At 35.6% G+C, this 72,089-nt stretch overlaps 2 protein-coding genes and 1 pseudogene across 2 annotated transcripts; 2 read left to right on the top strand and 1 right to left on the bottom strand.

The window, feature by feature from the left end:
* Positions 1-24,518: 24,518 nt before the first annotated feature.
* Positions 24,519-26,629, top strand: LOC146905658 (uncharacterized). Its single transcript, XM_085728599.1, has 3 exons — positions 24,519-25,367; positions 25,437-26,036; positions 26,123-26,629. Exons 1-3 carry the CDS (start codon positions 24,519-24,521, stop codon positions 26,627-26,629), a joined length of 1,956 nt encoding a protein of 651 aa, XP_085584725.1.
* A 22,409-nt stretch (positions 26,630-49,038) lies between these two features.
* Positions 49,039-55,071, bottom strand: LOC146905657 (uncharacterized). The gene is made up of 2 exons (XM_085725443.1): positions 53,892-55,071; positions 49,039-50,031 (listed from the first exon to the last, which is right to left on the bottom strand). The coding sequence occupies exons 1-2, from the start codon at positions 54,617-54,619 to the stop codon at positions 49,671-49,673; spliced, it is 1,089 nt and encodes a 362-aa protein (XP_085581569.1). The 5' UTR covers positions 54,620-55,071; the 3' UTR covers positions 49,039-49,670.
* A 6,065-nt stretch (positions 55,072-61,136) lies between these two features.
* On the top strand, positions 61,137-63,884 carry LOC146905656 (uncharacterized; annotated as a pseudogene).
* The last annotated feature ends 8,205 nt before the right edge of the window (positions 63,885-72,089 follow it).

The following is a 72,089-nucleotide window of genomic DNA, read 5'->3' as shown; positions in this document are numbered from 1 at the left end:
CTTGTGTGCTTGAGCAATTTGAAGTCTCTTGCTAGTTGTAGCAGTGAGCAGTTGTAATCAGATATTACATTTTAGTGAACTCTCCTTGGAAGTGCAAGGGGGACAGGACTACTTCTGGTTTATGGAAGGAACCTGTATAATTGCTTTATGTCTTTCTTCTTCTCTCTCTCTCTCTCTCTCTCTCTCTCTCTCTCTCTCTCTCTCTCTCTGTTTTATCCGCTGCATCTTAGTTCTGATTTTCACTTTAGAAGCAGTTCTCACTTTGCTTTTGATCAGTGTTTTCAGCTTATCATAGAAAAATCTAACACAATTCAACCCCCTTCTTGTGTTTTTCTCACCTTCAATTGGTATCTAGAGCCTTGGTCTGTTGTCTTAACACTTAACGGTGTAGCAGAAAAAGATCTGAGAAAAACATGTCTGGTGAATCTTCCAGTTCTGGATCTAGCAACAATAACAATGTTGTTCCATATGATTATGAGAGCAAGAAATCCAACTTTGGAAAGATTCCTAAGTTCAATGGAAATACTGAAGAATTTTCTTGGTGAAAAACCAACTTCTACAACTATGTCGTGGGTTTAGATGAAGAACTATGGGACATACTTGAAGATGGTGTTGGTGACCTGGTCCTTAATGAAGAAGGAGTTGTTGTTGATAGAAAGAAACATCCTCCTGCTTTAAAGAAACTTTACAAGAAGCATCATATTATCAGAGGAGCGCTTGTCAATGCTATACCTAAAGCAGAGTATATGAAGGTGAGTGATAAATCCACTGCTAAAGCAATGTTTGCTTCTCTCTGTTCTAACTATGAAGGCAGCAAGAAAGTCAAGGAAGCAAAAGCTCTTATGGTTGTACATCAGTATGAGTTGTTCAAGATGAAGGATGATGAAACTATTGAGGAGATGTACTCAAGGTTTCAAACCTTAGCCTCTGCACTACAAATACTGAAGAAGAGTTATGTTGCTTCTGATCATGTCAGCAAGATACTAAGAAGCTTGTCTGTTAGATGGAGACCAAAGGTTACTGCTACTGAGGAAGCTAAAGATTTAAACACTCTAAGTGTTGAAGATCTTCTCAGCTCTCTTAAAGTTCATGAGATTATTCTTAATGAACATGAACCTGCAAAGAAGAGTAAATCTATTTCTATACCATCTAAAGGGAAGTCATCAAAAGCTCTTAAAGTTATTGAATCTGAAGATGAGTAACCTGATGGAGACTCTGATGAAGATCCAACAGAGAAGATGGCTATGCTTTCCAACAAGCTTGAGTATCTAGCAAGAAAGAATAGCAAGTTTCTAAGCAAGAGAGGTGGTTACGAGAGCTCCAAGAAAGAAGATCAGAAGGGTTGCTTCAACTGTAAGAAGTCTGGACATTTCATTTCTAAATGCCCTGATCTTCAGAAGGAGAAATCAAAGGACAAGTCAAAGAAATCAAGTTTCAACATAAGGGAAATTCAGGAAGCAGATTAAGAAGAGTTTAATGGCAACCTGGGAAGATTTGGATAATTACTCTGGGTCTGAAAAGGAAGAAGCTGAAGAAGATGCTAAGGTAGCTATGGGGTTAGTAGCTACTGAGACTTCAGAAGCAGATCCTGACTCAGACTCTAAAGATGAAAATGAGGTATATTCTAAAATTCCCAGAGAAGAACTTGTTGAGTCACTTAAAGAACTCCTTACACACTTTGAACTGAGAACCAATGAGTTGAAAGATTTAAAATAAAAATATGTTAATTTAATGAAATAACAAGAATCAACTCTATTGGATTTGAAAGCTTCTGAAGAAGGACTTAGAGGCTTTGACTTCATTTGTAAAACTGATGAAGAAAAGCTAAAGTATCTTTGCCAGAAGCTACAAGAAAAGTGTAATGGAAAGCCTTTAAGCAAGCATGAGATAGCTCTTGAAGATTTCATTATATCTGGTATTGACAGAAGCAAAGTTGCTTCAATGATCTATAGCATTTACAAAAACAATGGCAAAGGGATTGGATTTTCAGGAGGGAAACCTAATGAAATCAGTCTCAAAGCATGTTGTGAATGCATCAAGGAGGGATTGAAAACCTTTTTTGTACCTGAAGGTGCTAAGTTGGAAACTGGTGCTCAATCAGAACCTAAAGCTTCTAGCTCTAAGGCTAAGAATTTAAAGTGTTGTCTAAAAACTAAGAATTTCAATTTTTTTTACAATATAAATGTAAATCTTAAATTGGTCCTAAAAGTGTTCAAATTACATGAAATGGTTATTATATGATTAAAAGCGCAAAAAATTCGAGTCCAAGCAAGCAAAAAAAATCTAGTAAAAGAAGAACAAACTTGAGGAAAAATTAGTGAATTTCTTCCGCGCATTTCTTTGGTGTCTTCATTTTTTCGGATTTTAGAATTTGAATGTGTAACATGTTTGAATGCTAAAATAAAAAAAAAAGGCGCGCAAGAACTGTTTGGAAGATGATGGTGTTGGAACAAAATGTGTTTAACAAGAAACCTTTAGAGTTTTGATGATAACAAGGTATTAAAAATTGTCAATTGGACTAGCTAATATTTGTTCAAGTGTACAAGACCATAGTTAAAAATTTACATCATATAAAGGTTCTGAAGAACAAAAGAGAGCTAAGGAATCAAGAAAAGGAAGCTTTAAAGCGTCTGAAGAGAAGTGCTCCTGAAGACAAAAAGTGCTCCTGAAGACAAAGTGCTCCTGAAGATGATGACGTCATCAGAAGCGACTTTATCAGAAGCTGATAATCACCAGAAGCTGAAGATTCAAGAATTAACATTTCAAAAGTTGTCTATTGGAATCAAAAGGAATGCCGAAGACTGGGAATGCAATACAACGGTCATTTTTGTGAAGATTTGATGACATTGGATGCTTATCTTCAAAGAGAGTTGACAAAGTACAAACTGTACGAAGTGTACAATCACTATCCCCACTACTCTGCAGTGTCCATGCTACAAGACAAGAAAACAGCTCCAGAATACAGCTACACCTGCAAAGATGCTCCTTCACAATAGGAATGGATTTCAAATTGGTTCTTCATAGGACAATAACCAAATCAGGCAAAAGATCATAGGTGATTGATCAAAGCTTCAACAACGACTCTTTTGATGTGCTGTCAATTTCACAACGTCTCTTTCACACCTCTATATAAAGGAGTGAAGACTCAGAGATTGGTAATGCTGAACACAAGACTCAACAACATTTTACAAGTGCCAAAACTCTGCAAAAAATTTTCTACATTCACTTAGAATTTTTGTTTCTCAAAGTTCATATCTTAGAAATTCTTAAGTCTTAGTGTCTTTTTTGATTTGTATTGTGAGCACCTCTGATTGTATATCAAGTGTTCAAACTCAAACATCTTTATGTGTAATTTTGTTTGTTTAGAAGTCTCTTGCAGTTGTGCTTGAGCATAGAAGTCTCTTGCAGTTGTGCTTGAGCATAGAAGTCTCTTGATTATGTTCTTGAGCATATGAAGACTCTTGCAAAGTGTGCTTGAGCAAAGGAAGTCTCTTGATGTGTGCTTGAGCAATTGTAATTAGATATTACATTCTAGTGAACTCTCCTTGGAAGTGCAAGGGGGACTGGATTACTTCCGGATTGTGGAAGGAAACAATATAATTGCTTTGTGTCTTTCTTCTTCTCTCTCTCTCTCTCTCTCTCTCTCTCTCTCTCTCTCTATTTTTATCTGCTGCATTTAGACTCTGAATATCACATCAGAAGTTGTCTCACTTAGCTTCTGACCAGTGTGCTTCAGTTTAGGAGAAACGAAGAAAAATCAAACACAATTCAACCCCCCTTCTTGTGTTTTTCTCACCTTCAATTGGTATCTAGAGCCTTGGCCTGTTGTCTTAACACTTAACAGTGTAACAGAAAAAGATCTGAGAAAAACATGTCTAGTGGTACTTCTGTCTTTGGATCTGGACTTGATCATACTACTGTTGCATATGATTATGGTGACAACAAGAAATCCAGCGTAGGATATATTCCTAAGTTCAATGGAGACGCTGAAGAATTTTCTTGGTGGAAAACCGACTTCTAAAGCTATGTCATGAGTTTAGATAAAGAACTATGGTACTGTTAGCCAATATATTTTACTAGCTGTAATAAATGTGGTCAAAGTATAGTTGACCTAGATTTAAAGAAGATTCGAACAGAGTGTTGTATTGAAAGCAAATATGGGTTCGAAGATGGTAGAAGACTTCGATAAAGCAGTTTTCGAAGGTGGTTATCAACGGTTATTCTTTAAGTCAGTTTGTATTTTAAGTTTGTTTTCAAATAAGTAAAACTGTCGACTTGTGGCAGTTGTAGTTTGAATTTCAAAGAAGTGTAGTTATTTCTAGACTTAGTATAAATAGTAGTTTTTCATAGGAAAAACAGGTCACAATTCCATCATACAAACTTACACTCAAAGTATCCGTATGGAAGCGAGAAACGAGTCACAAGTTGTAATGTATGAATCTGTGTACCAACTCTTATTTAATCAATGCAATTTACCCTTTTTTCTTTAAGTGTTCTTGCACTTTACTTTGTTAAGTTCGATTGAGTTCAAGTGGATTGAATTCGATTGTTTTTATTGTATTTCTTATATTTTCGACACCAAAACACAGAATTTCTAACAACAAGAACAAACACAATATGTCCTAAGATTTACTGGTTGATCTTGCAAGTTACCATGTGTAAACCAGCGGTTGTTTACGAAAATCCAACGTAAACAAATTGGCACACCCGGTGGGACCGTTTGTGTTTTTTGTTTATAGTTTTTGTTAGAGTTTCTTTTAATTCTGGTTTGTTTTGTTGTGTATGCAATTAAGAAACAAGAAATTGCTTCTTAATATGACACGCGCTAACAACCAAAAGAAAACAAATCCAACATCTTCAAATGAAGATGTGGATCAAGTGACGGTTGAAGATGATGTTTCATCCCCAGGGAATGTTAGAACATCACAGGCTGTTCCGATTAGTAATACAGTCACTCAAACATCGTCTCAGGCCATGCCTTCGATGGCCACAGTAATTTCTCAAGCCATACCTTCGATGGTTACCCAAATTTCCCATGATTATCCAAATAATACTTCTATTCAAGGAGTTTGGGATCATAGATCAATGCCATATGGTATGCCATCATCATTGATGCAAGGCTTACAAACTAGTGGTAATATGTTTTCAGAGAATTTAAATGTATCATTACCACAACTTTTTGGTCCTGGGATATCTACAACATATAGAAGTTCCCAACAAAATTTAACCAACGCTTCTATGGCTGCCATTAGGCAAACTATGGAAGAAACTAATCATGATATGGTTAATATGATGACCCAACAAATTGGTACTGTCATAAATCCTTTAATTCGAGACACCAATACTAGTTATCAACGGTTGTCTGATCAAATGGAAAGAATTGCCAATTTCTTTGGCGCTCCACCAATCCAAAATACCCAATTGCCTCAAAATCAAAATTTGAGGGCAATTGAAATAATTGCTGATGAACCAGTGGTTCGAAATCATGAAAATATTGTCCAACCACAAGTAGTACAACCACAAGTTCAGGCAGAACCTGAAAGACAACCCATTTTGGTTAACAGAAACCAAGATGCCGATCAAGTGGTTTTACAAGCCCGTCGAAACAATTTCGATGGTCAGAATAATATAGCGGGTATTGTCGAGGCTTTGTTAGCCCAAAATGGTTTGAATATGGGTTTACATAGACCAAATTTTGTGTCTCCTTTGTCTGAGTATGTTTTAGACGCTGAATTGCCTAGAAATTGGAAAATTCCGAAGTTTACCAAATTTGCTGGAGAAACTAATGAATCTACTGTCGAACACATTGCTAGGTTTCTCATGGAAGCAGGAAATATTGCAGAAAATGAAAATTTGAGAATGAAATATTTCCCAAGTTCTTTGACAAAAAATGCTTTTACTTGGTTTACAACTTTACCTCCTCACTCAATTTATAGTTGGAACCAATTAGAAAAAGCCTTTCATGAACAATTTTACATGGGTCAATCTAAGATTAGTCTGAAAGAATTGGCCAGTGTTCGACGTAAAAGTCATGAGACAATCGATGATTATCTCAATAGGTTTCGTCACCTTAAGGCTAGATGTTTTACTTCTGTTCCAGAATATGAATTGGTCGAAATGGCTGCTGGTGGCCTCGATTATTCTGTTCGAAAGAAATTAGATACCCAGTACCTAAGAGACATGGCCCAATTGGCAGAAAGAGTTCGACAAGTTGAAAGACTTAAAGCTGAAAAAACTAGAACTCATAACAAATTTCCTAAAAAGGAAAAAATTGCCTATATAGAAACAGGAGATAGTGAATCCGAATTTGATTGGGGTTTAGATATCATTGAAGACAATGATATAAACCTAGCAGAATTAAAAGATGGACCTCCATATGCTTGTAAAATGTTGAGGCCATCCAATGGAAAAAATCCTGAAGATCCCAAGAGTGACAAATATCCTTCTAAAACTTATACTTTTGATATTACTAAAAGTGATGAAATCTTTGATCTTTTAGTTAATGATGGCATAATATTAGTGCCACCTAATATGAAGTTGCCTCCTTTGGAACAAAGGAAGAAAAGAGGATTTTGTAAATTCCATGGTTTTTTAGGTCATAACTTATCTCGATGTACTCGTTTCAGGGATTCTGTACAAAAAGCTCTTGACGAAGGGAGGCTGAAATTTGGAGAGAAATCAAAACAGCAAGTGGATGGAGATCCTATGAAAAAGGCAGAGTCCATGTTTGCTGATGTTTCTGCCAATGTGGCAGAATCCATGTTTGCTGGTATTTCTATCAATATGGTGGAAATTTCAGATAATATTGATACAGAAATGGTTACTGAGGACCATCAAATTGAAGAGCCAGTAGTTACTGAAGATCAATTGGCCAAGGAAATGGAGAAAGCATATCCAAAGGCTGAAGAAGATTTGGTTGATTTTTTAAACCGATGTAAAATATCTAACACCAATGCTATGCTTTGTCCTCGATGCAGTGCAGTGTTCGATAAAGAAGCTGCAAAAGCAGTTGAAGGATATCAACCTCAAACAAAACGTAAAGGAGGGTGGTTCGAGAACCGTTCTAAATTTGGCTTTAACAAAAGAGGTGTTCCTTACAAGATGAAAACTTCAGAGAAGTATCAAGTGAAGAATCATAAGAAGACGTTCGTTCCTTCATCGAAGTCTCCTATTGATACTTGGGTTTTCTCTGGGGGCAAGAAAACTGGTCATTCTGCGCCTCCAGCACCACCAACAAAATGGGTAAAAAGAGCTGTCAAAGTTCCGGACCAACCGGAGAGTTCTAATCCTAACAAGTATGCTTACAAAAATAACTATAAAGGTAAGAATCCAATGACTAGAACTCAATGGCGCCGTTTTCAACGCCAGAAAAAGGAAGGAGTTTTGAAAGATGTCACTAATGATGACAAAAGTAAGGGAAAACAACCAATAGTTTTCGAAATGGTTAAAAAACCAGCTACTGAAAGAATTTTCCCGCCATTATCTTCTGCTTTAAACATCCCCAAAGGGGATGATGATATTCTAACTTCTACTTTTTCAGATTCTGAACCAAGTCTTGACATTATATGTGTGGTTTCTGTACTACCAATTGAATATGCGTATGATGTATCTTCGAAAACCAATCATGATGATGAATGTGATTTCACTGAGGAAATGGCTCGTCATAGGCCTCTGTGTTATTATGTTATGAATAATGGCTGCATCGAAGATCAACATGCAGTGTTCGAGAAACCTGATGATAGCATGAAGCTTCATTTAAAGCCTTTGTTTATTCAAGCTAAGTTAAATGGTGTTGGAATTAACAAAGTGTTAGTAGATGGTGGTGCTACTGTTAATCTCCTACCACAATCTTTTCTAAGGAAACTTGGTATTTCTGAATGTGATTTGAAACCACATAATGTAGTGCTCACTAATTATGAGGGCTCTACTGGACAATCTCTTGGTGCTATCGAACTAGAATTGGTAGTAGGAAGCATAACCAGAGCAACTGTGTTTTTGGTAGTTCCTTCTAAAGCCAATTTCAATGCATTATTAGGAAGGGAATGGATCCATGCTGTAGGTGCAGTTCCTTCTACAATGCATCAAAGGATTGTGATTTGGAGGAAAGATGGTTTGGTAGAGAATATTGAGGCTGATCAGAGTTATTATTTCAAAGCTGAAGTTGATAATCAAGATATCAACAAAAAGAACTTTGACAAACAGCTTCAATATATTGCACCATTCATGGAAAATGATGCATCAAGTTCTATGACTAAAGAAGAAAAATTCTTTGTAAAACTTGCACCAGAATGGGGTTTTCGTTGGAAAACTGCATTCGATGATGACTTCGTAGTGGTGAACAATGAAGATTGCCATGAGAAGATACCTGTAAAGGAAAAAGATTTGCTGAAGACAAGAAGTACTTCGTACAAGAGGGTTACTGATGACCAAGAATATTCAGCAAATGGAATCTCACCAACTGGGTGGGATATCAATAATTGATCGATGGTTGAGCCCAGCATATGGGAAAAGATTACGGCTTATGTAGCCGAGAAAAACTTCGATTTGGCTGAAACAGCCAAAGAAGAAGAGGTCTTCGATGCTTCAGTAGAAAATAATTCTGATGACCTCATTGATGATAAAAAATTAGACTGTATTTATGATGATGAACCTTTGGGTTTTGAAGAAGATCCAATGGGATCTACAATAAAAATGAAGGCCCAAGATCCTCTTGAAGAAGTGGATATAGGAGATGGTTCTGTAAAAAGACCAACATACATAAGTTCAAAGATTCCTAAGAGCTTCAGAGATCGAATTGTGGCGCTGTTGAAAAATTACAAGGATTGCTTTGCTTGGGATTATCATGAAATGCCTGGTTTGAGTAGAAAGGTAGTAGAATTGCAATTGCCAATCAGGACAGACAAGAAACCAGTGAAGCAAATTCCAAGAAGGTTTGCACCAGAGATTCTACCAAAAATAAAAGAAGAGATCGAAAGACTCCTCAAATGTGGCTTCATCAGACCTGCAAGGTATGTTGATTGGTTAGCTAATGTAGTTCCTGTTAAAAAGAAAAATGGAAGTATAAGAGTTTGTATTGATTTTAGAGATTTAAATCTCGCCACTCCTAAAGATGAATATCCTATGCCAGTAGCAGAAATGTTGGTAGATTCTGCAGCAGGTTTCGAATATTTGAGTATGCTTGATGGTTATTCAGGTTATAATCAAATATTTATTGCTGAAGAAGATGTTTCTAAAACAGCATTTCGATGCCCAGGGGCATTAGGATGTTATGAGTGGATAGTAATGCCATTTGGTCTTAAAAATGCTGGTGCTATATATCAAAGAGCAATGAATTCAATGTTTCATGATTTTATTGAAGATTTTATGCAAATTTACATTGATGGTATTGTTGTGAAATCATCTTCTGAAAACAAACACTTAGAACATTTACGTTTATCATTCGAAAGGATGAGACAATATGGATTAAAAATGAATCCATTAAAATGTGCGTTTGGTGTTTGTGCAGGTGATTTTTTAGGATTTGTTGTCCCTAAAAAGGGCATCGAAATCAATCAAAATAAGACTAAAGCTATAATGGAGGCTAAAGCACCCTCTACCAAAAAAGAGTTGCAGTCTTTATTAGGCAAAATAAATTTCCTCAGAAGATTTATATCTAATCTAAGTGGCAGAGCGCAAGCATTCTCGTCATTACTTCGATTAAAGAAAGAGGAAATTTTTAGATGGGAGCCTGAACACCAAAAGGCATTTGAAGACATAAAGTCATATTTATCTAATCCTCCTATTCTTTCACCTTTGTTGAAAGACAAAAAGATGAAGTTATACATAGCATCATCTGAAAGAACTATAGGGAGTATGTTAGCACAAGAGGATGAAAATGGTGTAGAAAGAGCCATTTATTATCTTAGTAGAGTTTTAAGTGATGTTGAAACAAGATATCATCCTAGTGAGAAATTATGTCTTTGTTTATATTTTTCATGTATGAAACTTAAGCATTATATAAAGCCTTTTGATGTTTATGTTTATTCCCATTTCGATATTATTAAGCACATGTTATCTAAACCTATTCTGCATAGTAGAGTTGGTAAATGGGCTTTGGCACTCACAGAATATTCTTTAACTTATCAATCTTTGAAAACTGTGAAAGGCCAAATAGTGGCTGACTTTATTGCTGATCATTCCATTGAAGAACCTGTGACTGGGGGCATCGAAACATTTCCATGGACATTATATTTCGACGGGTCTAGTCATAAAAATGGTTCTGGAATAGGTATAGTTATTGTTTCACCAACAAATGAGGTAACCAAATATAAATTTTGAATTAGCCAATATTGTTCGAATAATGAGGCAGAATATGAAGCCTTAATAAATGGTTTAGAGATTTTGCTCGAACTGGGGGCGAAATGTTTAATTATTAGAGGTGATTCTGAATTAGTAATAAAGCAAATAACAAAAGAATATAAATGCCTCAAAGAAACTTTGATAATGTATTACACTATAGTTAATGCATTACTTAAACATTTTGCTCAAATTGAAGTTCAACATGTTCCTAGAGCAGAAAATCAAGAAGCTAATGATTTAGCTCAATTGGCTTCTGGGTACAAACTTTCGAAGGAACAAGAGCAAGAGGTTATTGAAATTAAAACAAAGCGTAATTCGATAGACATTGTGCCTAACAAATTGTTAAGACCAAAACTTGGGGGCATGGAAGCATCTCAAGGATACCTTCAGAGTGAAAAAATTTTCTGAAATTTTGGTCATTAACAATTTGGATGATAATGATTGGCGAAAACCCATAGTCAATTTTTTGGAAGATCCAGATGGCACAACTTGTAGGAAAGTCAAGTATAGAGCCTTGAGTTATGTGATAATAGGCAATGAATTATTTAAAAAGACTCCAGAAGGAGTTTTACTTAAATGCCTTAGTGAAGCAGAAGCATATTTGGCTGTATCGAATACTCATAGTGGTGCTTGTGGTACACATCAAGCAGGCCATAAAATAAAATGGCTTTTGTTTCGACAAGGTGTTTATTGGCCAACCATGTTAAAAGATTGCATAAATTTTGCTAAAGGTTGTAAAGAATGTCAAGAACATGCTGGAATTCAAAAAGTACCAGCTAGTGAATTACATTCAATAGTGAAACCTTGGCCATTCAGAGGATGGGCTTTAGATGTAATTGGGGAAATCAAACCTAAGTCATCCAAAGGCTACAAATATATTTTGGTTGGAATAGATTATTTCACTAAATGGATAGAAGCTGTTCCACTAAAAGATGTTACTCAAGATGAAGTTATAAACTTCATTCAAAAATTTATTATTTATAGATTTGGCATACCAGAAACTATTACTACGGATCAAGGATCTGTATTTACTGGTCGAAAGATGGTAAAGTTTGCTGAAGAAATAGGATATAAGTTGTTGACTTCAACACCATATTATGCTCAGGCAAATGGTCAGGTAGAAGCAGCAAATAAGAATTTGATTACTATAATCAAAAGAAAAGCTAGCCAAAAGAAAAAACCCAAAGAATGGCATGAGTTTCTTTATGAAGCTTTATGGGCAGTTCGAACTTCTCCTAAAGAATCTATAAATACTACTCCTTTTCGATTAACATTTGGCCATGATGCTGTATTGCCAACAGAAATCTTACTTCAATCTACTCGAATTCAAAGACAAATCGAAATTCCAACAAATCAATATTTGGTACTATAATCAAAAGAAAAGCTAGCCAAAAGAAAAAACCCAAAGAATGGCATGAGTTTCTTTATGAAGCTTTATGGGCAGTTCGAACTTCTCCTAAAGAATCTATAAATACTACTCCTTTTCGATTAACATTTGGCCATGATGCTGTATTGCCAACAGAAATCTTACTTCAATCTACTCGAATTCAAAGACAAATCGAAATTCCAACAAATCAATATTTGGATATGATGTTGGATGAATTAGTAGATATTGATGAAGAAAGATTAATGGCTTTAGAAGTGCTTACAAAGCAAAAAGAAAGAATAGCAAAAGCCTATAACAAAAGAGTTAAATCGAAATTATTCCTGCAAGGGGACTTAGTTTGGAAAGTTATCTTGCCGATGGATAAAAAGGATCGATGTTTAGGAAAATGGTCTCCTAGTTGGGAAGGACCATGGAAAATTCTAAGAGTTTTTTCGAATAATGCGTATGAGATCGAAGAATTACAAGAAGATCAGAGAATTATACGCATAAACGGTAAATATTTGAAAAAATATAAACCGATGTTACAAGAAATTAAAATTACACAAGAGTAATTTGATTCGAAATAAAAACTTGGCATTAATTTAAAAATGCCAACTGATGGGCTGGTTACATCGAAATGCTTAAAATGGAAAAACCATTACAAAAGAAAACACAAAGTACTTAAAGACTAAAAGCATTTAAAGATGGTTTTCACCATTCAGTTACAATCCCAAAACGATCGAGAAACCAGCGAATTTCTGTATCGAGACGACACTTGAAGCAAGCATTGACCAAGTAGTATTCATGATCTGGCCCAGGTAGAAGTGAATACCAACCTCCAATTCTCCCATCTCCTGCACAGTTGTGGTAGTTGTTGCAAAAACGACGCCTAGTAAGCCAAATAGGCATGGACCTATTCCACCAAGGACAGCGAAATCGATAAGTTGAAGTTCCTCCCAAAATGTCGCTTCGAAATTCTGCCAATCGATGTGTCCATGCAAGATCTTCGAAGTTTTCGAGGATGTTTTCTGGCATAGGCATGGAGAGCGCATTGATGAGAAGAAGGTAGTACCTTGCACTCAGAGAGCCAGTGGCGTTGATAGCAGTAGTAAGGAGGCGTTTTATTTCTTCAATGTTTGGATTAGCATCCAACATGTGTTGAGTGCTTCGAAGAATACAGAACATGGCGTTGCCATGATTCCAGAGTCTAAGTTTAAAAGCAAACTTAGAATGAGCCACCATAGCATTGTTGTACCATTCATTGGGGTCGTAGAGGAAGTAGAGGACATCATTTCCAAAAGCCCTAGAAACTTCAGAATCCTCACTGACGCGCCAATGCCTGCTATTGGTATGGCGAAAAGCGAAAAGATCTTTCCTGCTTTGAGCAGCAATCTTTGCAGCAATCTTGACTAAAAGATCATCACTCAGATTATCAATGGTGGTCATGATGATTTAAGAAAGAAAAAGCTTTGAGTAAGAAGGATTTTTCAGACGAAGACGAAACAAAGAAAAGAGTGATTTTTATAAAAAGGAAAATCATATTTATAGTGGAGGGAAGTTGAAAGAAGTGGCTCAATCAAACGGTTCTTCTTGCTTTGAAGATGATGACACGTGGGAACAGTTATTCCGATGGCCAATGGTTACTTAACTTCGTAACCTGAGGGAAGTTTTAAAGGTTTTTTTTTTTTTTAAAAAAAAAAAAAGGGATTAATTTGTGTTAAAAGGTCATTTATTTGTTTTATTTCTTTTCAACTTCCTAGGCAAGTTTAACTTGTTGGGTTAAACAAAAAAGTTACTTTTTTGTTTCCTCATCATTAAAATGTCTTGGAAATTGTTCCAATCTTATTTGGATTTAAATAAAATTTAAATTCGATATAAGAAAATAAGAAAGGAATTTCGATGATTGAAAAGAAATTGTCGTTCGAAATAGAAAATGCTTCACAGATTGTTATAAAGACATTACAGACCAAGATATTCGATAAGGCTGAAATAAAATAAAAGTCTTAGAGAATAAAATGGAAACAGAACTAAATCTCAAATGATGAGATGAGTTTCTCGTTTTGGCTCTTGTATTCAGCCAGTTGAGTATCGAGAGCATGGTTGTCACTTGCAAGTTGAGCAATGGTAGACTCTAGTTCCTTGGAGAGCTTGAATTTGTTAATAGCTTCATTGGCTTCTCGATTTCTGGCTTCATCCTTAGCCAAAATTTCAGCTTTTTGAGCTTCCAGTTCTTTAATTTTGGCATCGATGTCAACCACTTGCTGCTTCGCATTGTTTCTTTCTTGCTGAAGAGTTTTAAATTTCTCTTGGAAGGATGACAGTTCGATCACAATTTGATCATGATGCGCTTTCTTCTCTGCCATTTGAGCTTGATCAGTTTTCCTCTTTTGGAAGTTTTGATTAGCACTCTCCAACATTGGTTCAAGATAATTAAACAGGTTTCGAAATTTCCAACCAGTTGGGAGAGCACCAAGTTTTTCAAATAAACTCCTGATTTCAGCAAGAGCTCCAGCATCTTTTTCAATCAACTCTAGCAAGTTGGCTTCGATGATCTTCTTTTGAAATTCTGCTAGCAGGTTGTTCTTTGAAGTCTCAGAGGGATTTCCCTTGGATGAATCAGAAGTTTGGCCAGTGCTAGTTGAGAAAAGAGTATTACTCTTAGCTATCAAGGCAAAGGCATTGAAAGGATCATCTTTGGCCAATCGATCGATTTCTTCTAGATCGATCATAGGGGTATCTTGTTGAGCAATCATTTCTGCATCACCAGGAGCATTTTGTCGAGTAGTTATGTTTGTATCTTCAGTAGCAAAGTTTGATACATTATCTCCAAGGGTGGGTGCAGAATAAGATTGATCATTGTTGAGTGATTCATCATTTACCAAGTCATCAGTGGGTGTTTCTGTTTGTTGTTGTTGAGGAGGATCCACTTTAAGACCTTCTGGACTGCTAGCATCATCATGCTCATCTTCTTTGTCTTCAGCAATTGGTGAAGTGGTCTTCGAAGAAGGAAGAACTTGCCCATGTTGTGATGGATTAGTTTGTTCTTGTTCGATACCCTAAAAAGAATAAGATCAATGCTTAAAACAAGATACTTAAAAACATTGCGTATAAAATATGGTTTTGATAAAATACCTTCGAACCATTATCACCAACATGTGAATGAGCACTAGAATGAGAAGTCTTTCGAAGACGTTTGAATGGTTTAGATGGTGAGATGAGGGGAGAACCTTCAGAAGCTTCCACTTCGACTTCCTTTTCTTGGACAAGTGAAATTTGTTCTTGTTTTCTTTTCCTTCTTCCTTCAGTATGGACTTTGGGAAGTGTTACTTTGGAAGCTTCAATCTGTTCTTTAGTTATCTCCACCTCGCTATCATCATCAGAGAGATCGACAGTTGCTTGTTCTTTCTTGTTCTTTGATCTAGAAGATCTTTTTGATGAAGTTGTTTTCACTTTGGGTTCCTTTGATTTAGAAGGTTCCTTTGATGCAGTCTCAGATTTCTTCGATTCAACTTCTTTAGTTTGGGAAGCTTTCTTTTTCTTCTTGTCAGACTTGCTTTTCGAAGTGTTCTGGGTGCTGGCATCATCGAGCTTTGCTTCTCCTGGAGTTAAAGGCAAAGCTGAAATATGTGATTATACAGATAAGTACTATTTCTTCTAAAAATAGTATTAATATATTTTAGTAAAAGAAAAATCATACCCATGATACTGGGAGTTTCGATTCGAACTTGGGATAATTCATAGCCAAGTTCACCATTATATTGGTATAAATGGCATTTAGCATAGGTTACTAAATTATTTTGTGGGAATTTGAAATTATAAAGTAACCATTTTGGGTATGGTGGCCTAAAGGCCAAAGCAAGATTACAAGATGGAAGTTTTGCTAGTTTCATTTTCTTTTCTAAAACATAAAGATATTTATTGGGTGTTCCAGGGGGAAAAATTGTTTCTGGAATTTTTTCTCGAACTTTATCTCTCAGAGTTTGAGCAGCATAATATACTGTCCTCTTTGGATGTAAAGGGTCATATGTTGTTTGATAATATCTTTGAAATTGCTGAATTTCTTTAATGTGCGTACCTCTAGTCTTCTTGTCTTTGTTCTGCAAAGTGTGAAAAGTACTGGTCAGATGAGGCAGCAATTCATCAGGATTCCCTCGATTGGATTGGCGTGTGTAATAATTTCGCCACCATCGAAAGAATGCTTCAGAGCATGCAAATGATGTTGAGAAATATGTAGGCTCGAACACAGTTGTTTTCCTGGCTTGAATTATGGATTTCCACACAGGTTCGATCAGAGGAATTTTCCATTCACTTATACTTTTGAACAAAGAGCTGGGTTTCGATTGAACCATACCAAACTGTCTAGCTACATGGTTAGGTTGATAACCATATACTCCATAAGGACTACCAGGTGTAAGTCTGCTAGATAGATAGGTAGGGGTCAAATAAGCTTCCCATATAGCATTGATTTCTGTTTTGTTGGCTGCTTTCGAAGTAGTGGGAAAGTCCTCTTTGAACCAGTTAGGTCCATATTTCCTAGTGGTAAATGGTGCCATCATAGGGGTGAAAATGGGACAATCAAGCAGGGTTTCATAAGCATTCTCAAAAAGTTGTTGTGAAGACTTATTCCCATCGGGGTGAAACATAGCTAAGCCTATACCTTCAGTGGTCTTGTCTGAGTATGCTGATGTGTAAGAGGAAGGTAGGATCGAAGCAAGTTTTGATCCAAAAATGGCTAAAAGCCATAGTTGGAACAACCATATGGGTCCTGATACAACTAAATTCCCACCAGTTTGGGGATAATCTCTAAGATTATTAGTTGTATGGTTAAGGGTTTCATACAAAGAACCTAGAATCAGTTTGCTTAAACAGATATATGTTCCTTCATGTAATTGACTAGCTAGACACATGAATTTCTTAGGGACTTGTACTGACCTTGAGCAAAAAACATGCATAGATAACCAGTAGGTCAAGAAAGCTACATGTTCATCTGCAGATACTTCAGCACATTCGGTATCATGGTTGTTAGCTATAAACAAACCATAGGTAGGGCTATCGAAATTTACTGAGTATTGAGAGGTGGTAACATCTGGATTAAAGGTGTATCCAGTTGGTTTTAAGCTAGTAAGGCCAGCCACATCTAAAAGGGTAGGAGTGAGCATTCCACATTTCAAGTGAAGGCTGTTGTTCGATGGGTTCCAAAAATGTAAAGCAGCAAATATCAATTCATTATGGTATTTTGGACCATATCGAGATATTTGGATGAGATCAAAAATCCCTTTCTCCTTCCAGAATTGTCCCTTTTGTTTTTGAACTTTGTCTAACCAAGCAATGTATTCTGGATAAGTTTTTGGTTCAGTCCTAATTTTGGATTTTACAAAACTTAGGTCAAAAGGACCTTTTGTGAAAATTAAAGGAGGTTGAGTTTCGATGCATGGGAAAAGAGAGTTAATCTCTGGAGTTTCAGGTTCTAGAGAAATGGGGCCTAAGAATGCATGTGGAGTATCAGTACAAGGGATGATTACCTGGGTTTTCCAGATAGCTTTTTCAGCTTCATTGATCTCTGGTTCGTTCATAAAAGCAGGAGCAGCACTGGCGATTTCTTTAGTAAAATCAATGGGTTCTTCGCGATTCACATGAGAAGTTCCTGCTGCGTTCGTCATTGTTTAAGTGTTTTTGTGAGAATTTGATGAATAGTGAAGATTTCGTGGTTAAAGATAGAAGTTGCAGAAAATTCAAAGTGTTTTCTTCGAGAAAATTTTTGGCGGAGAAGAGGAACAGTGAAAGTGAAAATGAAATGGTGAAAAGTGAGAAGAGTAAAGGTGAGTTTGTTTTTATATGGACCTTTGATCATGACACATGTCAAGATCTTATTTTGACAGTTTTACCATTAAAGTGTTGTCTTTTCCAATGTTAGAGAACGTGGCCCACTAACTAAGATTGTGGGGTCAGTATTTAAAGGAAATTTGAATTAGTTTTGAATTAAATACTGACATCATTCATTTCGATGGAGAATGTTAGTTATTTTTTTTCAAAAACGTCTTTTTCTTCTTCGGTGAAATCGAAAATGGCGTTTCTGGGGGGCAATTTGTTAGCCAATATATTTTACTAGCTGTAATAAATGTGGTCAAAGTATAGTTGACCTAGATTTAAAGAAGATTCGAACAGAGTGTTGTATTGAAAGCAAATATGGGTTCGAAGATGGTAGAAGACTTCGATAAAGCAGTTTTCGAAGGTGGTTATCAACGGTTATTCTTTAAGTCAGTTTGTATTTTAAGTTTGTTTTCAAATAAGTAAAACTGTCGACTTGTGGCAGTTGTAGTTTGAATTTCAAAGAAGTGTAGTTATTTCTAGACTTAGTATAAATAGTAGTTTTTCATAGGAAAAACAGGTCACAATTCCATCATACAAACTTACACTCAAAGTATCCGTATGGAAGCGAGAAACGAGTCACAAGTTGCAATGTATGAATCTGTGTACCAACTCTTATTTAATCAATGCAATTTACCCTTTTTTCTTTAAGTGTTCTTGCACTTTACTTTGTTAAGTTCGATTGAGTTCAAGTGGATTGAATTCGATTGTTTTTATTGTATTTCTTATATTTTTGACACCAAAACACAGAATTTCTAACAACAAGAACAAACACAATATGTCCTAAGATTTACTGGTTGATCTTGCAAGTTACCATGTGTAAACCAGCGGTTGTTTACGAAAATCCAACGTAAACAGGTACATACTTGAAGAAGGTGTTGGTGACTTGGTTCTTGATGAAGAAGGAGCTGCTGTTGATAGGAAGAAACATACTCCTACTGAGACGAAGATTTACAAGAAGTATCATATTATCAGAGGAGCACTTGTCACTGCTATTCCTAAAGCAGAATATATGAAGATGAGTGACAACTCAACTGCTAAAGCAATGTTTGCTTCTCTTTGTGCTAATTATGAAGGCAGCAAGAAAGTCAGAGAAGCAAAGGTTCTTATGCTGGTTCATCAGTATGAGTTGTTCAAGATGAAGGATGATGAAACTATTGAAGAGATGTACTCAAGGTTTCAAAACCTGGTCTCTGGACTTCAAATACTGAAGAAGAGTTATGTTGCTTTTGATCATTTGAGCAAGATACTCAGAAGTTTGCCTGCTAGATGGAGACCTAAGGTTGGCTGCCATTGAGGAAGCTAAAGATTTAAACACTTTAAATGTTGAAGATCTTTCATGAGTTAAGTCTTAATGAACATGAGTCTACTAAGAAGAGTAAATCAATAGCTCTTCCATCCAAAGGCAAGTCATCAGAAGCTCTCAAAGTAGTTGAATCTGAAGAAGAAGAACCATCTAGTTCAGAGTCTGAAGAAGATGCTGCTGAGATGGCTATGCTCTCCAACAGACTACAGTATCTGGCCAAGAAGAATAGAAAGTTTCTAACCAGAAGGATTAACACCAGAAGCTTAAAGAGAGAAGATCAAAAGGGTTGCTTCAACTGTAAGAAGCATGGACATTTCATTGCTGATTGCCCTGATCTTCAGAAAGAGAAGTCAAAGGACAAGTCAAAGAAGTCAACTTTCAAACCAAGCAGATTCAAGAAGCAGATTAAACAGAGTTTAATGGCCACCTGGGATGATTTGGAAAGTGAATCTGGATCTGATAAAGAGGAAGCTGACGAGGATACAAAGATAGTTGTTGGGTTAGTAGCTACAGCAACTTCAGAAGCTGGATCAGATTCAGACTCAGAAGAAGAAAATGAGGTATATTCTAAAATTCCCAAAGAAGAATTGATTGAGTCTCTTAAAGAACTCCTTACACATTTTGAAATAAGAACCAATGAGTTGAAGGATTTAAAAGAAAATTATGTTGATTTAATGAAACAACAAGAATCAACTCTATTGGATCTGAAGGCTTCTGAAGAAGGACTTAGAGGCTTTGACTTCATTTGTAAAACTTATGAAGATAAGCTCAGGTTATTGTGTCAGAAGCTACAAGAAAAGTGTAATGGAAAACCTTTAAGCAACCATGATATTGCTCTTGAAGATTTTATCATGTCTGGCATTGACAGAAGCAGAGTTGCTTCTATGATTTATAGCATTTACAAGAACAATGGCAGAGGAATTGGTTTTTTAGAAGTGAAAACTAATGAAACCAATCTTAAATCCTATTGTGAATGCATCAAGGAAGGATTGAAAACAGTTTTTGTACCTGAAGGTGTAAAAGGTGAAACTGTGGTTCAGTCAGAATCTAAAGCTTCTGGCTCTAAGGCTAAGATTGCATCAAAGTTAAAGAACCTTAAGTATAAGGTTGTGACTAACTCTGAATCCAAGACCTCAAAGATCAGGATTCTGAAGAGATCAGAATCTGTCCCTCAGAGTCTGTTGAAACCAGAATCTAAGATCCTGAAGTCTGGTATTCAGAAGAACAAAACAGTCTCTACTTCTGAAATACCAAAACCAAAAGGTGTTAAACCTAAGGTGATGGTTAATCAGAAGCAACCTAAATCACATCCTAAGGAACAAAAACTGAAGAGTAGAACTTCAAGTACTAACCTTCCATGACCCATAGCACTATGGGTACCTAAATCTAAATTTGTGAAAAATGCAGATATGTATAAAAGCAATGCCAAAGCAAAAAATCATGGTACCTAGACAGCGGTTGCTCAAGATACATGACAGGAGAGAAGTCCATGTTCCTCAACCTAACAATGAAAGAAGGAGGAAATGTGAAGTTTAGAGGAAACCAGTCTGGCAAGATCATTGGTACAGGAACTATTGGTAATTCCTCTACCTCAATTAATAATGTATGGTTGGTAGATGGTCTTGAACATAACCTTTTGAGCATTTGCCAATTTTGTGACAATGGTTATGATGTGTTATTTGAAGAAGCCAACTGTACTGTAATCAACAAGGAAGATAAATCCATTGTGTTCAAGGGAAAGAGAGTGGAAAATGTCTATAAAATCAATTTTACTGAACTGGTTGACCAGAAGGTCATTTGCCTTTTGTCAATGAATGATAAGAAATGGATGTAGCACAGAAGGTTGGGACATGCTAACTGGAGATTAATCTCTAAGCTTAGCAAGTTACAACTTGTCAAAGGCCTTCCTGATATATATTATCATTCAGATGCACTCTGTGGTGCATGCCAGAAAGGAAAGATTGTGAAATCATCTTTTAAAACTAAAGACATTGTTTCAACCTCCAGACCCTTAGAACTACTCCATATTGATTTATTTGGATCAGTCAGTACTGCATCCTTATATGGAAGTAAATATGGATTAATCATTGTTGATGATTATAGCAGATGGACTTGGGTGAAATTCCTGAGAAGTAAAGATCATGCATATGATGTATTCAATAACTTCTGCACATAAATTCAATCTGAAAAAGAATCAAAGATTTTGAAAATCAGAAGTGATCATGGTAGAGAATTTGAAAATAAGACAATTGAAGCTTTTTGTGAAAAACATGAAATTTTCCATGAATTCTCTTCTCCTAGAACTCCACAACAAAATGGGGTTGTAGAAATAAAGAATAGAACTTTACAAGAAATGGCCAGAACCATGATCCATGAAAACTATTTAGCAAAACATTTTTGATTAGAAGCAATGAATACAACATGTTATGTCCAGAATAGCAAACATTTTTGATTAGAAGTAGTGAATACAATATCTCTTACTTTCATCAATTTGGATGTACATGTTACATTCTGAATAACAAGCTCTACCTAAAGAAATTTGATGCCAAGGCCCAAAGAGGAATCTTCTTAGGTTACTTTGAAAGGTCAAAGGCATACAGAGTGTATAATTCAGAGACACTTTGTGTTGAAGAATCTATGCACGTTAAATTTGATGACAAAGAGCTTGAAGATAAAACTTCAAAGCAAGATGAAAGTTTTCCAGAGATACAGGTTCCTGAAGATACTCCAGAACCTGATCAGATAGCTGAATCTGAAGATAGTCCTGAAGCTAAACCCACATCAGAAGCTCAAGATGAAGCTGCTTCTGATGAAGCACAAGATGGCTCAACTCAAGCAGATCCTCCCAGAAACACATTCAAGCACAAGTCTTCACATCCCGAGGATCTAATCATTGGAAACAAAGATAGTCCTAGGAGAACAAGATCATACTTCAAACAAGAAGATTCAATGATTGGACTGATATCAATGATTGAACCTACAACAGTTGATGAAGCACTTTCAGATGATGGATGGATCTTAGCTATGCAAGAAGAGTTGAATCAATTTCAAAGAAATGATGTGTGGGATCTGGTACCTAAACCTCAACATAAGAACATTATTGGAACAAAATGAGTATTCAGAAACAAGTTGAATGAGCAAGGAGAAGTAACAAGAAACAAAGCAAGACTTGTTGCACAAGGGTATAGTCAACAAGAAGGCATTGATTATACTGAAACATTTGCTCCAGTTGCAAGATTGGAAGCAATCAGGTTACTTCTTTCCTATGCAGATAATCATGGCATAATATTATATCAAATGGATGTCAAGAGCGCATTTCTTAATGGTGTCTTAGAAGAAGAAGTGTATGCCAAACAACCTCCTGGTTTTGAGGATCTTAAGCATCCTGATCATGTTTATAAACTGAAGAAATCACTTTATGGCTTGAAACAAGCTCCAAGAGCTTTATATGATGGACTAAGTAATTTCTTAATCAAAAATGATTTTAAAAGAGGTCATGTTGACACAACACTATTCAGAAGGACCCTTGAGAAAGATATTCTTGTTGTGCAAATATATGTTGATGATATAATATTTGGTTCTACTAATGTATCTCTTTGCAAGAAATTTTGTAAGTTAATGCAGGATGAATTTGAAATGAGCATGATGGGAGAGCTGAAGTTCTTCCTTGGCATTCAAATTAATCAATGCAAAGATGGAGTTTATGTTCATCAAACAAAGTATACAAAGGAGCTTCTGAAGAAGTTCAAGCTTGAAGATTGTAAAGTGATGAACACTCCAATGCATCCCACATGCACCTTAAGCAAAGAAGATGAAGGAGCAAAAGTAGATCAGAAGTTGTACAGAGGAATGATTGGTTCCCTGTTATACCTCACTGCCTCTAGGCTAGATATTTTATTCAGTGTATGCTTGTGTGCAAGATTCCAATCAGATCCTAGAGAATCTCATTTGACTGCTGTCAAGAGAATCTTCAGGTATCTGAAAGGAACAACTAATCTTGGACTCCTTTATAAGAAATCCTTAGATTATAAGCTAATTGGATTCTGTGATGCTGGCTATGCTGGTTATAGGATTGAAAGAAAGTCAACCAGTGGTAATTGTCAATTTCTGGGTGATAATCTTATATCATGGACTAGCAAAAGACAAACAACTATTGATATGTCTACAACAGAAGCAGAATACATTTCAGCTGCAAGTTGTTGTACACAACTACTTTGGATGAAACATCAGTTGGAAGACTATCAGATTATTGCTAACAATATTCTCATTTATTGTGATAATACTGCTGCTATTTGTTTGTCTAAAAATCCAATTTTGCATTCAAGAGCTAAGCATATTGAACTCAAACACCATTTTATCAGAGATTATGTTCAAAAAGGAATTTTAGATATACAATTCATTGATACTGAGAATCAATGGGTTGATATATTTACTAAGCCTTTAACTGTTGAAAGATTTGATTTTATAAAGAAAAATTTGAACATGCACTTTGTGTCTGATTAAAAGCTTGCTTGCTCCTGAATAGGATTTTAGGTTCTGAAGTCTGTTCAGAAGTTGTGGTCCATCAGAAGCTCTTTATTGTGGTTCTGAGAAAAATGTGCTTCTGATGATGACGTCAGCATCTGAAGTCCAGAAGCTGGATTTTGTGCTTCTGAATAGTAGAGTTAGTGAAAACGCTGGAAGTTACTTTTTGGTAGCTCTGGCCCACTAACTTGGTAGTTACTCTGAGAACTTCTGACGTGACTTATCTGTATTGATGTATAACTTAAAAGGGCAATGATGCGTTTATGCTTTGAAAGTACAATCACGCGCCCCCCAAATGTCATTAATGTTATGTTTGTTTGTCCCCATTGAATTGCAAACGTTTTTACTCAAAACACTTCGTCAATTCACACACTACTCACTTCACAACAAACACTTTCTTCTTTCAACCTTCTCATTGCAAAGTAAGCGCAATTCCAGTTCTCAAACCTTAGAACCCTAAAACTTCATCTTCATCATCAATGGCATCATCCAGTTCTAAGCAAGTAATTTCAGCATCAACTTCCAGCATGCAACATCAAGGTGCTCCTGAATCTACTTCACAAGAGACCCCTGCCTACGAAATCAAAGGAAGAACCATGGAATTAGAAGAATGGCAGTTAAAGGTTCAAATATAGAATCCTGTGGATTTTGAATCTTTAGCTTTCCACGGGTGCGACATCAAAGGCTACTATGAAGCACAAGGACTCATGCCATACTTCAAAATGTTGAATGGACCAACATACAAAGCATTGGTTAAGCATTTCTGGGTTAGAGCATCGGTGTATGATAAAGATGCTTCAAAAGCTGAAGAGAAGCAGAAGGTTTTGATTGATCCCTCTCTGGCTGGGAAGACGAGAGCAGAAATGGGTTTGGAACCATACATTGGCATAGAGACAAGATCAAGCGTCCTGGGAATTCCAGTTTTCATTGCTGAATGGCAAATAGCATCTGTCCATATTCAACTCCGAAATTCCAAGAGTGTATGCTGATTTAGGCATTGAGAAGAAGCTGTTACTGAAGATACAAAATGAGAACCTGCTCCCAAAAGGTGGTGGTGGTGATCAATCTTCATTGGGGCAGAAAGTCTTTTTACATCACTTTATTGAGCATCATAAAATGAATGTGGCTAAATACTTCTTCAAGTATATGGTTAAGGAGCTGAAGGAGAGTCAACTGAAGAAGATAGTCTGGGTTCCTTATGGGAGGCTCATATCAGAAATCCTTCATCAAGGAGGGATTCTGGACTTAATCAGTAGTGTTGAAGCTGTCTTAGATAAGTATCTTGATACTAAGACTGGGAAGTTCATCAATGTTCATACCCTCAAGCATATGAAGCTGATCAGTACTGTCACCAAACTCAAGACTAATTTGAGTGAATCCAGAGCTACATCTGATCTCATGAATGATTTTCCACCCATCTGCAAGAAGGATCCTATTGATGTTTGGATGAACTTCATCAAGGATTATTATGAGACATATAATAAGGTCATCAGGCTAGAGGATGTACCTAAAGAGATGTATTATGGTGCCCTGCCAATTGCTAAAGGTAGGAAGTCTAAGAGAAAGGCAACCACCAAAGAAGAATATTTGGAAGCTGAGCAACCTTCCAATAAGGCTAAGAAAGGGAAGGCAGCCCCTGAGAAACTCAAGATTGGTGGTTTTGGTTTACCATTAATTGAGGAAGAAGTTCAGAACCTGGACACTGATGTGATCCTAAATAGGAAGACAAGGAGTGGCAAAGCTGCTGCTTCTTCATATGTGGTTGCTCCTAATCAACCTCAAATACCTAAGAAGAAAAGGAAACCTGCAATGAGGAAGATCAAGGAATCTCCCTATGTGATTGAGGAAGAAGAAGGCGTTGAAGCCTTAACTGATCTGGTTATAAGGGAGATGAACAAGAAGAAGGCTGAAGATGCTGCTGCTGTAGCTCTTCAGAAGGACTTAGAGCTGTCAAAGCAGATTGAGGTTCCTGCATCTAGCTTTGTCAGAAAAAAAGTTGATGCTGTTGCTGCATAAGCTATTCAAGCTACTGAGGACCTTCAACAACAAGTGACATTAGAAGCAGAGAACTTGTTGATAGTTGTAAGCAGTTCTGAAGATGTTCAGAAGGTTTTTGTTGCTGAGCCAGAAGCAGTATTCAATGTAGCATCAGATTCATCCTCCCTATCCTTATCCTTATCATCATCATCATCTACTGATTCTGATGATATACTTATAGGACAACATTACCCAAAACTTACAAAAATCCAATCAACAACAACCAAGATCTACAAAAAGCCCTCTCAGACAATTAATTTTGAACCTATGGCTCCTCTCATTTATGAGAAAATAGGTGAAATGTCTGTGAGAAGAAACCAAATCTGTGAAAGATTACCCCTCAATCACCCTCTCCAACCTCAAATTATCCAACCCCTCAACATGGTTGTACCTGGTGAGGTTAGTACAAACTCAGAAAGAACCTCTGAAATAGCTTATGAGGCAGTTGCTAATGAAGAAGTCATTTCAGAAAGCCCCCAACAACAACCACTTGAACCACAAATGGCCCCTTCAACTAGCTCTAGCCAAATCTTATCTGAACAAACCGTTCCTGTGCAAACAACCTTCATTCAACCTTCCCGACAATTGACCATTCCAGTTTCTGAACAAACTCAACCCCACCTCCAAATCAGATTCAAACTCTTAGTGTTTCTGATCAACCATCAACTTCATCTGACATTCAGATTCTTGAACAACAACCTTTAGACATCCTGGAATCTGACTACATTGAATCTGAGTTACTCAAGATCAGCTCAGAAATGCAATCTCTAGTGCAACTAAGAAGAGTTCCAACATTGTCTGTTGTCTATGAGGACCGTTGGATATCCTTGAAGAGCAAAGCTTCTGAACTGATAGATGATGTGAGCAAGAAATGTCTGAGGATCCAAGCTGCTGCAGTAAGAAGATATTTGCGGCATATGCATTTAGCTGAGCAAGCTAGAGGTCCAATTCTGTTGCTAGCAAATGAACCCTTCTATCCAGAATTAGAGTATGTATCAAGAGAAGCAAAGGTGTACAAGATGCTAAAGCAGAAAATAGTAAAACAACAGCCTAGAGAAGATTCTCTCCTTCAGAGGCAGTTAGCTCTTGAGGAAACGGTTAAGAAACAAGATGAGCTCATGAAGAAGCAATCTGAGGAGATGGCTCGCATGATGGCATTGATTCAACAACAACAAAAACCCAACCCTTAGATGCACACCATGTTGTTTAGTTTCTTTAGTGTTTTTGCTGCTATCTTTTATGCTTCTGAACTTTATCTTAGCTTTGAACTCTTTTTGCTTCTGATTAATATTGATTATCATCTCTTGTTTATATACTTTTCTTAAGATATGCTCTGATTTACTTTGATTTTATATTTTTAAGATGGTTAATATGTTCTGATTATGTGCTTATAGTGCTATGAACCTTTACTCTATGTTTTTCTCATCTCTTCTTTTTATTTAATTTCTTTTTGCTAATGACAAAAGGGGGAGTATATGTAATAGTATTTAAAGGCTCCGAGCCCCATTAATGATATTTGAAAATTATTTTGAAAAACTTCTATCATTCTTACCTGAAAGGTATAAGCTCTGAACGTAAGAAGGAGTATCAAATTTCAAATAAAATTAATTGAACCATTCTTCTTATCTATAATCTACTTCTTTTCATTATTGAAATATTATTGTGCAATAAAATAATTTAATTAACCTGGATAGGACTTAAGGGGAGCTTACAAACCTCCCCTTAAAGACTATCAGACTCAGGGGGAGTCAGAGCTTACAAACCTCAGATTCTGAGCTTACAAACCTCAGAACCCCAAAGTCAACTTATGAATTAGATTAACAACAATTGATCAAATTTTAAATACTATTGTTTGTCATCATCAAAAAGGGGGAGATTGTTGGAACAAAATGTGTTTAATAAGAAACCTTTAGAGTTTTGATGATAACAAGGTATTAAAAATTGTCAATTGGACTAGCTAATATTTGTTCAAGTGTATAGGACCATAGTTAAAAATTTACATCATATAAAGGTTCTGAAGAACAAAAGAGAGCTAAGGAATCAAGAAAAGGAAGCTTTAAAGCGTCTGAAGATAAGTGCTCCTGAATACAAAAAGTGCTCCTGAAGACAAAGTGCTCCTGAAGATGATGACGTCATCAGAAGCTGAAGTTCATCACAAGTAAGTTACTTAGAAGCGACTTTATCAGAAGCTGATAATCACCAGAAGTTGAAGATTCAAGAATTAACATTTCAAAAGTTGTCTATTGGAATCGAAAGGAATGCAGAAGACTGGGAATGCAACGCAACAATCATTTTTGTGAAGATTTGATGGCATTGGATGCTTATCTTCAAAGAGAGTTGAAAAAGTACAAACTGTACGAAGTGTACAACCACTATCCCCACTACTCTGCAGTGTCCACGCTACAAGACAAGAAAACAGCTCCAGAATACAGCTACGCCTGCAAAGATGTTCCTTCACAATAGGAATAGATTTCAAATTGGTTCTTCATAGGACAACAACCAAATCAGGCAAAAGATCATTGATGATTGATCAAAGCTTCAACAACGACTCTTTTGATGTGCTGACAATTTCACAACGTCTCTTTCACACCTCTTTATAAAGGAGTGAAGACTCAGAGATTGGTAATGCTGAACACAAGACTCAACAACATTTTACAAGTGCCAAAACTCTGCTGAAATTGTTCTGCATTCACTTAGAATTTCTGTTTCTCAAAGTTCATATCTTAGAAATTCTTAAGTCTTAGAGTCTTATCTGATTTGTATTGTGAGCACCTCTGATTGTATATCAAGTGTTCAAACTCAAACATCTTTCTGTGTAATTTTGTTTGTTTAGAAGTCTCTTGCAGTTGTGCTTGAGCATAGAAGTCTCTTGCAGTTGTGCTTGAGCATAGAAGTCTCTTGATTGTGTTCTTGAGCATAGGAAGACTCTTGCAAAGTGTGCTTGAGCAAAGGAAGTCTCTTGCTGTGTGCTTGAGCAATTGTAATCAGATATTAAATTTTAGTGAAATCTCCTTGGAAGTGCAAGGGAGACTGGACTACTTCCGGATTGTGGAAGGAACCAGTATAATTGTTTTGTGTATTTCTTCTTCTCTCTATCTGTTTTTATCTGCTGCATTTAGATTCTGAATATCACTTCAGAAGCTGTCTCACTTAGCTTCTGACCAGTGTGCTTCACTTTAGGAAAAACGAAGAAAAATCAAACACAATTCAACCCCCCTTCTTGTGTTTTTCTCACCTTCAGATGGATGGGAAAATAAATTAATCAATAATTGGTTGAAATGAATGGGTGATTCACTAATTTATAAAATAAATTGAAAGAATTATGTACATAAAATATGTTACCAACCATTTACTTTGCTTTCTAGCACTGATATGAATTGCTTTCTTTGACCACTCAAACTTATCCCACTCACTAACCCGGCCATCATAGATGAATAACGCAATGGTGAAGTTTTCTGAGAACTGTAATAATGTTAAGACCAAGAGTTATACAATAAGAAAAATAAATTAAAAAGATTAGCACATGTTAATAATAACAAATTAGAAAAAAACAAATTAGAAAGATCAACAAAATTAATTAATGCAGGGTTGAAAGAGAAATGAAACCTTTCTTACTGCAGCATCAATATTGTCTCTCTGGTCATAACCAACGGTAAAAGTAACTAGATACATTGGTCTGATAGTTAGGTCCTATAAGTGCCACCTCAATCAAGAAAAGAGTCAAATTAGAGAATATGCAATTGTAACTCATAATTTGTCCATAATCTAAGAAAAAAGATTATTCGGTATGCAAAGAACTCATAATTTATTCTAGCTTATGCAGCTTAATATCATGAGTCTAACTTGTTTTGTAACAATTTTTTTGTCTATTTTGAGTTAGGAACTACATACATGTGAACTTCAATTCATTATGGTTCTAGAGAAACTGCCAAGTTTTAACAAATGAATCACCATGTAGTTTCTCTAGTACGATAGTGAATTGAAGTTTACATATATGCAGTTTTGGCGAACCATAGTTTGAATCCTATGAAAATGACGTCCATATTCAACATTTAGTAGTGTCCATTGTCCAACGAGCTTTAAACAATGTTGAGTCACACTTTTTTTTTCCCTCAATGTTAGTGCACTACAAAATTATTTGTTATCTATGTAGCCTTGACACTCCGGGTTGAAATTGTGTCAAGTGTCCAACACTAACATAAAACTTACGTATATAGTTACATTCAATCCACTTCATTTTCTCAAATATTACCATTGTGAGTGTTCATGTCGTGTTTAGCGTCCGCCTTTCTTAAATTCCATTTTGATTCTTTGGAAAAAGATAGGTAGACACCTTTTTTTATACACCTCTCGTGTACATCTCATGTGATAGGGGTATTTTAGTAATTTCACATCACATCATCACCCTTTTTCATCTCTTCTTTCAATGTTTTTGCCACATGTCACAAATGTGTGTGGGTGTAAAAGGGTGTATGCCACCTAAGGTGGTTCATGTATAAGAGCTCTTATTCTTTATAACTTATTATTCATTCTCCTACACAAAAGCTAATTTAATTCACTTTCTGAGTAATCGTTCAATATTTTGATACAACGTAGTAAGAAATTATACATTTAACTATGTTTGTTTGTGACAAATAATAGTTTTATTTTAAATTAAAATGCAGATTTTTCATTAAGGTAATGTGAATTTGCATACCTGATGTGGTTGACCCCATAACCGACGAAGATATAAATCTGATTGTGATTCAACAATTCTAGGAGGTAGCCTTTCAGCTCCTCGAGGGTTTGTAGGTACCCAAATCCACATCATAATAAAATGTACCTATTTATTTATAAATGCAACATTCTAATGTTTGAAATGATATACAATGCAGTAATACTATTAGTTGTGATTTTAAATTGAATTCCACAATTGCAGTCAATATAAAAGGTTTTGATGTTCCACAATGACATTAAAACACAATTTTGACTGCATTTTGCCACAATATAAAGATTTGCAGTGTAACAAGAATCACAACTGAAAACTATGCTACTAGTAATACACTAATGCGACATCGCTTTCTAATATTCTCTTTAATACTAATTCATGTAGGTCTTATTTCTTATGTTTTTTTTTTTTTTTTTTTTTTTTAGAATTAGCAAAATTTATTCACAACGAGCGCAAGTAAGTAACACAACTAAAACTCGCGATCAGCAATAGCAATTACAAGAGGCACAGATAGACAATAAACCCCAAAAACACAACAGCAGACCGAAAATCATGAGGCTAGCGCATATACCGAACAGCAGTACAACAGTACACCAGAACTGCATACAGCACCACATACCCCAGCCTCAACCTCCGCAATACCGAAACATCCCCATTAACACATGAGACACTCTCTTGGGCACCAACACCATTCATAAAACAAACTTGCCGGCACCTTCAAACGACTCAACATCCACGTCCACGACAAAACCTTAATCGCCTCCGCTATATCCGTCGCCCCAAAAATTAAATTGTTAAAAATGCGATCATTTCTCGCCCTCCAAATACTCCAAACCGTGGCATACCCAAATCAACATGTACGCTTTACAAACCTTCTTATTTGTCTAGGCCCCGTTCCAACCTTCTTATTTATTATGTTTTGGGATACATTTTCAAAAAAGCGGGATGTGCGCATGAATTTCGATCAATGATAAAAATTATCGACCAAGTGCGCTAGAAATTATTTTTCTACCAAGATATGTTGAATATTTTCATCAAATAAAGTTAAAAAAAAGGGCAAACCGGTGCACTGAAGCTCCGCATACGCAGGGTCCGGGAAGGGGTCCCACAATTTGGTGTATTGTACGCAGCCTTACCCTGTTTTTACACAAGAGGCTGTTTCCAGGACTTGAACCCGTGACCTTACAGTCACATGACAACAACTTTACCAGTTGCGCCAAGGTTACCCCTCTCATCAAATAAAGTTATGATGAAAAGGAAAAAAAAAAAAAAGAGTATAGAACCATACCTTTGTCTTCTCATCGACTTTGGGAAGCTCATTGTACAAGTTTCTATCACCTCTAAAGGAAGCCAAAGCATCCCAAATAGAATTGGTTTGAATTTTGGAGTACTTATCCTCAACATATGTGAGATCAATGGACGGGAATAGGCTTGATGGGAGATTCATCTGACAAATAATATATATTGCATGAAAACATAATTCACACTGTTAGAGTAATTAAATGAAATGCCATAATGATATGTATATATGGTGCAAGATTACAAACCTTAGTCAATGATATTGTTGGAAATGATACTCCTACAAAGAAGCCAAAAACAACTCCAACAATGGCTGCTATTATGAACTTCATTGCTTCATTAGGTTTTTTAATATTTCCACTGCAGGACAAAACATAAATTTGTTATATTACTTACATGCAAATTTCTTTGCTACTTCTATTTTTTGTTTTTTTTTTCAAGTGAGAAAGAAGGAGTAACATATATTCATGTCATACCTTCTTGTTGGAGTTCCCATTGTACGATCAATATCTTTTGAGGTAGGCACTCATTGACTATATGCAATATGCCTTTTCGAAGGAATCTTATATATGCATCCAAATAATCACCCCTGAAAATCTTATACATGTAAATAGGGCCGTCTTAAACAATCCGGAGGCCTTAATGCGATCTTAAAAATTGGCTCCTCCAATAAAAAAACATACTAAAAACTCTCCAATTGTAAAACCATTTGAGATCACAAGAAATTGAAAACATGAACCATAACTGTCTCTATTTCAACAGCCATCAGAAGTAGAAAATTGAATAATAAAAAATCTACAATAACCATGATGTAAACCCTATTTTCAAATCAACCTTTCCAATTGTTTTAATTTTCTAAAAAATTATAATTGAATAATGAAAATTTGAATGTAAACATCATCGATGGAAAAAAGTAAAAATTACCTTCCGTGAATTTTTTTATCAAGAATTTGATAAAACAACTTCTGTGAATTCTTTGGAATGTGAAGTTACACAGGCGGCAGGCATACGGTATGCAGTTATGCTTTATTTTGTTGTTAGATTGATAGTGCGATGAGGCAACTGCTTCTTGATGAGGCCGAAATTACAGAAGACTCAGCAACCCTAAATCAAGAGTATCTCTATCTACAATATAAACAAATCATGTTTCAAAAAAAAAAAAAAAAAAATATAAACAAATCAAATCTTCCCTATTATAAAGTACATGTGGCTTTGCTATAGACTATGAATATGAGCTTTCAAATCTCCTCATATCTCTCCTTTTTCGTCGCTTGAAAATGGAAACGTCATGAATTTGTGGTAACTGTTATCAATCATTAAAAATCACACCATATCAATTAAATTAATTTTACATAATTCTATTTTTTTTTATTCAAACAAAATTGGCAGCATATAATGTCAATTCCTCGGACAATCCTTTCTAAGCTTCATTCCTCAGGCTGCAACTTATTTTAGTTTTGAGCTTCATTCTATAATCAATATATAATATAATGAATGAAAATTCTTATGGTAGAAGATGAGTTTGAGTACAAGAATGCTTTTATGAATTCAATTGTGATATCCATTAGAGAGATATATGTGAGCAAGCATGCTTATTTTTTGACAAAATTATTTTTTTGTCCCTTAAAAAAAAACATTTTTTTTTTGACAAAAAAATTATTTTTGGCACGGGGTTTTAGGCTAATAAGAAAACATGGAGGCCCCTTCAAAAAAAAAGAAAACATGGATGTGGTATTTATGAATCCTGATTTTATTTAATTTTTTTCTTTTAACATTTACGATTCATGTGTATTAAAAAATGATTTTAATTGGTTGACAATTTAAAGAAACTTTACACCGACAAAACATTTTAATTAAACTCTAAAAAATTATATAAAACAACAGTTAAAATGAAATAATCAAAAATTTATTTGTTAAAGATTTGTTTGAGTGTTCCGCATATTTACGGCACACTTTTCTTTGGATGTTGCTACTAAAGTCTCCTAGCCTAGCATTCCTTGTGCTAGCTAGGATTCTTTACGTTTTGAATAAAATTTCATTTTAGATTCTTAAAAAAAAACTCTACAATACATTCAAATCCATTTAATGGAAAAATAATTTTCACAACAAAACAGTAGTATAATGGGAATATATTCACAGCAGATTAATTGCCCATAAATAGGAATATGATTATAGTTGGAACAATCAAATTAAAATATTACATTGTTATAAACTCATGGAAATACCGCTTGCCGATTGACCTTTTAATCTTTAGTTTATATATCAACTCTTTTAGCTAGCCGATTGACTCTTTCAAAAATAAAAAATGACATTGTTTTAAACTAAAACCCATTGACCCGTGTGTTACAAAAGAACAAATATAGCGCAAATATGAAAGTAAATACTTTACTTGAACCGAAAAATAATATAATTCAATTCATAAAATAAATTGCCACAAACGTTTTTAATGTACCATATTAAACAATTTCCATGACATCAAACCTGTTAGGGTAACATAACATATAAATTTAATGGCGTAGTTTATTGAAGAAAAGAAAATCCAACGTCTGTCGACATAAAAATAGTACCGATATGCAATAACAACAATACTACAAAACAAAGTGCTACACATTACGGAAAACTTCTCTATAGACCACATTTGATATCACATCAGTATCTTGACTGTCCTCATCATTGATCAATATCATAAAACCATCCCGTGAAGTAACCCTCAATATTGCGACGTACAATTGTCCATGTGAAAAAACAGGAGACGGTAGATAGATACCAACATTTTTCAAAGACTGACCCTGACTCTTGTTAATAGTCATTGCAAATGAGACATACAATGGAAACTGCCTTCGTTTAAACTAAAAAATGAAATTATATTTGGATAAGATTTAGATACCTAGACACAACGCTTTTGCAAGTTGTGCACTTACGACAACGAAGCGTTCCATTGTCAACAGTGACCAATGAAGCACAGTGGGTACATGATCGAAAGTACCACTCAACCCCAGTTTTGATCTCACATATAGTGGCAAGTACCGTACCTTGACACACCTGTAAAAAATTCACCGTCTTTTGCATATAAATTTTGAACATAAATATCAATGATGAATCCAAAACAATATTTAAAAATTTCTAAAATAGACAACTACCTGAGTTGACTCAATCATATATACTTTCGATTGTCATTCTCTTGGTGTTGAGCAAGTCATCTGACAGAGATGCAGAGCAGTTTGTGGAAATCTGGCTAACACTTTGGGTCAATTGGAGCGATGCATTTTTCATGCTGATAAAAGTATACCAATGCCATTAAAAGAATGAAACTCAAGTAGCACAAAGCATAAAAATCACGACAATTAAAGAATGTCAAGCTCCATCTTATATATATATATATATATATATCTATATATATATATATATATATATATATATATATATATATATATATATATATATATATATATATATATATAAACAAACCATATTGAAAGAATGAATGTCTCTCTAATTGATTTACTTAAAATAAATAAAAAATATCATTTAATGAGAGATATAGTAAAAAGTAGTGAGTGAATTCTACTACTAAGTAGATCTTACCACTATTTATTAGTTACATCTGTTCTAAATTTACACCTGTTCTAAATTTACACACTACTTTCTATAAGAATTTACACAATAGAATTTACACCTGTTCTAAGTGTTTAAGGTCATAAATTTTTAGTTTCTACTTTATACAAAAAGTAAATGCTTACCCTGCCATGTAAGCAACAACATCACGTAAATCGCCATTAAGTATCAGCTTAGTCCCAAAAAACGCATTAGCAATTCCCATTGCACCTAGTTTTAACAAATTGAACAGCAAGTGAGCATTATTTGCTATTTCATGGGTGGATATTAATAGAAAGTATAAACTAAAAAAATATGAAATACCCAAATATTTGTGTGTCTTGCAAAACTGCAATATCAATACAGCAGGCGAAGAGTTGTCGTGGTCAGCATAAAAGCTCACAATTTTGTCAGCATGTTCACCCCAAATAGAGCAATCCATACAATTGTTTCTGTAATCAAATATTAGGTAAATCAATGCATCCACACAATGTTTATCAAAATTATATTACATGAATGAGACACAAATAAAAAGATAAAGCTTACTCAGATCTTGCAAAGTGAGATCAATCATTTTGCTCTTCCTGCCCTCCTTTTCAGTTTCCCTTACATCACCCCTTTCAATTACACGACCAATAACATCTGATATTATGTATAGAAAAGTAAAAACAATTGTAAGAATTTTCTTAAGTAGTGCAGAGAGTGATAACTAATGTACAACACACATTCATAATCGAAGTCTTACCAGCAGATGTGTCCTCGACATTTGAAGAGAGAATTTCACTGAATGACATGAACTCAAAAACATTGATAGGAAGATTAGGCAAGTCTTTTTTTGGTAAAACTTGAGTTGTGCATTGTTCCAAGCTTGTATTTGTGCGAAGTTATCTTATATGGACCTTCATTAAAACCGATGATTGCGTTGTGAAGTTGATATGTACCCCTTCCTCAACCATTGACCTGAACTTTGCCACCAAATCTTTTCTAATTGTGGTGTGGATACATCCACCCTATATATGACAACAACAGTAGGAAATATGTGGTTAAAATAATAATAAACTTAAAAGAGGCGCCTTTGACAATTCCATCTAAAAAAGAAAGAAGAAGCACCTAACTGCTCTTATTGCATATATTGTATATTGTATATATTTTTAAAACTTGCAGCATGTTAAATCGAACCTAATCTAACTAACTTATGTCATATTCAACTCAATTATGTTGGAACAACATGTGTTTAAACAATTAACCTTTGAGAGTTTTGATGATAACAAGGTATTAAAAATTGTCAATTTGACTAGCTAATATTTGTTCAAGTGTACAAGACCATAGACAAAATTTGACATCACATATAGGTTCTGAAGAACAAAAAAGAGCCTAGAAATCAACAAAATTGAAGCTTAAAGCATCTGAAGAGAATGCGCTCCTGAAGACAAAAGTGCTCCTGAAGACAAAGGTGCTCCTGATGACGTCATCAGAAGCTGAAGTTCATCAGAAGCAACCTCATTAGAAGCTAAAAAACACCAGAAGCTGAAATTCATCATATGGAAGAATTAAATATTCAAAAGTTGTTCAATGGATTCGAAAGCCATCCAGAAGACTGGGAATACAAAGCAACAGTCATTTTGAAAGGATTTGAAGGCATTGGATGCTTATCTTCAAAAAGCGTTGACAAAGTACAATTGTACGAAGTGTACAACCACTACCTCCACTACTCTGCATTGTCTCTGATACAAGACAAGAAAACAGCTCTGTCTGCAATAATGTTCCTTCACAGTGGGAATGAATTTGAAATTGATCCTTCATAGGACAACAACCATATCAGGCAAAAGATCATTGATGATTGATCAAAGCTTCAAACGACTCTTTTTGATGTGCTGGCAATTTCACAACGTCTCTTTCACACCTCTATATAAAGGAGTGAAGACTTAGAGTTTGGTATCAGACTCAACAACAATTTACAAGTACCAAAACTCTGCTGAAATTGTTCTGCATTCAAAGTTCTCTTAGAATTTCTGTTTTCAAGTTTATATCTTAGAAATTCTAGAGTCTTAATACCCTGTATCTGATTTGTATTGTGAGCACCTCTGATTGTATATCAAGTGTTCAGCCTCAAACATTTTTCTGTGTAATTTTGTTTGATTAGAAGTCTCTTGCAGTTGTGCTTGAGCAATAGAAGTCTCTTGATTGTGTTCAGGAGCATAGGAAGTCTCTTGCTTGTGTGCTTGAGCAATTTGAAGTCTCTTGCTAGTTGTAGCAGTGAGCAGTTGTAATCAGATATTACATTTTAGTGAACTCTCCTTGGAAGTGCAAGGGGGACAGGACTACTTCTGGTTTATGGAAGGAACCTGTATAATTGCTTTATGTCTTTCTTCTTCTCTCTCTCTCTCTCTCTCTCTCTCTCTCTCTCTCTCTCTCTCTCTCTGTTTTATCCGCTGCATCTTAGTTCTGATTTTCACTTTAGAAGCAGTTCTCACTTTGCTTTTGATCAGTGTTTTCAGCTTATCATAGAAAAATCTAACACAATTCAACCCCCTTCTTGTGTTTTTCTCACCTTCAATTGGTATCTAGAGCCTTGGTCTGTTGTCTTAACACTTAACAGTGTAGCAGAAAAAGATCTGAGAAAAACATGTCTGGTGAATCTTCCAGTTCTGGATCTAGCAACAATAACAATGTTGTTCCATATGATTATGAGAGCAAGAAATCCAACTTTGGAAAGATTCCTAAGTTCAATGGAAATACTGAAGAATTTTCTTGGTGAAAAACCAACTTCTACAACTATGTCGTGGGTTTAGATGAAGAACTATGGGACATACTTGAAGATGGTGTTGGTGACCTGGTCCTTAATGAAGAAGGAGTTGTTGTTGATAGAAAGAAACATCCTCCTGCTTTAAAGAAACTTTACAAGAAGCATCATATTATCAGAGGAGCGCTTGTCAATGCTATACCTAAAGCAGAGTATATGAAGGTGAGTGATAAATCCACTGCTAAAGCAATGTTTGCTTCTCTCTGTTCTAACTATGAAGGCAGCAAGAAAGTCAAGGAAGCAAAAGCTCTTATGGTTGTACATCAGTATGAGTTGTTCAAGATGAAGGATGATGAAACTATTGAGGAGATGTACTCAAGGTTTCAAACCTTAGCCTCTGGACTACAAATACTGAAGAAGAGTTATGTTGCTTCTGATCATGTCAGCAAGATACTAAGAAGCTTGTCTGTTAGATGGAGACCAAAGGTTACTGCTACTGAGGAAGCTAAAGATTTAAACACTCTAAGTGTTGAAGATCTTCTCAGCTCTCTTAAAGTTCATGAGATTATTCTTAATGAACATGAACCTGCAAAGAAGAGTAAATCTATTTCTATACCATCTAAAGGGAAGTCATCAAAAGCTCTTAAAGTTATTGAATCTGAAGATGAGTAACCTGATGGAGACTCTGATGAAGATCCAACAGAGAAGATGGCTATGCTTTCCAACAAGCTTGAGTATCTAGCAAGAAAGAATAGCAAGTTTCTAAGCAAGAGAGGTGGTTACGAGAGCTCCAAGAAAGAAGATCAGAAGGGTTGCTTCAACTGTAAGAAGTCTGGACATTTCATTTCTAAATGCCCTGATCTTCAGAAGGAGAAATCAAAGGACAAGTCAAAGAAATCAAGTTTCAACATAAGGGAAATTCAGGAAGCAGATTAAGAAGAGTTTAATGGCAACCTGGGAAGATTTGGATAATTACTCTGGGTCTGAAAAGGAAGAAGCTGAAGAAGATGCTAAGGTAGCTATGGGGTTAGTAGCTACTGAGACTTCAGAAGCAGATCCTGACTCAGACTCTAAAGATGAAAATGAGGTATATTCTAAAATTCCCAGAGAAGAACTTGTTGAGTCACTTAAAGAACTCCTTACACACTTTGAACTGAGAACCAATGAGTTGAAAGATTTAAAATAAAAATATGTTAATTTAATGAAATAACAAGAATCAACTCTATTGGATTTGAAAGCTTCTGAAGAAGGACTTAGAGGCTTTGACTTCATTTGTAAAACTGATGAAGAAAAGCTAAAGTATCTTTGCCAGAAGCTACAAGAAAAGTGTAATGGAAAGTCTTTAAGCAAGCATGAGATAGCTCTTGAAGATTTCATTATATCTGGTATTGACAGAAGCAAAGTTGCTTCAATGATCTATAGCATTTACAAAAACAATGGCAAAGGGATTGGATTTTCAGGAGGGAAACCTAATGAAATCAGTCTCAAAGCATGTTGTGAATGCATCAAGGAGGGATTGAAAACCTTTTTTGTACCTGAAGGTGCTAAGTTGGAAACTGGTGCTCAATCAGAACCTAAAGCTTCTAGCTCTAAGGCTAAGAATTTAAAGTGTTGTCTAAAAACTAAGAATTTCAATTTTTTTTACAATATAAATGTAAATCTTAAATTGGTCCTAAAAGTGTTCAAATTACATGAAATGGTTATTATATGATTAAAAGCGCAAAAAATTCGAGTCCAAGCAAGCAAAAAAAATCTAGTAAAAGAAGAACAAACTTGAGGAAAAATTAGTGAATTTCTTCCGCGCATTTCTTTGGTGTCTTCATTTTTTCGGATTTTAGAATTTGAATGTGTAACATGTTTGAATGCTAAAATAAAAAAAAAAAGGCGCGCAAGAACTGTTTGGAAGATGATGGTGTTGGAACAAAATGTGTTTAACAAGAAACCTTTAGAGTTTTGATGATAACAAGGTATTAAAAATTGTCAATTGGACTAGCTAATATTTGTTCAAGTGTACAAGACCATAGTTAAAAATTTACATCATATAAAGGTTCTGAAGAACAAAAGAGAGCTAAGGAATCAAGAAAAGGAAGCTTTAAAGCGTCTGAAGAGAAGTGCTCCTGAAGACAAAAAGTGCTCCTGAAGACAAAGTGCTCCTGAAGATGATGACGTCATCAGAAGCGACTTTATCAGAAGCTGATAATCACCAGAAGCTGAAGATTCAAGAATTAACATTTCAAAAGTTGTCTATTGGAATCAAAAGGAATGCCGAAGACTGGGAATGCAATACAACGGTCATTTTTGTGAAGATTTGATGACATTGGATGCTTATCTTCAAAGAGAGTTGACAAAGTACAAACTGTACGAAGTGTACAATCACTATCCCCACTACTCTGCAGTGTCCATGCTACAAGACAAGAAAACAGCTCCAGAATACAGCTACACCTGCAAAGATGCTCCTTCACAATAGGAATGGATTTCAAATTGGTTCTTCATAGGACAATAACCAAATCAGGCAAAAGATCATAGGTGATTGATCAAAGCTTCAACAACGACTCTTTTGATGTGCTGTCAATTTCACAACGTCTCTTTCACACCTCTATATAAAGGAGTGAAGACTCAGAGATTGGTAATGCTGAACACAAGACTCAACAACATTTTACAAGTGCCAAAACTCTGCAAAAAATTTTCTACATTCACTTAGAATTTTTGTTTCTCAAAGTTCATATCTTAGAAATTCTTAAGTCTTAGTGTCTTTTTTGATTTGTATTGTGAGCACCTCTGATTGTATATCAAGTGTTCAAACTCAAACATCTTTATGTGTAATTTTGTTTGTTTAGAAGTCTCTTGCAGTTGTGCTTGAGCATAGAAGTCTCTTGCAGTTGTGCTTGAGCATAGAAGTCTCTTGATTATGTTCTTGAGCATATGAAGACTCTTGCAAAGTGTGCTTGAGCAAAGGAAGTCTCTTGATGTGTGCTTGAGCAATTGTAATTAGATATTACATTCTAGTGAACTCTCCTTGGAAGTGCAAGGGGGACTGGATTACTTCCGGATTGTGGAAGGAAACAATATAATTGCTTTGTGTCTTTCTTCTCTCTCTCTCTCTCTCTCTCTCTCTCTCTCTCTCTCTCTCTATTTTTATCTGCTGCATTTAGACTCTGAATATCACATCAGAAGTTGTCTCACTTAGCTTCTGACCAGTGTGCTTCAGTTTAGGAGAAACGAAGAAAAATCAAACACAATTCAACCCCCCTTCTTGTGTTTTTCTCACCTTCAATTGGTATCTAGAGCCTTGGCCTGTTGTCTTAACACTTAACAGTGTAACAGAAAAAGATCTGAGAAAAACATGTCTAGTGGTACTTCTGTCTTTGGATCTGGACTTGATCATACTACTGTTGCATATGATTATGGTGACAACAAGAAATCCAGCGTAGGATATATTCCTAAGTTCAATGGAGACGCTGAAGAATTTTCTTGGTGGAAAACCGACTTCTAAAGCTATGTCATGAGTTTAGATAAAGAACTATGGTACTGTTAGCCAATATATTTTACTAGCTGTAATAAATGTGGTCAAAGTATAGTTGACCTAGATTTAAAGAAGATTCGAACAGAGTGTTGTATTGAAAGCAAATATGGGTTCGAAGATGGTAGAAGACTTCGATAAAGCAGTTTTCGAAGGTGGTTATCAACGGTTATTCTTTAAGTCAGTTTGTATTTTAAGTTTGTTTTCAAATAAGTAAAACTGTCGACTTGTGGTAGTTGTAGTTTGAATTTCAAAGAAGTGTAGTTATTTCTAGACTTAGTATAAATAGTAGTTTTTCATAGGAAAAACAGGTCACAATTCCATCATACAAACTTACACTCAAAGTATCCGTATGGAAGCGAGAAACGAGTCACAAGTTGCAATGTATGAATCTGTGTACCAACTCTTATTTAATCAATGCAATTTACCCTTTTTTCTTTAAGTGTTCTTGCACTTTACTTTGTTAAGTTCGATTGAGTTCAAGTGGATTGAATTCGATTGTTTTTATTGTATTTCTTATATTTTCGACACCAAAACACAGAATTTCTAACAACAAGAACAAACACAATATGTCCTAAGATTTACTGGTTGATCTTGCAAGTTACCATGTGTAAACCAGCGGTTGTTTACGAAAATCCAACGTAAACAAATTGGCACACCCGGTGGGACCGTTTGTGTTTTTTGTTTATAGTTTTTGTTAGAGTTTCTTTTAATTCTGGTTTGTTTTGTTGTGTATGCAATTAAGAAACAAGAAATTGCTTCTTAATATGACACGCGCTAACAACCAAAAGAAAACAAATCCAACATCTTCAAATGAAGATGTGGATCAAGTGACGGTTGAAGATGATGTTTCATCCCCAGGGAATGTTAGAACATCACAGGCTGTTCCGATTAGTAATACAGTCACTCAAACATCGTCTCAGGCCATGCCTTCGATGGCCACAGTAATTTCTCAAGCCATACCTTCGATGGTTACCCAAATTTCCCATGATTATCCAAATAATACTTCTATTCAAGGAGTTTGGGATCATAGATCAATGCCATATGGTATGCCATCATCATTGATGCAAGGCTTACAAACTAGTGGTAATATGTTTTCAGAGAATTTAAATGTATCATTACCACAACTTTTTGGTCCTGGGATATCTACAACATATAGAAGTTCCCAACAAAATTTAACCAACGCTTCTATGGCTGCCATTAGGCAAACTATGGAAGAAACTAATCATGGTATGGTTAATATGATGACCCAACAAATTGGTACTGTCATAAATCCTTTAATTCGAGACACCAATACTAGTTATCAACGGTTGTCTGATCAAATGGAAAGAATTGCCAATTTCTTTGGCGCTCCACCAATCCAAAATACCCAATTGCCTCAAAATCAAAATTTGAGGGCAATTGAAATAATTGCTGATGAACCAGTGGTTCGAAATCATGAAAATATTGTCCAACCACAAGTAGTACAACCACAAGTTCAGGCAGAACCTGAAAGACAACCCATTTTGGTTAACAGAAACCAAGATGCCGATCAAGTGGTTTTACAAGCCCGTCGAAACAATTTCGATGGTCAGAATAATATAGCGGGTATTGTCGAGGCTTTGTTAGCCCAAAATGGTTTGAATATGGGTTTACATAGACCAAATTTTGTGTCTCCTTTGTCTGAGTATGTTTTAGACGCTGAATTGCCTAGAAATTGGAAAATTCCGAAGTTTACCAAATTTGCTGGAGAAACTAATGAATCTACTGTCGAACACATTGCTAGGTTTCTCATGGAAGCAGGAAATATTGCAGAAAATGAAAATTTGAGAATGAAATATTTCCCAAGTTCTTTGACAAAAAATGCTTTTACTTGGTTTACAACTTTACCTCCTCACTCAATTTATAGTTGGAACCAATTAGAAAAAGCCTTTCATGAACAATTTTACATGGGTCAATCTAAGATTAGTCTGAAAGAATTGGCCAGTGTTCGACGTAAAAGTCATGAGACAATCGATGATTATCTCAATAGGTTTCGTCACCTTAAGGCTAGATGTTTTACTTCTGTTCCAGAATATGAATTGGTCGAAATGGCTGCTGGTGGCCTCGATTATTCTGTTCGAAAGAAATTAGATACCCAGTACCTAAGAGACATGGCCCAATTGGCAGAAAGAGTTCGACAAGTTGAAAGACTTAAAGCTGAAAAAACTAGAACTCATAACAAATTTCCTAAAAAGGAAAAAATTGCCTATATAGAAACAGGAGATAGTGAATCCGAATTTGATTGGGGTTTAGATATCATTGAAGACAATGATATAAACCTAGCAGAATTAAAAGATGGACCTCCATATGCTTGTAAAATGTTGAGGCCATCCAATGGAAAAAATCCTGAAGATCCCAAGAGTGACAAATATCCTTCTAAAACTTATACTTTTGATATTACTAAAAGTGATGAAATCTTTGATCTTTTAGTTAATGATGGCATAATATTAGTGCCACCTAATATGAAGTTGCCTCCTTTGGAACAAAGGAAGAAAAGAGGATTTTGTAAATTCCATGGTTTTTTAGGTCATAACTTATCTCGATGTACTCGTTTCAGGGATTCTGTACAAAAAGCTCTTGACGAAGGGAGGCTGAAATTTGGAGAGAAATCAAAACAGCAAGTGGATGGAGATCCTATGAAAAAGGCAGAGTCCATGTTTGCTGATGTTTCTGCCAATGTGGCAGAATCCATGTTTGCTGGTATTTCTATCAATATGGTGGAAATTTCAGATAATATTGATACAGAAATGGTTACTGAGGACCATCAAATTGAAGAGCCAGTAGTTACTGAAGATCAATTGGCCAAGGAAATGGAGAAAGCATATCCAAAGGCTGAAGAAGATTTGGTTGATTTTTTAAACCGATGTAAAATATCTAACACCAATGCTATGCTTTGTCCTCGATGCAGTGCAGTGTTCGATAAAGAAGCTGCAAAAGCAGTTGAAGGATATCAACCTCAAACAAAACGTAAAGGAGGGTGGTTCGAGAACCGTTCTAAATTTGGCTTTAACAAAAGAGGTGTTCCTTACAAGATGAAAACTTCAGAGAAGTATCAAGTGAAGAATCATAAGAAGACGTTCGTTCCTTCATCGAAGTCTCCTATTGATACTTGGGTTTTCTCTGGGGGCAAGAAAACTGGTCATTCTGCGCCTCCAGCACCACCAACAAAATGGGTAAAAAGAGCTGTCAAAGTTCCGGACCAACCGGAGAGTTCTAATCCTAACAAGTATGCTTACAAAAATAACTATAAAGGTAAGAATCCTATGACTAGAACTCAATGGCGCCGTTTTCAACGCCAGAAAAAGGAAGGAGTTTTGAAAGATGTCACTAATGATGACAAAAGTAAGGGAAAACAACCAATAGTTTTCGAAATGGTTAAAAAACCAGCTACTGAAAGAATTTTCCCGCCATTATCTTCTGCTTTAAACATCCCCAAAGGGGATGATGATATTCTAACTTCTACTTTTTCAGATTCTGAACCAAGTCTTGACATTATATGTGTGGTTTCTGTACTACCAATTGAATATGCGTATGATGTATCTTCGAAAACCAATCACGATGATGAATGTGATTTCACTGAGGAAATGGCTCGTCATAGGCCTCTGTGTTATTATGTTATGAATAATGGCTGCATCGAAGATCAACATGCAGTGTTCGAGAAACCTGATGATAGCATGAAGCTTCATTTAAAGCCTTTGTTTATTCAAGCTAAGTTAAATGGTGTTGGAATTAACAAAGTGTTAGTAGATGGTGGTGCTACTGTTAATCTCCTACCACAATCTTTTCTAAGGAAACTTGGTATTTCTGAATGTGATTTGAAACCACATAATGTAGTGCTCACTAATTATGAGGGCTCTACTGGACAATCTCTTGGTGCTATCGAACTAGAATTGGTAGTAGGAAGCATAACCAGAGCAACTGTGTTTTTGGTAGTTCCTTCTAAAGCCAATTTCAATGCATTATTAGGAAGGGAATGGATCCATGCTGTAGGTGCAGTTCCTTCTACAATGCATCAAAGGATTGTGATTTGGAGGAAAGATGGTTTGGTAGAGAATATTGAGGCTGATCAGAGTTATTATTTCAAAGCTGAAGTTGATAATCAAGATATCAACAAAAAGAACTTTGACAAACAGCTTCAATATATTGCACCATTCATGGAAAATGATGCATCAAGTTCTATGACTAAAGAAGAAAAATTCTTTGTAAAACTTGCACCAGAATGGGGTTTTCGTTGGAAAACTGCATTCGATGATGACTTCGTAGTGGTGAACAATGAAGATTGCCATGAGAAGATACCTGTAAAGGAAAAAGATTTGCTGAAGACAAGAAGTACTTCGTACAAGAGGGTTACTGATGACCAAGAATATTCAGCAAATGGAATCTCACCAACTGGGTGGGATATCAATAATTGATCGATGGTTGAGCCCAGCATATGGGAAAAGATTACGGCTTATGTAGCCGAGAAAAACTTCGATTTGGCTGAAACAGCCAAAGAAGAAGAGGTCTTCGATGCTTCAGTAGAAAATAATTCTGATGACCTCATTGATGATAAAAAATTAGACTGTATTTATGATGATGAACCTTTGGGTTTTGAAGAAGATCCAATGGGATCTACAATAAAAATGAAGGCCCAAGATCCTCTTGAAGAAGTGGATATAGGAGATGGTTCTGTAAAAAGACCAACATACATAAGTTCAAAGATTCCTAAGAGCTTCAGAGATCGAATTGTGGCGCTGTTGAAAAATTACAAGGATTGCTTTGCTTGGGATTATCATGAAATGCCTGGTTTGAGTAGAAAGGTAGTAGAATTGCAATTGCCAATCAGGACAGACAAGAAACCAGTGAAGCAAATTCCAAGAAGGTTTGCACCAGAGATTCTACCAAAAATAAAAGAAGAGATCGAAAGACTCCTCAAATGTGGCTTCATCAGACCTGCAAGGTATGTTGATTGGTTAGCTAATGTAGTTCCTGTTAAAAAGAAAAATGGAAGTATAAGAGTTTGTATTGATTTTAGAGATTTAAATCTCGCCACTCCTAAAGATGAATATCCTATGCCAGTAGCAGAAATGTTGGTAGATTCTGCAGCAGGTTTCGAATATTTGAGTATGCTTGATGGTTATTCAGGTTATAATCAAATATTTATTGCTGAAGAAGATGTTTCTAAAACAGCATTTCGATGCCCAGGGGCATTAGGATGTTATGAGTGGATAGTAATGCCATTTGGTCTTAAAAATGCTGGTGCTATATATCAAAGAGCAATGAATTCAATGTTTCATGATTTTATTGAAGATTTTATGCAAATTTACATTGATGGTATTGTTGTGAAATCATCTTCTGAAAACAAACACTTAGAACATTTACGTTTATCATTCGAAAGGATGAGACAATATGGATTAAAAATGAATCCATTAAAATGTGCGTTTGGTGTTTGTGCAGGTGATTTTTTAGGATTTGTTGTCCCTAAAAAGGGCATCGAAATCAATCAAAATAAGACTAAAGCTATAATGGAGGCTAAAGCACCCTCTACCAAAAAAGAGTTGCAGTCTTTATTAGGCAAAATAAATTTCCTCAGAAGATTTATATCTAATCTAAGTGGCAGAGCGCAAGCATTCTCGTCATTACTTCGATTAAAGAAAGAGGAAATTTTTAGATGGGAGCCTGAACACCAAAAGGCATTTGAAGACATAAAGTCATATTTATCTAATCCTCCTATTCTTTCACCTTTGTTGAAAGACAAAAAGATGAAGTTATACATAGCATCATCTGAAAGAACTATAGGGAGTATGTTAGCACAAGAGGATGAAAATGGTGTAGAAAGAGCCATTTATTATCTTAGTAGAGTTTTAAGTGATGTTGAAACAAGATATCATCCTAGTGAGAAATTATGTCTTTGTTTATATTTTTCATGTATGAAACTTAAGCATTATATAAAGCCTTTTGATGTTTATGTTTATTCCCATTTCGATATTATTAAGCACATGTTATCTAAACCTATTCTGCATAGTAGAGTTGGTAAATGGGCTTTGGCACTCACAGAATATTCTTTAACTTATCAATCTTTGAAAACTGTGAAAGGCCAAATAGTGGCTGACTTTATTGCTGATCATTCCATTGAAGAACCTGTGACTGGGGGCATCGAAACATTTCCATGGACATTATATTTCGACGGGTCTAGTCATAAAAATGGTTCTGGAATAGGTATAGTTATTGTTTCACCAACAAATGAGGTAACCAAATATAAATTTCGAATTAGCCAATATTGTTCGAATAATGAGGCAGAATATGAAGCCTTAATAAATGGTTTAGAGATTTTGCTCGAACTGGGGGCGAAATGTTTAATTATTAGAGGTGATTCTGAATTAGTAATAAAGCAAATAACAAAAGAATATAAATGCCTCAAAGAAACTTTGATAATGTATTACACTATAGTTAATGCATTACTTAAACATTTTGCTCAAATTGAAGTTCAACATGTTCCTAGAGCAGAAAATCAAGAAGCTAATGATTTAGCTCAATTGGCTTCTGGGTACAAACTTTCGAAGGAACAAGAGCAAGAGGTTATTGAAATTAAAACAAAGCGTAATTCGATAGACATTGTGCCTAACAAATTGTTAAGACCAAAACTTGGGGGCATGGAAGCATCTCAAGGATACCTTCAGAGTGAAAAAAATTTCTGAAATTTTGGTCATTAACAATTTGGATGATAATGATTGGCGAAAACCCATAGTCAATTTTTTGGAAGATCCAGATGGCACAACTTGTAGGAAAGTCAAGTATAGAGCCTTGAGTTATGTGATAATAGGCAATGAATTATTTAAAAAGACTCCAGAAGGAGTTTTACTTAAATGCCTTAGTGAAGCAGAAGCATATTTGGCTGTATCGAATACTCATAGTGGTGCTTGTGGTACACATCAAGCAGGCCATAAAATAAAATGGCTTTTGTTTCGACAAGGTGTTTATTGGCCAACCATGTTAAAAGATTGCATAAATTTTGCTAAAGGTTGTAAAGAATGTCAAGAACATGCTGGAATTCAAAAAGTACCAGCTAGTGAATTACATTCAATAGTGAAACCTTGGCCATTCAGAGGATGGGCTTTAGATGTAATTGGGGAAATCAAACCTAAGTCATCCAAAGGCTACAAATATATTTTGGTTGGAATAGATTATTTCACTAAATGGATAGAAGCTGTTCCACTAAAAGATGTTACTCAAGATGAAGTTATAAACTTCATTCAAAAATTTATTATTTATAGATTTGGCATACCAGAAACTATTACTACGGATCAAGGATCTGTATTTACTGGTCGAAAGATGGTAAAGTTTGCTGAAGAAATAGGATATAAGTTGTTGACTTCAACACCATATTATGCTCAGGCAAATGGTCAGGTAGAAGCAGCAAATAAGAATTTGATTACTATAATCAAAAGAAAAGCTAGCCAAAAGAAAAAACCCAAAGAATGGCATGAGTTTCTTTATGAAGCTTTATGGGCAGTTCGAACTTCTCCTAAAGAATCTATAAATACTACTCCTTTTCGATTAACATTTGGCCATGATGCTGTATTGCCAACAGAAATCTTACTTCAATCTACTCGAATTCAAAGACAAATCGAAATTCCAACAAATCAATATTTGGTACTATAATCAAAAGAAAAGCTAGCCAAAAGAAAAAACCCAAAGAATGGCATGAGTTTCTTTATGAAGCTTTATGGGCAGTTCGAACTTCTCCTAAAGAATCTATAAATACTACTCCTTTTCGATTAACATTTGGCCATGATGCTGTATTGCCAACAGAAATCTTACTTCAATCTACTCGAATTCAAAGACAAATCGAAATTCCAACAAATCAATATTTGGATATGATGTTGGATGAATTAGTAGATATTGATGAAGAAAGATTAATGGCTTTAGAAGTGCTTACAAAGCAAAAAGAAAGAATAGCAAAAGCCTATAACAAAAGAGTTAAATCGAAATTATTCCTGCAAGGGGACTTAGTTTGGAAAGTTATCTTGCCGATGGATAAAAAGGATCGATGTTTAGGAAAATGGTCTCCTAGTTGGGAAGGACCATGGAAAATTCTAAGAGTTTTTTCGAATAATGCGTATGAGATCGAAGAATTACAAGAAGATCAGAGAATTATACGCATAAACGGTAAATATTTGAAAAAATATAAACCGATGTTACAAGAAATTAAAATTACACAAGAGTAATTTGATTCGAAATAAAAACTTGGCATTAATTTAAAAATGCCAACTGATGGGCTGGTTACATCGAAATGCTTAAAATGGAAAAACCATTACAAAAGAAAACACAAAGTACTTAAAGACTAAAAGCATTTAAAGATGGTTTTCACCATTCAGTTACAATCCCAAAACGATCGAGAAACCAGCGAATTTCTGTATCGAGACGACACTTGAAGCAAGCATTGACCAAGTAGTATTCATGATCTGGCCCAGGTAGAAGTGAATACCAACCTCCAATTCTCCCATCTCCTGCACAGTTGTGGTAGTTGTTGCAAAAACGACGCCTAGTAAGCCAAATAGGCATGGACCTATTCCACCAAGGACAGCGAAATCGATAAGTTGAAGTTCCTCCCAAAATGTCGCTTCGAAATTCTGCCAATCGATGTGTCCATGCAAGATCTTCGAAGTTTTCGAGGATGTTTTCTGGCATAGGCATGGAGAGCGCATTGATGAGAAGAAGGTAGTACCTTGCACTCAGAGAGCCAGTGGCGTTGATAGCAGTAGTAAGGAGGCGTTTTATTTCTTCAATGTTTGGATTAGCATCCAACATGTGTTGAGTGCTTCGAAGAATACAGAACATGGCGTTGCCATGATTCCAGAGTCTAAGTTTAAAAGCAAACTTAGAATGAGCCACCATAGCATTGTTGTACCATTCATTGGGGTCGTAGAGGAAGTAGAGGACATCATTTCCAAAAGCCCTAGAAACTTCAGAATCCTCACTGACGCGCCAATGCCTGCTATTGGTATGGCGAAAAGCGAAATGATCTTTCCTGCTTTGAGCAGCAATCTTTGCAGCAATCTTGACTAAAAGATCATCACTCAGATTATCAATGGTGGTCATGATGATTTAAGAAAGAAAAAGCTTTGAGTAAGAAGGATTTTTCAGACGAAGACGAAACAAAGAAAAGAGTGATTTTTATAAAAAGGAAAATCATATTTATAGTGGAGGGAAGTTGAAAGAAGTGGCTCAATCAAACGGTTCTTCTTGCTTTGAAGATGATGACACGTGGGAACAGTTATTCCGATGGCCAATGGTTACTTAACTTCGTAACCTGAGGGAAGTTTTAAAGGTTTTTTTTTTTTTTTTTAAAAAAAAAAAGGGATTAATTTGTGTTAAAAGGTCATTTATTTGTTTTATTTCTTTTCAACTTCCTAGGCAAGTTTAACTTGTTGGGTTAAACAAAAAAGTTACTTTTTTGTTTCCTCATCATTAAAATGTCTTGGAAATTGTTCCAATCTTATTTGGATTTAAATAAAATTTAAATTCGATATAAGAAAATAAGAAAGGAATTTCGATGATTGAAAAGAAATTGTCGTTCGAAATAGAAAATGCTTCACAGATTGTTATAAAGACATTACAGACCAAGATATTCGATAAGGCTGAAATAAAATAAAAGTCTTAGAGAATAAAATGGAAACAGAACTAAATCTCAAATGATGAGATGAGTTTCTCGTTTTGGCTCTTGTATTCAGCCAGTTGAGTATCGAGAGCATGGTTGTCACTTGCAAGTTGAGCAATGGTAGACTCTAGTTCCTTGGAGAGCTTGAATTTGTTAATAGCTTCATTGGCTTCTCGATTTCTGGCTTCATCCTTAGCCAAAATTTCAGCTTTTTGAGCTTCCAGTTCTTTAATTTTGGCATCGATGTCAACCACTTGCTGCTTCGCATTGTTTCTTTCTTGCTGAAGAGTTTTAAATTTCTCTTGGAAGGATGACAGTTCGATCACAATTTGATCATGATGCGCTTTCTTCTCTGCCATTTGAGCTTGATCAGTTTTCCTCTTTTGGAAGTTTTGATTAGCACTCTCCAACATTGGTTCAAGATAATTAAACAGGTTTCGAAATTTCCAACCAGTTGGGAGAGCACCAAGTTTTTCAAATAAACTCCTGATTTCAGCAAGAGCTCCAGCATCTTTTTCAATCAACTCTAGCAAGTTGGCTTCGATGATCTTCTTTTGAAATTCTGCTAGCAGGTTGTTCTTTGAAGTCTCAGAGGGATTTCCCTTGGATGAATCAGAAGTTTGGCCAGTGCTAGTTGAGAAAAGAGTATTACTCTTAGCTATCAAGGCAAAGGCATTGAAAGGATCATCTTTGGCCAATCGATCGATTTCTTCTAGATCGATCATAGGGGTATCTTGTTGAGCAATCATTTCTGCATCACCAGGAGCATTTTGTCGAGTAGTTATGTTTGTATCTTCAGTAGCAAAGTTTGATACATTATCTCCAAGGGTGGGTGCAGAATAAGATTGATCATTGTTGAGTGATTCATCATTTACCAAGTCATCAGTGGGTGTTTCTGTTTGTTGTTGTTGAGGAGGATCCACTTTAAGACCTTCTGGACTGCTAGCATCATCATGCTCATCTTCTTTGTCTTCAGCAATTGGTGAAGTGGTCTTCGAAGAAGGAAGAACTTGCCCATGTTGTGATGGATTAGTTTGTTCTTGTTCGATACCCTAAAAAGAATAAGATCAATGCTTAAAACAAGATACTTAAAAACATTGCGTATAAAATATGGTTTTGATAAAATACCTTCGAACCATTATCACCAACATGTGAATGAGCACTAGAATGAGAAGTCTTTCGAAGACGTTTGAATGGTTTAGATGGTGAGATGGGGGGAGAACCTTCAGAAGCTTCCACTTCGACTTCCTTTTCTTGGACAAGTGAAATTTGTTCTTGTTTTCTTTTCCTTCTTCCTTCAGTATGGACTTTGGGAAGTGTTACTTTGGAAGCTTCAATCTGTTCTTTAGTTATCTCCACCTCGCTATCATCATCAGAGAGATCGACAGTTGCTTGTTCTTTCTTGTTCTTTGATCTAGAAGATCTTTTTGATGAAGTTGTTTTCACTTTGGGTTCCTTTGATTTAGAAGGTTCCTTTGATGCAGTCTCAGATTTCTTCGATTCAACTTCTTTAGTTTGGGAAGCTTTCTTTTTCTTCTTGTCAGACTTGCTTTTCGAAGTGTTCTGGGTGCTGGCATCATCGAGCTTTGCTTCTCCTGGAGTTAAAGGCAAAGCTGAAATATGTGATTATACAGATAAGTACTATTTCTTCTAAAAATAGTATTAATATATTTTAGTAAAAGAAAAATCATACCCATGATACTGGGAGTTTCGATTCGAACTTGGGATAATTCATAGCCAAGTTCACCATTATATTGGTATAAATGGCATTTAGCATAGGTTACTAAATTATTTTGTGGGAATTTGAAATTATAAAGTAACCATTTTGGGTATGGTGGCCTAAAGGCCAAAGCAAGATTACAAGATGGAAGTTTTGCTAGTTTCATTTTCTTTTCTAAAACATAAAGATATTTATTGGGTGTTCCAGGGGGAAAAATTGTTTCTGGAATTTTTTCTCGAACTTTATCTCTCAGAGTTTGAGCAGCATAATATACTGTCCTCTTTGGATGTAAAGGGTCATATGTTGTTTGATAATATCTTTGAAATTGCTGAATTTCTTTAATGTGCGTACCTCTAGTCTTCTTGTCTTTGTTCTGCAAAGTGTGAAAAGTACTGGTCAGATGAGGCAGCAATTCATCAGGATTCCCTCGATTGGATTGGCGTGTGTAATAATTTCGCCACCATCGAAAGAATGCTTCAGAGCATGCAAATGATGTTGAGAAATATGTAGGCTCGAACACAGTTGTTTTCCTGGCTTGAATTATGGATTTCCACACAGGTTCGATCAGAGGAATTTTCCATTCACTTATACTTTTGAACAAAGAGCTGGGTTTCGATTGAACCATACCAAACTGTCTAGCTACATGGTTAGGTTGATAACCATATACTCCATAAGGACTACCAGGTGTAAGTCTGCTAGATAGATAGGTAGGGGTCAAATAAGCTTCCCATATAGCATTGATTTCTGTTTTGTTGGCTGCTTTCGAAGTAGTGGGAAAGTCCTCTTTGAACCAGTTAGGTCCATATTTCCTAGTGGTAAATGGTGCCATCATAGGGGTGAAAATGGGACAATCAAGCAGGGTTTCATAAGCATTCTCAAAAAGTTGTTGTGAAGACTTATTCCCATCGGGGTGAAACATAGCTAAGCCTATACCTTCAGTGGTCTTGTCTGAGTATGCTGATGTGTAAGAGGAAGGTAGGATCGAAGCAAGTTTTGATCCAAAAATGGCTAAAAGCCATAGTTGGAACAACCATATGGGTCCTGATACAACTAATTCCCACCAGTTTGGGGATAATCTCTAAGATTATTAGTTGTATGGTTAATGGTTTCATACAAAGAACCTAGAATCAGTTTGCTTAAACAGATATCTGTTCCTTCATGTAATTGACTAGCTAGACACATGAATTTCTTAGGGACTTGTACTGACCTTGAGCAAAAAACATGCATAGATAACCAGTAGGTCAAGAAAGCTACATGTTCATCTGCAGATACTTCAGCACATTCGGTATCATGGTTGTTAGCTATAAACAAACCATAGGCAGGGCTATCGAAATTTACTGAGTATTGAGAGGTGGTAACATCTGGATTAAAGGTGTATCCAGTTGGTTTTAAGCTAGTAAGGCCAGCCACATCTAAAAGGGTAGGAGTGAGCATTCCACATTTCAAGTGAAGGCTGTTGTTCGATGGGTTCCAAAAATGTAAAGCAGCAAATATCAATTCATTATGGTATTTTGGACCATATCGAGATATTTGGATGAGATCAAAAATCCCTTTCTCCTTCCAGAATTGTCCCTTTTGTTTTTGAACTTTGTCTAACCAAGCAATGTATTCTGGATAAGTTTTTGGTTCAGTCCTAATTTTGGATTTTACAAAACTTAGGTCAAAAGGACCTTTTGTGAAAATTAAAGGAGGTTGAGTTTCGATGCATGGGAAAAGAGAGTTAATCTCTGGAGTTTCAGGTTCTAGAGAAATGGGGCCTAAGAATGCATGTGGAGTATCAGTACAAGGGATGATTACCTGGGTTTTCCAGATAGCTTTTTCAGCTTCATTGATCTCTGGTTCGTTCATAAAAGCAGGAGCAGCACTGGCGATTTCTTTAGTAAAATCAATGGGTTCTTCGCGATTCACATGAGAAGTTCCTGCTGCGTTCGTCATTGTTTAAGTGTTTTTGTGAGAATTTGATGAATAGTGAAGATTTCGTGGTTAAAGATAGAAGTTGCAGAAAATTCAAAGTGTTTTCTTCGAGAAAATTTTTGGCGGAGAAGAGGAACAGTGAAAGTGAAAATGAAATGGTGAAAAGTGAGAAGAGTAAAGGTGAGTTTGTTTTTATATGGACCTTTGATCATGACACATGTCAAGATCTTATTTTGACAGTTTTACCATTAAAGTGTTGTCTTTTCCAATGTTAGAGAACGTGGCCCACTAACTAAGATTGTGGGGTCAGTATTTAAAGGAAATTTGAATTAGTTTTGAATTAAATACTGACATCATTCATTTCGATGGAGAATGTTAGTTATTTTTTTTCAAAAACGTCTTTTTCTTCTTCGGTGAAATCGAAAATGGCGTTTCTGGGGGGCAATTTGTTAGCCAATATATTTTACTAGCTGTAATAAATGTGGTCAAAGTATAGTTGACCTAGATTTAAAGAAGATTCGAACAGAGTGTTGTATTGAAAGCAAATATGGGTTCGAAGATGGTAGAAGACTTCGATAAAGCAGTTTTCAAAGGTGGTTATCAACGGTTATTCTTTAAGTCAGTTTGTATTTTAAGTTTGTTTTCAAATAAGTAAAACTGTCGACTTGTGGCAGTTGTAGTTTGAATTTCAAAGAAGTGTAGTTATTTCTAGACTTAGTATAAATAGTAGTTTTTCATAGGAAAAACAGGTCACAATTCCATCATACAAACTTACACTCAAAGTATCCGTATGGAAGCGAGAAACGAGTCACAAGTTGCAATGTATGAATCTGTGTACCAACTCTTATTTAATCAATGCAATTTACCCTTTTTTCTTTAAGTGTTCTTGCACTTTACTTTGTTAAGTTCGATTGAGTTCAAGTGGATTGAATTCGATTGTTTTTATTGTATTTCTTATATTTTTGACACCAAAACACAGAATTTCTAACAACAAGAACAAACACAATATGTCCTAAGATTTACTGGTTGATCTTGCAAGTTACCATGTGTAAACCAGCGGTTGTTTACGAAAATCCAACGTAAACAGGTACATACTTGAAGAAGGTGTTGGTGACTTGGTTCTTGATGAAGAAGGAGCTGCTGTTGATAGGAAGAAACATACTCCTACTGAGACGAAGATTTACAAGAAGTATCATATTATCAGAGGAGCACTTGTCACTGCTATTCCTAAAGCAGAATATATGAAGATGAGTGACAACTCAACTGCTAAAGCAATGTTTGCTTCTCTTTGTGCTAATTATGAAGGCAGCAAGAAAGTCAGAGAAGCAAAGGTTCTTATGCTGGTTCATCAGTATGAGTTGTTCAAGATGAAGGATGATGAAACTATTGAAGAGATGTACTCAAGGTTTCAAAACCTGGTCTCTGGACTTCAAATACTGAAGAAGAGTTATGTTGCTTTTGATCATTTGAGCAAGATACTCAGAAGTTTGCCTGCTAGATGGAGACCTAAGGTTGGCTGCCATTGAGGAAGCTAAAGATTTAAACACTTTAAATGTTGAAGATCTTTCATGAGTTAAGTCTTAATGAACATGAGTCTACTAAGAAGAGTAAATCAATAGCTCTTCCATCCAAAGGCAAGTCATCAGAAGCTCTCAAAGTAGTTGAATCTGAAGAAGAAGAACCATCTAGTTCAGAGTCTGAAGAAGATGCTGCTGAGATGGCTATGCTCTCCAACAGACTACAGTATCTGGCCAAGAAGAATAGAAAGTTTCTAACCAGAAGGATTAACACCAGAAGCTTAAAGAGAGAAGATCAAAAGGGTTGCTTCAACTGTAAGAAGCATGGACATTTCATTGCTGATTGCCCTGATCTTCAGAAAGAGAAGTCAAAGGACAAGTCAAAGAAGTCAACTTTCAAACCAAGCAGATTCAAGAAGCAGATTAAACAGAGTTTAATGGCCACCTGGGATGATTTGGAAAGTGAATCTGGATCTGATAAAGAGGAAGCTGACGAGGATACAAAGATAGTTGTTGGGTTAGTAGCTACAGCAACTTCAGAAGCTGGATCAGATTCAGACTCAGAAGAAGAAAATGAGGTATATTCTAAAATTCCCAAAGAAGAATTGATTGAGTCTCTTAAAGAACTCCTTACACATTTTGAAATAAGAACCAATGAGTTGAAGGATTTAAAAGAAAATTATGTTGATTTAATGAAACAACAAGAATCAACTCTATTGGATCTGAAGGCTTCTGAAGAAGGACTTAGAGGCTTTGACTTCATTTGTAAAACTTATGAAGATAAGCTCAGGTTATTGTGTCAGAAGCTACAAGAAAAGTGTAATGGAAAACCTTTAAGCAACCATGATATTGCTCTTGAAGATTTTATCATGTCTGGCATTGACAGAAGCAGAGTTGCTTCTATGATTTATAGCATTTACAAGAACAATGGCAGAGGAATTGGTTTTTTAGAAGTGAAAACTAATGAAACCAATCTTAAATCCTATTGTGAATGCATCAAGGAAGGATTGAAAACAGTTTTTGTACCTGAAGGTGTAAAAGGTGAAACTGTGGTTCAGTCAGAATCTAAAGCTTCTGGCTCTAAGGCTAAGATTGCATCAAAGTTAAAGAACCTTAAGTATAAGGTTGTGACTAACTCTGAATCCAAGACCTCAAAGATCAGGATTCTGAAGAGATCAGAATCTGTCCCTCAGAGTCTGTTGAAACCAGAATCTAAGATCCTGAAGTCTGGTATTCAGAAGAACAAAACAGTCTCTACTTCTGAAATACCAAAACCAAAAGGTGTTAAACCTAAGGTGATGGTTAATCAGAAGCAACCTAAATCACATCCTAAGGAACAAAAACTGAAGAGTAGAACTTCAAGTACTAACCTTCCATGACCCATAGCACAATGGGTACCTAAATCTAAATTTGTGAAAAATGCAGATATGTATAAAAGCAATGCCAAAGCAAAAAATCATGGTACCTAGACAGCGGTTGCTCAAGATACATGACAGGAGAGAAGTCCATGTTCCTCAACCTAACAATGAAAGAAGGAGGAAATGTGAAGTTTAGAGGAAACCAGTCTGGCAAGATCATTGGTACAGGAACTATTGGTAATTCCTCTACCTCAATTAATAATGTATGGTTGGTAGATGGTCTTGAACATAACCTTTTGAGCATTTGCCAATTTTGTGACAATGGTTATGATGTGTTATTTGAAGAAGCCAACTGTACTGTAATCAACAAGGAAGATAAATCCATTGTGTTCAAGGGAAAGAGAGTGGAAAATGTCTATAAAATCAATTTTACTGAACTGGTTGACCAGAAGGTCATTTGCCTTTTGTCAATGAATGATAAGAAATGGATGTAGCACAGAAGGTTGGGACATGCTAACTGGAGATTAATCTCTAAGCTTAGCAAGTTACAACTTGTCAAAGGCCTTCCTGATATATATTATCATTCAGATGCACTCTGTGGTGCATGCCAGAAAGGAAAGATTGTGAAATCATCTTTTAAAACTAAAGACATTGTTTCAACCTCCAGACCCTTAGAACTACTCCATATTGATTTATTTGGATCAGTCAGTACTGCATCCTTATATGGAAGTAAATATGGATTAATCATTGTTGATGATTATAGCAGATGGACTTGGGTGAAATTCCTGAGAAGTAAAGATCATGCATATGATGTATTCAATAACTTCTGCACATAAATTCAATCTGAAAAAGAATCAAAGATTTTGAAAATCAGAAGTGATCATGGTAGAGAATTTGAAAATAAGACAATTGAAGCTTTTTGTGAAAAACATGAAATTTTCCATGAATTCTCTTCTCCTAGAACTCCACAACAAAATGGGGTTGTAGAAATAAAGAATAGAACTTTACAAGAAATGGCCAGAACCATGATCCATGAAAACTATTTAGCAAAACATTTTTGATTAGAAGCAATGAATACAACATGTTATGTCCAGAATAGCAAACATTTTTGATTAGAAGTAGTGAATACAATATCTCTTACTTTCATCAATTTGGATGTACATGTTACATTCTGAATAACAAGCTCTACCTAAAGAAATTTGATGCCAAGGCCCAAAGAGGAATCTTCTTAGGTTACTTTGAAAGGTCAAAGGCATACAGAGTGTATAATTCAGAGACACTTTGTGTTGAAGAATCTATGCACGTTAAATTTGATGACAAAGAGCTTGAAGATAAAACTTCAAAGCAAGATGAAAGTTTTCCAGAGATACAGGTTCCTGAAGATACTCCAGAACCTGATCAGATAGCTGAATCTGAAGATAGTCCTGAAGCTAAACCCACATCAGAAGCTCAAGATGAAGCTGCTTCTGATGAAGCACAAGATGGCTCAACTCAAGCAGATCCTCCCAGAAACACATTCAAGCACAAGTCTTCACATCCCGAGGATCTAATCATTGGAAACAAAGATAGTCCTAGGAGAACAAGATCATACTTCAAACAAGAAGATTCAATGATTGGACTGATATCAATGATTGAACCTACAACAGTTGATGAAGCACTTTCAGATGATGGATGGATCTTAGCTATGCAAGAAGAGTTGAATCAATTTCAAAGAAATGATGTGTGGGATCTGGTACCTAAACCTCAACATAAGAACATTATTGGAACAAAATGAGTATTCAGAAACAAGTTGAATGAGCAAGGAGAAGTAACAAGAAACAAAGCAAGACTTGTTGCACAAGGGTATAGTCAACAAGAAGGCATTGATTATACTGAAACATTTGCTCCAGTTGCAAGATTGGAAGCAATCAGGTTACTTCTTTCCTATGCAGATAATCATGGCATAATATTATATCAAATGGATGTCAAGAGCGCATTTCTTAATGGTGTCTTAGAAGAAGAAGTGTATGCCAAACAACCTCCTGGTTTTGAGGATCTTAAGCATCCTGATCATGTTTATAAACTGAAGAAATCACTTTATGGCTTGAAACAAGCTCCAAGAGCTTTATATGATGGACTAAGTAATTTCTTAATCAAAAATGATTTTAAAAGAGGTCATGTTGACACAACACTATTCAGAAGGACCCTTGAGAAAGATATTCTTGTTGTGCAAATATATGTTGATGATATAATATTTGGTTCTACTAATGTATCTCTTTGCAAGAAATTTTGTAAGTTAATGCAGGATGAATTTGAAATGAGCATGATGGGAGAGCTGAAGTTCTTCCTTGGCATTCAAATTAATCAATGCAAAGATGGAGTTTATGTTCATCAAACAAAGTATACAAAGGAGCTTCTGAAGAAGTTCAAGCTTGAAGATTGTAAAGTGATGAACACTCCAATGCATCCCACATGCACCTTAAGCAAAGAAGATGAAGGAGCAAAAGTAGATCAGAAGTTGTACAGAGGAATGATTGGTTCCCTGTTATACCTCACTGCCTCTAGGCTAGATATTTTATTCAGTGTATGCTTGTGTGCAAGATTCCAATCAGATCCTAGAGAATCTCATTTGACTGCTGTCAAGAGAATCTTCAGGTATCTGAAAGGAACAACTAATCTTGGACTCCTTTATAAGAAATCCTTAGATTATAAGCTAATTGGATTCTGTGATGCTGGCTATGCTGGTTATAGGATTGAAAGAAAGTCAACCAGTGGTAATTGTCAATTTCTGGGTGATAATCTTATATCATGGACTAGCAAAAGACAAACAACTATTGATATGTCTACAACAGAAGCAGAATACATTTCAGCTGCAAGTTGTTGTACACAACTACTTTGGATGAAACATCAGTTGGAAGACTATCAGATTATTGCTAACAATATTCTCATTTATTGTGATAATACTGCTGCTATTTGTTTGTCTAAAAATCCAATTTTGCATTCAAGAGCTAAGCATATTGAACTCAAACACCATTTTATCAGAGATTATGTTCAAAAAGGAATTTTAGATATACAATTCATTGATACTGAGAATCAATGGGTTGATATATTTACTAAGCCTTTAACTGTTGAAAGATTTGATTTTATAAAGAAAAATTTGAACATGCACTTTGTGTCTGATTAAAAGCTTGCTTGCTCCTGAATAGGATTTTAGGTTCTGAAGTCTGTTCAGAAGTTGTGGTCCATCAGAAGCTCTTTATTGTGGTTCTGAGAAAAATGTGCTTCTGATGATGACGTCAGCATCTGAAGTCCAGAAGCTGGATTTTGTGCTTCTGAATAGTAGAGTTAGTGAAAACGCTGGAAGTTACTTTTTGGTAGCTCTGGCCCACTAACTTGGTAGTTACTCTGAGAACTTCTGACGTGACTTATCTGTATTGATGTATAACTTAAAAGGGCAATGATGCGTTTATGCTTTGAAAGTACAATCACGCGCCCCCCAAATGTCATTAATGTTATGTTTGTTTGTCCCCATTGAATTGCAAACGTTTTTACTCAAAACACTTCGTCAATTCACACACTACTCACTTCACAACAAACACTTTCTTCTTTCAACCTTCTCATTGCAAAGTAAGCGCAATTCCAGTTCTCAAACCTTAGAACCCTAAAACTTCATCTTCATCATCAATGGCATCATCCAGTTCTAAGCAAGTAATTTCAGCATCAACTTCCAGCATGCAACATCAAGGTGCTCCTGAATCTACTTCACAAGAGACCCCTGCCTACGAAATCAAAGGAAGAACCATGGAATTAGAAGAATGGCAGTTAAAGGTTCAAATATAGAATCCTGTGGATTTTGAATCTTTAGCTTTCCACGGGTGCGACATCAAAGGCTACTATGAAGCACAAGGACTCATGCCATACTTCAAAATGTTGAATGGACCAACATACAAAGCATTGGTTAAGCATTTCTGGGTTAGAGCATCGGTGTATGATAAAGATGCTTCAAAAGCTGAAGAGAAGCAGAAGGTTTTGATTGATCCCTCTCTGGCTGGGAAGACGAGAGCAGAAATGGGTTTGGAACCATACATTGGCATAGAGACAAGATCAAGCGTCCTGGGAATTCCAGTTTTCATTGCTGAATGGCAAATAGCATCTGTCCATATTCAACTCCGAAATTCCAAGAGTGTATGCTGATTTAGGCATTGAGAAGAAGCTGTTACTGAAGATACAAAATGAGAACCTGCTCCCAAAAGGTGGTGGTGGTGATCAATCTTCATTGGGGCAGAAAGTCTTTTTACATCACTTTATTGAGCATCATAAAATGAATGTGGCTAAATACTTCTTCAAGTATATGGTTAAGGAGCTGAAGGAGAGTCAACTGAAGAAGATAGTCTGGGTTCCTTATGGGAGGCTCATATCAGAAATCCTTCATCAAGGAGGGATTCTGGACTTAATCAGTAGTGTTGAAGCTGTCTTAGATAAGTATCTTGATACTAAGACTGGGAAGTTCATCAATGTTCATACCCTCAAGCATATGAAGCTGATCAGTACTGTCACCAAACTCAAGACTAATTTGAGTGAATCCAGAGCTACATCTGATCTCATGAATGATTTTCCACCCATCTGCAAGAAGGATCCTATTGATGTTTGGATGAACTTCATCAAGGATTATTATGAGACATATAATAAGGTCATCAGGCTAGAGGATGTACCTAAAGAGGTGTATTATGGTGCCCTGCCAATTGCTAAAGGTAGGAAGTCTAAGAGAAAGGCAACCACCAAAGAAGAATATTTGGAAGCTGAGCAACCTTCCAATAAGGCTAAGAAAGGGAAGGCAGCCCCTGAGAAACTCAAGATTGGTGGTTTTGGTTTACCATTAATTGAGGAAGAAGTTCAGAACCTGGACACTGATGTGATCCTAAATAGGAAGACAAGGAGTGGCAAAGCTGCTGCTTCTTCATATGTGGTTGCTCCTAATCAACCTCAAATACCTAAGAAGAAAAGGAAACCTGCAATGAGGAAGATCAAGGAATCTCCCTATGTGATTGAGGAAGAAGAAGGCGTTGAAGCCTTAACTGATCTGGTTATAAGGGAGATGAACAAGAAGAAGGCTGAAGATGCTGCTGCTGTAGCTCTTCAGAAGGACTTAGAGCTGTCAAAGCAGATTGAGGTTCCTGCATCTAGCTTTGTCAGAAAAAAAGTTGATGCTGTTGCTGCATAAGCTATTCAAGCTACTGAGGACCTTCAACAACAAGTGACATTAGAAGCAGAGAACTTGTTGATAGTTGTAAGCAGTTCTGAAGATGTTCAGAAGGTTTTTGTTGCTGAGCCAGAAGCAGTATTCAATGTAGCATCAGATTCATCCTCCCTATCCTTATCCTTATCATCATCATCATCTACTGATTCTGATGATATACTTATAGGACAACATTACCCAAAACTTACAAAAATCCAATCAACAACAACCAAGATCTACAAAAAGCCCTCTCAGACAATTAATTTTGAACCTATGGCTCCTCTCATTTATGAGAAAATAGGTGAAATGTCTGTGAGAAGAAACCAAATCTGTGAAAGATTACCCCTCAATCACCCTCTCCAACCTCAAATTATCCAACCCCTCAACATGGTTGTACCTGGTGAGGTTAGTACAAACTCAGAAAGAACCTCTGAAATAGCTTATGAGGCAGTTGCTAATGAAGAAGTCATTTCAGAAAGCCCCCAACAACAACCACTTGAACCACAAATGGCCCCTTCAACTAGCTCTAGCCAAATCTTATCTGAACAAACCGTTCCTGTGCAAACAACCTTCATTCAACCTTCCCGACAATTGACCATTCCAGTTTCTGAACAAACTCAACCCCACCTCCAAATCAGATTCAAACTCTTAGTGTTTCTGATCAACCATCAACTTCATCTGACATTCAGATTCTTGAACAACAACCTTTAGACATCCTGGAATCTGACTACATTGAATCTGAGTTACTCAAGATCAGCTCAGAAATGCAATCTCTAGTGCAACTAAGAAGAGTTCCAACATTGTCTGTTGTCTATGAGGACCGTTGGATATCCTTGAAGAGCAAAGCTTCTGAACTGATAGATGATGTGAGCAAGAAATGTCTGAGGATCCAAGCTGCTGCAGTAAGAAGATATTTGCGGCATATGCATTTAGCTGAGCAAGCTAGAGGTCCAATTCTGTTGCTAGCAAATGAACCCTTCTATCCAGAATTAGAGTATGTATCAAGAGAAGCAAAGGTGTACAAGATGCTAAAGCAGAAAATAGTAAAACAACAGCCTAGAGAAGATTCTCTCCTTCAGAGGCAGTTAGCTCTTGAGGAAACGGTTAAGAAACAAGATGAGCTCATGAAGAAGCAATCTGAGGAGATGGCTCGCATGATGGCATTGATTCAACAACAACAAAAACCCAACCCTTAGATGCACACCATGTTGTTTAGTTTCTTTAGTGTTTTTGCTGCTATCTTTTATGCTTCTGAACTTTATCTTAGCTTTGAACTCTTTTTGCTTCTGATTAATATTGATTATCATCTCTTGTTTATATACTTTTCTTAAGATATGCTCTGATTTACTTTGATTTTATATTTTTAAGATGGTTAATATGTTCTGATTATGTGCTTATAGTGCTATGAACCTTTACTCTATGTTTTTCTCATCTCTTCTTTTTATTTAATTTCTTTTTGCTAATGACAAAAGGGGGAGTATATGTAATAGTATTTAAAGGCTCCGAGCCCCATTAATGATATTTGAAAATTATTTTGAAAAACTTCTATCATTCTTACCTGAAAGGTATAAGCTCTGAACGTAAGAAGGAGTATCAAATTTCAAATAAAATTAATTGAACCATTCTTCTTATCTATAATCTACTTCTTTTCATTATTGAAATATTATTGTGCAATAAAATAATTTAATTAACCTGGATAGGACTTAAGGGGAGCTTACAAACCTCCCCTTAAAGACTATCAGACTCAGGGGGAGTCAGAGCTTACAAACCTCAGATTCTGAGCTTACAAACCTCAGAACCCCAAAGTCAACTTGTGAATTAGATTCACAACAATTGATCAAATTTTAAATACTATTGTTTGTCATCATCAAAAAGGGGGAGATTGTTGGAACAAAATGTGTTTAATAAGAAACCTTTAGAGTTTTGATGATAACAAGGTATTAAAAATTGTCAATTGGACTAGCTAATATTTGTTCAAGTGTATAGGACCATAGTTAAAAATTTACATCATATAAAGGTTCTGAAGAACAAAAGAGAGCTAAGGAATCAAGAAAAGGAAGCTTTAAAGCGTCTGAAGATAAGTGCTCCTGAATACAAAAAGTGCTCCTGAAGACAAAGTGCTCCTGAAGATGATGACGTCATCAGAAGCTGAAGTTCATCACAAGTAAGTTACTTAGAAGCGACTTTATCAGAAGCTGATAATCACCAGAAGTTGAAGATTCAAGAATTAACATTTCAAAAGTTGTCTATTGGAATCGAAAGGAATGCAGAAGACTGGGAATGCAACGCAACAATCATTTTTGTGAAGATTTGATGGCATTGGATGCTTATCTTCAAAGAGAGTTGAAAAAGTACAAACTGTACGAAGTGTACAACCACTATCCCCACTACTCTGCAGTGTCCACGCTACAAGACAAGAAAACAGCTCCAGAATACAGCTACGCCTGCAAAGATGTTCCTTCACAATAGGAATAGATTTCAAATTGGTTCTTCATAGGACAACAACCAAATCAGGCAAAAGATCATTGATGATTGATCAAAGCTTCAACAACGACTCTTTTGATGTGCTGACAATTTCACAACGTCTCTTTCACACCTCTTTATAAAGGAGTGAAGACTCAGAGATTGGTAATGCTGAACACAAGACTCAACAACATTTTACAAGTGCCAAAACTCTGCTGAAATTGTTCTGCATTCACTTAGAATTTCTGTTTCTCAAAGTTCATATCTTAGAAATTCTTAAGTCTTAGAGTCTTATCTGATTTGTATTGTGAGCACCTCTGATTGTATATCAAGTGTTCAAACTCAAACATCTTTCTGTGTAATTTTGTTTGTTTAGAAGTCTCTTGCAGTTGTGCTTGAGCATAGAAGTCTCTTGCAGTTGTGCTTGAGCATAGAAGTCTCTTGATTGTGTTCTTGAGCATAGGAAGACTCTTGCAAAGTGTGCTTGAGCAAAGGAAGTCTCTTGCTGTGTGCTTGAGCAATTGTAATCAGATATTAAATTTTAGTGAAATCTCCTTGGAAGTGCAAGGGAGACTGGACTACTTCCGGATTGTGGAAGGAACCAGTATAATTGTTTTGTGTATTTCTTCTTCTCTCTATCTGTTTTTATCTGCTGCATTTAGATTCTGAATATCACTTCAGAAGCTGTCTCACTTAGCTTCTGACCAGTGTGCTTCACTTTAGGAAAAACGAAGAAAAATCAAACACAATTCAACCCCCCTTCTTGTGTTTTTCTCACCTTCAGATGGATGGGAAAATAAATTAATCAATAATTGGTTGAAATGAATGGGTGATTCACTAATTTATAAAATAAATTGAAAGAATTATGTACATAAAATATGTTACCAACCATTTACTTTGCTTTCTAGCACTGATATGAATTGCTTTCTTTGACCACTCAAACTTATCCCACTCACTAACCCGGCCATCATAGATGAATAACGCAATGGTGAAGTTTTCTGAGAACTGTAATAATGTTAAGACCAAGAGTTATACAATAAGAAAAATAAATTAAAAAGATTAGCACATGTTAATAATAACAAATTAGAAAAAAACAAATTAGAAAGATCAACAAAATTAATTAATGCAGGGTTGAAAGAGAAATGAAACCTTTCTTACTGCAGCATCAATATTGTCTCTCTGGTCATAACCAACGGTAAAAGTAACTAGATACATTGGTCTGATAGTTAGGTCCTATAAGTGCCACCTCAATCAAGAAAAGAGTCAAATTAGAGAATATGCAATTGTAACTCATAATTTGTCCATAATCTAAGAAAAAAGATTATTCGGTATGCAAAGAACTCATAATTTATTCTAGCTTATGCAGCTTAATATCATGAGTCTAACTTGTTTTGTAACAATTTTTTTGTCTATTTTGAGTTAGGAACTACATACATGTGAACTTCAATTCATTATGGTTCTAGAGAAACTGCCAAGTTTTAACAAATGAATCACCATGTAGTTTCTCTAGTACGATAGTGAATTGAAGTTTACATATATGCAGTTTTGGCGAACCATAGTTTGAATCCTATGAAAATGACGTCCATATTCAACATTTAGTAGTGTCCATTGTCCAACGAGCTTTAAACAATGTTGAGTCACACTTTTTTTTTCCCTCAATGTTAGTGCACTACAAAATTATTTGTTATCTATGTAGCCTTGACACTCCGGGTTGAAATTGTGTCAAGTGTCCAACACTAACATAAAACTTACGTATATAGTTACATTCAATCCACTTCATTTTCTCAAATATTACCATTGTGAGTGTTCATGTCGTGTTTAGCGTCCGCCTTTCTTAAATTCCATTTTGATTCTTTGGAAAAAGATAGGTAGACACCTTTTTTTATACACCTCTCGTGTACATCTCATGTGATAGGGGTATTTTAGTAATTTCACATCACATCATCACCCTTTTTCATCTCTTCTTTCAATGTTTTTGCCACATGTCACAAATGTGTGTGGGTGTAAAAGGGTGTATGCCACCTAAGGTGGTTCATGTATAAGAGCTCTTATTCTTTATAACTTATTATTCATTCTCCTACACAAAAGCTAATTTAATTCACTTTCTGAGTAATCGTTCAATATTTTGATACAACGTAGTAAGAAATTATACATTTAACTATGTTTGTTTGTGACAAATAATAGTTTTATTTTAAATTAAAATGCAGATTTTTCATTAAGGTAATGTGAATTTGCATACCTGATGTGGTTGACCCCATAACCGACGAAGATATAAATCTGATTGTGATTCAACAATTCTAGGAGGTAGCCTTTCAGCTCCTCGAGGGTTTGTAGGTACCCAAATCCACATCATAATAAAATGTACCTATTTATTTATAAATGCAACATTCTAATGTTTGAAATGATATACAATGCAGTAATACTATTAGTTGTGATTTTAAATTGAATTCCACAATTGCAGTCAATATAAAAGGTTTTGATGTTCCACAATGACATTAAAACACAATTTTGACTGCATTTTGCCACAATATAAAGATTTGCAGTGTAACAAGAATCACAACTGAAAACTATGCTACTAGTAATACACTAATGCGACATCGCTTTCTAATATTCTCTTTAATACTAATTCATGTAGGTCTTATTTCTTATGTTTTTTTTTTTTTTTTTTTTTTTTAGAATTAGCAAAATTTATTCACAACGAGCGCAAGTAAGTAACACAACTAAAACTCGCGATCAGCAATAGCAATTACAAGAGGCACAGATAGACAATAAACCCCAAAAACACAACAGCAGACCGAAAATCATGAGGCTAGCGCATATACCGAACAGCAGTACAACAGTACACCAGAACTGCATACAGCACCACATACCCCAGCCTCAACCTCCGCAATACCGAAACATCCCCATTAACACATGAGACACTCTCTTGGGCACCAACACCATTCATAAAACAAACTTGCCGGCACCTTCAAACGACTCAACATCCACGTCCACGACAAAACCTTAATCGCCTCCGCTATATCCGTCGCCCCAAAAATTAAATTGTTAAAAATGCGATCATTTCTCGCCCTCCAAATACTCCAAACCGTGGCATACCAAATCAACATGTACCCTTTACGAACCTTCTTATTGTCTAGGCCCCGTTCCAACCTTCTTATTTATTATGATATGGGATACATTTTCAAAAAAGCGGGATGCGCGCATGAATTTCGATCAATGATAAAAATTATCGACCAAGTGTGCTAGAAATTATTTTTCTACTAAGAGATGCTGAATATTTTCTTCGAATAAAGTTATGATGAAAAAAAGAGAGTATAGAACCATACCTTTGTCTTCTCATCGACTTTGTGAAGCTCATTGTACACGTTTCTATCACCTCTAAAGGAAGCCAAAGCATCTCAAATAGAATTTGTTTGAATTTTGGAGTACTTATCCGCAACATATGTAAGATCAATGGATGGGAAAAGGCTTGATGGGAGATTCATCTGACAAATAATATATATTACATGAAAACATAATTCACATTGTTAGATTAATCAACTGAAATGCGTCCTCGTGAGCTTAACTCAGTTGGTATGGACAATGCATATAATATGCAACGTCCGGGGTTCAAACCCCGGCCACCACAAAAAAAAAAAATCAACTGAAATGCCATGAATGATATGTATATATGGTGCAAGATTACAAACCTTAGTTAATGATATTGTTGGAAATGATACTCCTACAAAGAAGCCAAAAACAACTCCAACAATGGCTGCTATTATGAGCTTCATTGCTTCATTAGGTTTTTTAATATTTCCACAGCAGGACAAAACATAAATTTGTTATATTACTTACATGCAAATTTCTTTACTACTTTTTTTTTTTCAAGTGAGAAAGAGGAAGCACTAGAAAGAGTAGTAATACATGAAATGAAAATATATATTCATGTCACACCTTCTTGTTGGAGTTCCCATTGCACGATCAATATCTTTTGAGATATGCACTCATTGACTATATGCAATATGTCTTTCCTCTTAGAAGGAATCTTGTATATATGCTGCCAAATAATCACCCCCATCAAAACTTATACATAAAAATAAATAAAAAACATAGCAAACATTTTAATTTTATATTTTTTTTGAAGGAATTTTAATTTTATATATCACTTGTAAAATATACATTCTCGATGCATATACTAGCACAACCCTAAACTCTTGGGTTCATTTGTATTGGCACGTAAAAACATCAATTTTGTAACACAATTAATCTATGATGAAACACAAATCTCTTAGCCACTTCTATGATTATTTGAATCTAATCACAAAATAATTTAACAATGATAATTATAAATGCAGTACAACATACCCAGATGATTTTTTTGTTGTTGCACGTAACTAGAATTGGGAGAACTGTGTGTGAATTGAGAAAGAGACAACTTTGGAATGAGGTTAGGATTTGTTTGTTACATTTTTTGATTTGATGAAAATGATGTTGATGAAGTTGTTGTTATGTCATCAATTTGTTGTTCCATTGATAGTGCGATGAGGCAGCTGCTTCTGCCGAAATTATAGAAGACTTAGCCCTAAATCGTAAATCAAGATTATTTTATTTAGGAAAATAGTATATCATGCGAATGATCAACTCTGATTGGTTGATTAGCACTACTAGCGGATGTTTTCCACAAATTTGGCATTATATCAATATAAAACTTGCTTCATTCCTTTTTATTAATTATTATTAATTATTTAAGAAGTTAACAAAATTGCTCTTCAACTTCCTTAAAAAAAATTGCTCTTCAACCGAATCGAAAAAAAAATAGAAAATTGCTCCACGTTGTACCCAAAAAAAAAAAAAAAAATATTGCTCCACGTTCTCAAAATGTTTACATACCTATTGGTGCTTTATTTTGGGCCCCCGTAATTGTCAGATTAATTAGTCAATTAAATTTGAGTAATTGTTATTTTAATTAGATTGAATAATTTTCCAAAAAGAAAGTATAGATTGAATAATTGCCCAAGAAGACTAGTTAAGAATACAAAAAAAAAAAAAAGAAGTTATTACTAAAAAAGAAACTTTTTTGACTTTTTAAAGATTAATTACACAATTTTTAATGCAATAACTAACGTATAATTTCTTTTTCCTTAAAAAAAACATATAATTTCTTTTTATTAGCATCATTAACGAACGACACAGGTTAAAGATTAATTACACAATTTTCAATGCAATAACTAGCATATAATTACTTTTTATTATCATCCTTAACAATGTCACAGGGGCACCGGTTATCATTTCTTTTGATTTTGTTTTTTATAATCCAATTAAACTTAATATCTATATCTATCTATTTATATATTTATACACACACACACACACACACAAAAACAAACACACAAACAATTTTTTTTATAAGGCAAGAGTCCAAACATAAAAAAGGAATAGAAGACAGTCCAACAGAGTTAGAATGTCTTGCAGATTTCATTCTTTTTTTTGGTAACAAAAGGGAAGGAAAAAAAAAACAAAACTAAAAAGGACCCATACTAGGGTCGAACAAACTCAACACCCACGACATCTGCTAAGAGGACAGAGGTCATATCAGGAGGGGCTGCATTCAAAATAAGCAGATTTCATTCTATGTCAGGTGCTCATATATATTATTTAAAAAAAAGAAAAAATAATTTGTCAATAAATAAATAAATACAAAAAAGAACTGGGGGGGACATAAACCTAACCCAGTCAATCCACACAAAGTGTATGCCAACCCAATCGAGTGATACAAAGAAATAAAAACAACACGTGTGAAAGTCTAACTTGCGGTATATGGACCAACCGTCAACACGAAATGGATCCAATAACCAACAACTCCTTTCGACAACAACAAGCATAGCGTCTCTTTCGAGCCAAACAGTCCAACATCAAAGACTGATTTTGAAACCTCCCCCAAGTTATATTGTGCTGTCACACCTGCTCCTGTTTCACCTCCTTGTGGTCTGTGGTGTATTTGGCCATACTGGCGTTGATTGCCAACTAGGCAATGCTATTGAAGGTGTTGAGCAAATGAATTATGCTCAATACAACCAAGGAATGAGGAAAAGTCAAATTTTTACAAAACTCCTCAAAATTCCTATAGACAAATAGCACCACCTCTTTATGCAAACAACCAGAGAGTCCCTCAGAAAACTAGCTTGGAACTTTTAATGGAAAGTTATGTTATGAATCAATCCAAGCAACTCCAAGAGCTTAAGAATCAAACTGGATTTCTAAATGACTCTATCGTCAAACTCACATCCAAGGTAGACTCCATTGCTACTCATACTAAGATGCTTGAAACTCAAATCTCCCAAGTAGCCCAACAGGTGGCTGCTTCCTCTCAAACCCCGGGAGTCTTACCAGGTCAAACTGAAGCCAACCCCAAAGCCCATATAAATGCCATTACCCTTAGGGAGAAGAGAGTGATAAACCAAAGAGTGAGAAAGCCTTAGGAGAGAGTGAAAAATCTCTTGCTTCACCACCTTATAAGTCCAAAGTTCCCTTTCCCCAGAGGCTTGCTAAGCCTAGCTTGGAGGCACAATTTGAAAAGTTTATTGATATGCTAAAAAAGATTTACATCAATATTCCTTTTGCTGAAGCTTTTTCTCGCATGCCCCTCTATGAAAATTTTTAAAAAGAAATATTGTTAAAGAAAAGAACAATAGAGGGTAATGCGACGATAGCCTTAACAAAGGAATGTAGTAATGTCTTAAAGAAATCACCTCCAAAGCTTGGAGATCCAGGTAGTTTTTCCATCCCTTGTGTGATTGGAAGTAAGACCGTTGAGAAAGCTATGTGCGATCTATGGGCTAGTATTAGCTTGTTACCTTTGTCCCTCTTTAAGAGAATGGGTATAAGTGAGTTGAAACCTACTAAGATGACCTTGAAATTAGCTGATCGTACCACCATCCGCCCCGACGGATTTATTG

This window comes from Medicago sativa, chromosome 7 (genome assembly GCF_051527215.1).
Source record: "Medicago sativa cultivar Bolivia chromosome 7, Bolivia_mono, whole genome shotgun sequence".
Classification (NCBI taxonomy): Eukaryota; Viridiplantae; Streptophyta; class Magnoliopsida; order Fabales; family Fabaceae; genus Medicago; species Medicago sativa.
This window is presented reverse-complemented; position numbering and strand designations above follow the sequence as displayed.

Bases quoted from the DNA above. Each gene is read 5' to 3' on its own strand.
- LOC146905658 (XM_085728599.1), top strand. From the start codon at position 24,519: ATGAATGTGGCTAAATACTTCTTCAAGTATATGGTTAAGGAGCTGAAG. The intron at 25,368-25,436 runs GTTCCTGCATCT...CAAGCTACTGAG, and splicing joins AGCTGTCAAAGCAGATTGAG to GACCTTCAACAACAAGTGAC. The intron at 26,037-26,122 runs GTTTCTGAACAA...TCTGACATTCAG, and splicing joins CCCGACAATTGACCATTCCA to ATTCTTGAACAACAACCTTT.
- LOC146905657 (XM_085725443.1), bottom strand. From the start codon at position 54,619: ATGACGAACGCAGCAGGAACTTCTCATGTGAATCGCGAAGAACCCATT. The intron at 50,032-53,891 runs GTCAGTACAAGT...TCTGAGTGCAAG, and splicing joins ATGCATGTTTTTTGCTCAAG to GTACTACCTTCTTCTCATCA.